The sequence below is a fragment of the Cuculus canorus genome, chromosome 2 (genome assembly GCF_017976375.1).
Source record: "Cuculus canorus isolate bCucCan1 chromosome 2, bCucCan1.pri, whole genome shotgun sequence".
NCBI lineage: Eukaryota > Metazoa > Chordata > Aves > Cuculiformes > Cuculidae > Cuculus > Cuculus canorus.
Genome location: NC_071402.1, coordinates 26,092,432 through 26,164,520, shown reverse-complemented (window position 1 = coordinate 26,164,520; position 72,089 = coordinate 26,092,432). Strand labels below are relative to the sequence as shown.

The 72,089-nt window shown below is 42.2% G+C and overlaps 1 protein-coding gene across 3 annotated transcripts; it reads right to left on the bottom strand.

The window, feature by feature from the left end:
- Positions 1 to 22,871: 22,871 nt before the first annotated feature.
- CDH17 (cadherin 17) lies at positions 22,872 to 52,451 on the bottom strand. Of its 3 annotated transcripts, none has more exons than XM_054060769.1 (18): positions 52,365 to 52,451; positions 49,617 to 49,686; positions 46,853 to 46,951; positions 46,078 to 46,215; positions 44,436 to 44,574; positions 42,826 to 42,984; positions 42,012 to 42,211; positions 40,170 to 40,301; positions 39,221 to 39,371; positions 38,296 to 38,511; positions 36,972 to 37,048; positions 35,608 to 35,799; positions 34,134 to 34,378; positions 32,138 to 32,268; positions 30,751 to 30,987; positions 27,858 to 27,974; positions 27,635 to 27,751; positions 22,872 to 24,273 (listed from the first exon to the last, which is right to left on the bottom strand). In XM_054060769.1, the coding sequence occupies exons 2-18, from the start codon at positions 49,659 to 49,661 to the stop codon at positions 24,164 to 24,166; spliced, it is 2,505 nt and encodes an 834-aa protein (XP_053916744.1). In that variant the 5' UTR covers positions 49,662 to 49,686; positions 52,365 to 52,451; the 3' UTR covers positions 22,872 to 24,163. The 3 variants fall into 3 exon arrangements, with proteins under 3 accessions (XP_053916744.1, XP_053916745.1, XP_009556366.2); XM_054060770.1 differs by lacking the exon at positions 52,365 to 52,451 and adding an exon at positions 49,988 to 50,006; XM_009558071.2 differs by lacking the exon at positions 52,365 to 52,451 and adding an exon at positions 49,881 to 49,994.
- Between the last annotated feature and the right edge of the window lie 19,638 nt (positions 52,452 to 72,089).

The following is a 72,089-nucleotide window of genomic DNA, read 5'->3' as shown; positions in this document are numbered from 1 at the left end:
AACACTTTATTGCCCATTTTTTCTGATCCAATGGGAGGCACTGGGAAGATATGCCTCACTGGATTTGGGAAAATCAGAGATATACTATGTGTCAAAGAGCACTGAGAATTTCCTTATATTTACATACATAAGAAAACTGTGCTCATTTGCCCAGTGTTAATAGTGAGCAGGTAGTGCATCTTCACAGGCTGTCTTCCTCTCCACAAGAGCTATTAAATTATCATTGAAAGTGATGATGAATAAAACCATCACTGGTGTGGTGCTGATGAGATGCTGATTTCAAGAACATTACAAAATACGGATGAGGTTGACAGTAAAAGGATCCAATCATGATTCTTTTGGGGCACATCTGGGTGCTATGATACGTCCAACTTTGCCTGTACTGTAAATTGTTTGAAACAAGCCTAATTTCTAGGAGTTAGAGGATAATTCATTCCCATCCTCATTTATTCTTTGGCATCTCTTTCTATAGGTGGCTTTGGAGGGGGCAGTAATTTTCAGCTGTAAACATCTGTTTAGTAAAAACTAGATTTAGGGTGCCACATTTCAGTTCACCAATTCCTCTGCACAGGGATCAGGGTCATAGAATCATAGAATCATAGAAGAATTAGGATTGGAAGGGACCACCTAGTTCCAACTCCCCTGTCAGGGAGTTGGTCAGGGACATCCCACTAGGTTAGGGTGCCCAAGGCCTCATCCAACCTGGCCTTGAACACCTCCAGGGATGGGGCAGCCACAGCTTCCCTGGACAACCTGTGCCAGTGTCTCACCACTCACATAGTGAAGAAATTCTTCCTAATGTCCAGTTTAAATCTTCCCCTCTCCAGTTTATACCCGTTATCCCTTGTCCTATCACCACAAGCCTTTACGAATAGCCCCTTCCCAGCTTTCTTGTAGCCCCTTCAGGTACTGGAAGGTCGCTATAAGGTCTTCTCTGAGCCTTCTCTTCTCCAGGCTGAACAGGCCCAACTCTCTCAGCCTGTCCTCACGTGGAAGGTTCTCCAGCCCTCCGATCATCTTTGTAGCCCTCCTCTGGACCCGTTCCAACAGTTCCATATCCTTCTTATGTTGAGGATTACAGAACTGGACACAATACTCCCAGTGAGCTCTCACAAGAGAGGAGTAGAGGGGCAGAATCACTTCCCTCGACCTGCTGGCTACGCTTCTTTTGATGCAGCCCAGGATACGGTCAGCCTTCTGGTCCGCAAGTGCACATTGCCGGCTCATGCTGAGCTTCTCATCGACCAGCACTCCCAAGTCCTTCTCTGCAGGGCTACTCTCAAACACATCATCCCCCATTGTGTACTGAAAATGGGGATCACCCCAACCCAGGTGCAGGACCTTACACTTGGCTTTGTCGAACCTCATGAGGTTCTCAGAGGCCCACTTCCAGCCTGTCCAGGTCCCTTTGGATGACATCCCATCCTTCCGGTGTGGCAACTATACCACTCATCTTGGTGTCATCCACAAACTTGCTGAGGGTCAATATCTTCTGTACAACACCAGTCTGAGTTGTAAGAGGTCAGATGTGCTATATCTTGTCACCAGCCTTGAACTAAGCACCACTTTCCAAACAGAGTTTAAAACTTAGCCATAAATTGCTTGTGATACGTACAACAGAGGAATACAGTGAAGAGGGCGAGAAAAAAACATGCCGTTCTTCATTCTACTTATAACGCTGCACAGCTTTCTCCACTTCCATGTTACCTAATATAGTAGGGAGAACTCAGTATTTCATGGCTGCTCCTGCCTCCTTCCCACAGCACTACAGATTCTACTTCTTAGCTATTACAGCCTGAAAGCACAGTGTTTAAGAAGATATACCCCTTGCTGTCTTTCAGGTCTCACTAGTGTGGCTGAACATTTTAAAGAGTGGAGTGGGGTGGGGGAGTGTTTGATTGATGGTGTAGAGCACTCTGAATTTATGTTAAATGCAACAACAGCTGCATGAGAACATTCAACCAGTACTGTAGTGTACATTGGAAAATATTTCCTTTATATGAGCAAGGAGATCTGAATGACAGAAAACCACTCCTTTGGAAACAGAGCATGCTAGATACTTTATTAGATGAAATCTTCTGATTAGACCAAGAAGCCATTGTCTTCCTATTGACCTATGTGAAGAGATGAGAAATGACTGAAGAACACACTAGTTTGATTGGCAAAAGCAGAAAATCAGGCAGAATATGCTTACCAGTGCCTGTTTTTTCAATAAACTTCTTGCTGTTGTACTTTCCATACATTCAGGTAGGTGTGGAGATGGGTACTGTTCTGTGAGTTTCTTCTCTCCATGGACACAGTGATCTGTTTTTCTGCTGTTGACAGAGGTCACAGGCACACGTCTGTATTTTTTCAGTGCCACAGCTCAATTCATATTTAATGGTGTTTAGTGACTTAAGAAAAGGGGTCTCTTCCCAAAACACATTGCCAAACCTGTGTGTTTGAGCAATGTCAAAATCCAGAGCTTTGGTTTCTGAACTTCCTCAGCTTTCGGTTATCACTTAAAACAGTGTTCCCGAGCTGAAGGCTGGGAAAGAGAGTCAGAGTCTGTAGCCTGTGTTTACCTCTTGACAAGGAAAAAGAAAGCAACATTACAAACTGATCCAGAATAAGTACATGTAACAAAAACAAATCGGAAGACTCACTGGCAAATGGTGATGTCTTCTGTGAAATGAAGCGATAGCCCCAGAAGTTGTTGTATTCATCAGGACACAGTTAGTTCGTAGAATCTCCAAGAGTTTATGTACAAATATATACAGTAACATAGTCCCAAAATATGAACAAAGAGTTCACTCCTACTTTTTAGCTCAGCCACAGCATGTCTGCTCGGTGAGAGGGAAGGGAGCAGCAGTGTGCCAGGGAGAGCGGGGGGACACCAAGAGCAACAGGCAGGAGGGCAGCTGCCCAGAGAAGGGTATTGGCCTTTCCTTCCCTACTAGCCTCTGAGAAAGGAGTTGCTAAATCAAAAGAGATTGAGATGCGGAGAAGCAAGAAAAGAGTTACTGCAAGGGCTAAGGCAGTGGGCAGCAGCTTTGTTAGCACAGCCCTTTTGCACCAGCTCCTCTGCAGAGTGCAGAGCCCAGAGTGACTCATGCTGTGCAGGCTTAAGCGGAGTAGTGGGACACGTCCCAGACACGAGACATGAGGGAATTCTGTGCAGTTTGCTGTGGGACAAGGCATGACCTGGGCCAAGGGGGCCCAGTGACACACTGGAATGGAGCAAGCCCAGCAAAATGTCCTGCAGAGCGAAAAGATGGACAGATGACTCAATATATTTAGAGATTTATTTTTTTATTTTTTACTTTTCCTAAAGTTTTTGGCTTTAGGAGACTGAATAAACTGGTTCACATTTCAGCGACTTGCACATGTTTGTCTTTAAGATAGAAGATGAGGTCTTCTACTTTCCTGACTGCCTTTGGAAGTACACTTTGGTATGAAGATCTGGAAAGGGGCAAAGGTGACTCGTACTGTCTGACATTTCTAGCTTGCCTTGAGATTTCTTGTAACATGCATTCAAGACTTCCCCTCAAACTGCATGGAAGGTTTTCCAGCTGGTGGGCACTGGCACCAGTTAAAGGGTTCAAAGCTGCGCAACACTTCCCAGGCTGGATGTCTTCTGCTGGCTGAGACACAGGAAGGGAGAAGCTCTCTGCTTCCTATAGCCACTCCATGGTCCTGGAGAACCAGGGTAGAAAATTCTATTGTTCCTGTTCCACCACAATCTGGTGCAGGGGTAGGCGTGATTTTGGCTAATAATGATAAAGCAGTGGCTGAATCATAAAGATGATCTCAAGAACCTTGATTGCTCCTTTTGAAATGAATAGAATTATCAACCACGTTATTTTAAAACACTGAAGTACAGCAGCATCCTCAGCAGCTGGGGCAGCATCACAACAGGCAGTGTACGAACATGCAGTTAGGCACTGTCTGACCCAGGAGCTCCTGCTTTAATAGACCTGCAGAGGTAGGAAGAAAAATAGAGACACACAGGTGACAGGTTTTCTTTTCCTCTGGCCTGCAGTGACCAAATTCCCTAGTAGCAGATTTTCCCTTTTCAGATGATAACTAACATGCACTATGATGCTTCTCCTGTGCTTTTTCAAGCAACAAAGCACAATTAATTAAGCTTGACATTAGCATGTGAGTGCAAAGCCTCAATTAAACTCCAAAACCTGTAGTGTTTACAGAAGCCTTTACATACAATATTACCTTTTGTTTCCTTTGTTCAAAATCAGCCATATACAAAATATTTTTTTCTCTTTAATGGAAAAATGTAAATTCTCAAACTCGCTGAGGATCAGCAAGCAAACCTCTCTCAGCTGCCCTACTCAATGAATAGAGACCATGGAGCTGGCCAGTGAAGTGAAGTGGTTTGCAGAATCTTGTGCCTGCAGAAGGGTCTCTGTATCAGTTCCAAAGAAGCTCAGACCTGGTTGATGACACAGTACGTTGCAGCCAAGGGGCGAGCAGCTGGGAGATACTTCTTTTCATGTGTATGTCACACACAGAATGGCAGGGGTTGGAAGGGACCTCTGGAGATCATCTAGTACTGCTAAAGCAGTCTCACCTAGAGCAGATTGCACAGGAATGCATCCAGGTGGGTTTTGAATATCTCCAGAGAGGGACATTCCATGATCTCTCTGGACAGCCTGCTCCAGCGCTCTGTCACCTTCACAGTAAAGATGTTTTTCCTCAAATTCATACCACACTCACGGAAATCAGTACTCAAAGTGTACAGCTTCAATGCTGCCCTGATGGTTGGTAATTTTCCCTAAAACCTAAGCTAGCTGGTACAGCATAGCTCACCATGATCCTTGCTGCTTCTTTCTGCTGTTGCAAGAGCCTGGGCCATGGGTCAGAGGGAGGCTTGAGAGGAAGGGAGATATTCTGCAACAAACTGCATGCCTCACCATAGCAGATGCGCACATACCCATCTCAGGGAGCTCAAAGCAGGGGCACAAAATACAGTCTTAGTCCCAATATCAGTATGTATATTTCGGTACCAGTGATGTTTTCTACCCCACTGGTTATTTTCTTTTTTAGCTTTACAACACTATAGTTCTGGCCAGGCCATCATCACAACTGTCATTTTTCCACCAGCTGCATATTGAAGAATTGTCCTTACTACTATACTGAGCCAAAGAAATTCACAGCTGATAGAAGAAGTTATGTGAGTAAAAAAGTCAAACTAGAAAGACAGTAGACATTTCAGTCCAATATCTTAGAAGACTTACACCAGAGGATGAGCTATTTTATGTTTGTTGAGTTTAGCCTGGCCACAATTTCCCTTTGTTTGGAGCTCCTACGGAGAGTACTTTCCACTGTACACAATACACACATGGTGGATGGGTACAATTTCAGCCTCATTGCAAAGTCTGGGGAGGATCCCTGTTGAGCTTGGTGGGCCTGAGGTTCTTTGCTCTTCTGGAGCTTGGTATGGTGAGGCAATACAATGGATAACTACACATGCTTCTCATTTTGGTGCATCCTCTGGAGATTTTTGTGTGGCAAACACTTAAAGCACAGCGCCACTGAGACACAGTCATCTCCTGATTTGAAGGCAGCTGCTGAGCTGCCTGATTTGATGTATATTGCTGTAGAGTTTGGGTAGGGTGCACCCAGGTGAACTCACAAAAATGCCAGGGAAGTTTTACACTTGACATTAGACAGACAGGATTTGGCTTAATAAACTTTTCAGTTCTATTTTACTTTTGCAGAAGGATGAAATAACAAGTCAGTGATGATAGCATGTGAACTGGATAACTGAGGGATCTGTTTCAAAGGAGCCTATCTAAGAAACAGTGGCTGGTGCCCAGAAAGTGCTGTTCTAGACATAGCCTATGGCCTCATGTTAGCTGGCTCCAGGCAGTTCAGTATTTCTGTTTTTCCATGGAAATCACATTCTAAATATCAAAAGGAATGTGAGGACAAGAAAAAGACAAATTCATTTACTCCACTCAAGGCTGTATTTTCGTAATGAAATGAGCAGGGTGTTATAAAACAGAAATGATCTGATGATGCACAACAATGATTCATCTGCTCAGCAGAGATTACAAACAAAAGAGAAAGAGACCTCTGGCTCTGCTGCTGTTTCTGGCCAGTGCCAGGATAAACGGTAATGAACAATTCCATTGACACAAGGAAAGAAACAGAGCAGAATTCTCGCCTCTTTTCTGTCGGAAGTTCCTGTCGGCAGGTCTGAGTGTAAAGAAACTCTGTAGGCTTTACCTTCACGCTGCTTGTGTCATGGCAGGTGATGGGGACAGACACACAAGGTTCGGATCTGAAATGAAGCTGAGGTGCTAAAGCCCAGTATTGTCTGCTGAGGGCTCCCTTGAAGTCAGTAACACTTTGAGCTCTGCCTCTCTGATGTTGACGTCGTTCCTTTCATGGGTGATATTTATTGCTTATCAGGAGCTAGGAGAATACCACCTCTGAAGGAGCCACATCTAATCCTTACTACAACTTCTCCTTTCCCATCTTGAGGATGGTTAAGGAAAACTACTGAGCCACTTCTCACAGTGAAGGTGCCCAGCACTTCTCGCAAGAGGCCTTCAGTGACAAAGACAGTTCCCATTCACCCTAGTTGCGTTTTAGCATCCCCAGAGTAGGGACCAGAGACCCTTTCAGGGCATGTGGCCCAGGAAGCTCTGCAGAAATCAAAAGCTCTGATGGGAATGGTACCTCTGGTGCTTGGAGGAGTGACAGTGCTACCTGTGGTGTGATGCTAGTCCTTGAGTGGTGACACTGCTTGGCATGATATGGTGTTTTATGAAGCTTTGCTGTATTCAGATATGTTTCTTAAATTTCCCTTCAAGATACGGACTAAAGGACAGATGCCACATCAAAGACTCAAATTAGGAGGAATAAATATTATAAAGCTTTAAAGATTTATTTTGGCAAAACTAGCACCTGATAATTTTAAAATGTTTGCGGGATAAGAGACTCTTTTGATCACACTTTTAGACTCACAAGTCAATCTCTAAACAGCTTTCTTGTTTTTAAGCAGTTGCAGGCTCATAAATATTTCTGCCAGGGCTTATCATCTCCACAGCAGTCTCAGCCCTGATCTTGTACCAGCAATATTTCCATGAAGGTTTGCAAGGGCAATGTTTATACCTTCCAGCCAAGATTCAGCAAGGAGTTACGTCACAGTGTTTGCTCTTTCCATTCAGTGAAATTTACAGCTTGCTGCTCCTTCCTGCTGCTGCAGAACAACCCTATTTTGGGGGCAGTCACCCACCGTCCATCCTGTGCTGGAGTTGGGGCAGTTTCTGGGACAGCTCACTAGGCAGAGCTGGGCATTGCGTCAAGACATCTCACTCCAATCCTGACCCCTCACTTAATGTCATCATAGCCTGAAGCCAAGTGGTAGCAGGGCTCTTAGTGATGTTTAGCTGTGTTTAAATTTCCTGTAACAGACAATTTAAAACAAGCACCTGTTTTTAATGTGGTGCTGAAGATAGTTTGGGGTCACACAGGGGCACTTGGTTGCCACACTCCCCCCTCCTTTGCTCAGCTCCTCAGGATGCACGTGGCTCTGTGTTATGGATGATTTTTCCACTGCATTTACTGGAATGGCCTTGTCGTCCACCAGTGCTCTGTCAACAAACTCCAAAAACAGCAATAAATCTTTCTCAGGCCCTACACCAGCACTGCTGGAGCTGTGAACTCACCTGTCTTGAGACGGCGTGGAATTAATGATGCGCTCAGAGCACTGGAAACCAACACCTAGTATGTGCAGTACCTCTTTTCCTTGATGTACCTGTGTGCAGAGCATATGCTCAACCACTTTGGTTGTTCCTAGAAATCCTCCTCACACTGTACAGAAGCAGTTAAATCATAAATGCCAGGGCTTACCTCAAACGTGTGCTATCATTGCCACTTGCACACAAACTTTTATCAGTAATCAGCACTAATTCAATGTTACTGAACCCAGGCAGTTGAGGACTGCGGTTGAGACTGACAGTTGAGACAGTTGAGACTGTTGAGACTGACAGTTGAGAACTGAGGCAGTTGAGGGAACAAGAAAGCAAACATGCAGCACAAGATGATGCACTGTTTATCGAGGACCGGAGCTTGCCCGCTCCAGCTGGGGATACTCCCATTGCCTGCAGTGAGGTGTTTCCTCTGACAGGGTCTGTGGTTTGATCCTGCCCCATCGTGCTCATCCTGCAGAACAGGAGGCAATGGCTGCCCAGAAAACCTGCTGCCTGCAAGGTCTCGCTGGGGAAAGAGATAGAAAAAGCAGAGGGTAAGCACAGCAATGACCAGAACACCAGCAAAAGTATTTCTCTCTGCTCCTTTTTCTAGCAGGCGGAGAGTTTTTCATCAGGGGACTCACTGATCAAGACTGGAAAAAGATATTGAGGAGAAAGAAAAGGGTGTGCATGGCCACATAAGAATTAGTCAAATTTTTTCCAGTTGAAGACTGTTTTTTTGGTTGAACAATGCCATTCATGTCAAAACTGAAACTTTCCATGGAAACATGGGTATGTCAAGAGCATTTTATTTTGGAAAAAGAAAACCTCCAGAAGCCTTTAAGGAGGATGGAATATTTCAGTCTGATTTTTCTATCCTTATTATTTTAAAATTTCAGCAGGCAGTTTTTAAAATGCAATGTTTTCCTTTTAGTTCAGGATAATATTTTTCAAAATATTTTTTCTTATTAGAAACGCAGAAATCAATGTGAAATATTCTTATGGACAGGAAGTAGTGGGCTTTGACCCCTATAATTTGCTTTGTGAAAATTTCATGTTGCTCTGTTCCAATTAGAAAAAGAAAGAAATTCCACAAAACATATGTTCTGTTTCCCACACTGCTTTAGGACCAGTATCAAAACCCAGAGAGCGTAAGGAAGTGGGAAATAATGAAATGCCCTGAAGAAATCAGCATGAATCACATCCTCAGGCTGCCTGAAATATCTGCTCAACCCCTGGACACCAGGCAGCCCTAGGTACCTTCTCCTGACACTGCTTTTTCCTTCTGAGCTTGTGGGAAAAGAAGCGGCGGAGTACTGAGTAAATGAGCTCCTACTCTGAAGTTTGCTGTTACCAACTCCATTGTGAACCAAGTGGTCAGCTGGATGTTCAAGTTGTAATACACTTTCCCCGTTCTTAATCTGCCTTCCGTTCCAGGATGGAAATTATAAAAAAATTACATTTGTGCTTAATTTTAACCTATTATCCTAAATGTACTTGAGTGTTCTATAAGTTTAGCATTTACTTTGCACAGTCAGCAAACCACTTCTGAAAATGTCTTTAATTTTGTGCCTTTTGTTCCCCTTCCCATCCAGCTCCTGCAAGTGAGTGCTTTTTTCCTTGAATAACTGCACCTGCTCCTCCTGTATTCACGTGCCTTTCCCACTCTTCTTCCTCTCTTTTCCCTTCTTACCTGTTTCTTCTATTACATTTCCTTTAGTTGTTTTCCAAGCTTTCCCTACTAGCTGCAATTCACCCACATCCTTTCATGTCCTATGTTCTCTGCCACAAGTATTGATTTTCTCCCTTTTATTTTTTCTTAAACCCTGGGCCCAGTGAATCCCAGGTTTACACACTTGCTGTGAACATGAAACATGAACATCTGACTCTTGAGATCTTGTGATTTGGACTAGGCACTAGAGCAAACCCAAGGCTTTTGGACACGTCTGGCACTGTGCAAGATAAGGGATATACAGCTGCCCAGTTCCCCACAGCTCAGCAGCATATTTGCTTAAAAAGGTACAAACTGAGGCGGCTGAAATGGGAGAACAGTGGCATACAAAAAAAGAAAATTGATTGCTTCCTGTGCAGATTAACTTCATCAAAGCTTAGACTTCAAAAAGACTCTGCAACTTCTAAACAAAGCAGTTCTCCTAATCACATTTACAGTAAAATGACGGTAGCACTTAATCCGCTTTATGCTTTGTTTCATTTAGACACTAACTGTAGGCTTTTCTTGTTATACTTCACTCACCGTACTACTGAAGACAAGGAAAATACATTGCAGAACTATGCACAGCTTGTAGCTTTACTATGCAATGTATGGCCTGTGGAAACATGATTTTTCTGTAGCTTGAATAGAGATAACCTTCCACTACTGGAACTGGGTACTATATCGTCCGTAAGGGAATTTATGTTCCCAGCAGTCTAGAGAACTGGCAATGCCAAAGCGGGAGCACAGTATGTGCTCTTCCACCCTGGTAATGGTGTCAATGGTGCATGTCTGGCAGTGATATAGTATGATTATATGATATATATAATAACACATAAAGCTTAACAGCCAGATTAATGGAAGAGCTTCTTGTTCAAATGGGAAGAATGACTTATACTGCTAAAGCAGAATAAGTGTGAGAGGCACTGCTGGCTATAGAAAATTAGCACTTTTAGATTTCCACACACATCACATTTAATTCAAGGACTAAGGAGAGCTTCAGAGCCCTAATCAAACCAGGCTGACAGCTCTGACGCAGTAACCACAGGTGGTCATGCCACCAGAAACAAGGGACGGCTCCTCCAGGTGCATATGGGAACATCAAGTTCAGTCTCCTGCCTCTCAGGCAACCCTGTTGTGTGCAATCCTTCTCTGCAGGGATCCTGCTGCATGTTGATACCAGGCAAATTTCTTGTTCCACTCCTGCTGCTGGGTGGATGTGACAGTCTTGCTGTTCTGAGTCATAAACCCCAACTTCTATCATCTACGCTAATGCTGTTTGTAAATAGTTTAGATTTTCATCTTATGCCACTTTCCTTTATATAGCTATTTTCTTCCCCAGGTGTTTACTCTTTCCTGATGTATTTCTAGAAACCATTTGTATCCTTTTTCTCTTCTGTGCTAAGCAGGCTCTGGTCTCTCCTGTAGCACACCATCCCTTGCTCTGATCATTGCCTGTATCTGCTCTCATTTCAATTAATCCTTCTTGACAGGGGATTTCCACAGCGTTTCAAACTAGAACTCAGTGTCTTGGAGAAGACCAGTATTCATAATTTGCTCTCTGCAGTGGAAGTTATTCTCTCTGATACACACAAGGCACATATTCACTTTTCTTATGACTGTAGCAACAGTGGTTCATGTTCAAGCAACACCGTAGCAGTATAATAGGCTTCTCCACCAGCTGTTCCCAACTGTTGTTTTAGATACAGTAGAGATAATTTTGGATCCCCAAGTGATGGTGCCTTCATATTATTAACATTCAATCCATTCCTATTACTTAGCTCTCAAGGTCACCTTTTTTTTCTTTGTGATACTCTGGTTCTGCACTGTGTTGACCATTACGGACTACTTGCGTGTCTAGCAAATGTCATTGGAAAAATTACATTTCTTGCAGAAGTCCCAAAGGAAAATATTTAATTAGATAAAACCAAGACTGATCTTTGACAAACTCTGACAACGTGCGTCAGCCTGGTAGTTTCCTTTCAAACATGATCTTGTTTTGCCTGCTCTTTGTGAAACTCTGATATGACTTTTAATCCCATTTCTATCCTCTGCCTTCTTCAGTTATATTAACCATTTCCCATTAGACAATGTATCAAAATATCAGCTGTCACCCAGTGGGATTACATCTGCTCTATTTCCTTTTCAGGGGAAATTCATTCTTTTGTCAGTCTGCGATAATTAAACTTCATAAACCCATGTGTCTTTTTTCTCATTCAGCAATTATTTTCATGCCCTTAATCATTCTTTCTTTTCAGTTATGCTTGTTCTTTAAAGCCGTGCCTACTCCTGAAGTCCAAATACTGGTCCAGGCCCAGAATGTTATTTTTTTGGTGCCTGAAACAGGGGTGTATTTGCTATTTTCTAATCATAATTGCACTGGTTTTAACTTGCTACCAAAACTGTGGCTAGCAAAACTGTGGCTGCATGTAACTAATTCTTCTAGGATTTAGGAGATTGAAGCGCGTTATTAGAGTATCTGAAGTTTTGTTTACACTTTCAAATGCAATAATTTCCTTTAGTTGCTTTGTTTGTTTCCATGATTTATTTCATTTTTCTTATTAGAAACTAAGACAAAGTATGAGTTGAATCTTCCGGCTATTTAGTCCTTGCTCTGTTGTGGCTCCAGTTCTTTCCCTGTTGTGTTTTTAATGTATTACACTGCTGAAAAAAAATTCTTTTTTTCTAATTTCCATTACATCTAAATCTATTCTAACTTTTGGCTTATTCTTAATTTATCCCTGCAGATACTAGTGTACAAAACTTATTATAGTTATATGAGCTGATAAGAATTTGTTTGTATTCTTAAAGGACTATTCCTAAGGTCTTCTTTGAGAGGATACTCAGCAATTAAGCCTGGAGTGCTTCTCTCTGTGTTTATTTCTCCCTACAAGTAGTTTTTGTATCTTTGACTTAAAGAAGTACCAAGGTCATTCAGTTCCCTGAGTTTTTCAGTTCAGACGGCTTCACCTGTTTTCTTTATTTTACGAAAACTCATGTATTAAGACTTGCAATTTTTGTTTATAGACCTATCTTTGGCAGTCTTTCTAGGAAATTTAAAATGTTAATACCACTGCTGAAGTTATAATCAGGTGTTCTATAATTTCATCCTGCTTACTGAAGTCTAAAATAGTATTGGTTTTGTTTGTTTGGTAACCTTTTGAAAGCAACATCTGGCAAGTGCATCTAGGAACATCAAAGTTCCAGCACAGTTTTTTCTTCAAGCTGAACTTGGAAAGTTAGAGTATGTTCACATGATTGCATCTGTTTGAGTCACTACATCCTAAGTGTTTAGATTCTGCTTCAGTCTGATGACTGAGACATATACTGATGGTCTGCTATCAGTTCTCAGTTCAATTTCTTGAGATCATATCTTTTCTAATCGACTCTTTAGTGGAGATAGTTGCTTTTCTATTCTTCAGTGCAATCATGTCATCTTTACTGCTTTATTGCCTCTTCGCAATCCTATATAAGTTTTTTGGTTTATTCTTTCTTTCTCACTATTTTTTTCCTTCTCTCTATAGCACACTTCTCCTGCTCCCCTTCTCACACCAGCGTGTGCTTTTTTTGCAGATTCTGTCCATTTGTGTCCAAGTGCAAGGTCCTATCCCCAAGTGCAACATCCTATATCCGAGTGCAAGGTCTTGCACCTAGGTAGGGGCAATCCTTGTTTTCAGTACACTGTGGGGGATGTTGTGATTGAGAGCTGCCCTGCAGAGAAGCACTTGGGAGTGCTGGACAATGAGAAGCTCAACATGAGCTGGCAATGTGCACTCGCGGACCAGAAGGCCGACCGTATCCTGGGCTGCATCAAAAGAAGCGTAGCCAGCAGGTCAGGGGAAGTGAGTCTACCCCTCTACTCCACTCTTGTGAAACCTCATCTGGAGTATTGTGTCCAGTTCTGTAATCCTCAACATAAGAAGAATATGGGGCTGTTGGAACAGTTCCAGAGGAGGGCTACAAAGATGATTGGAGGGCTGGAGTACCCTCCCTATGAGGACAGGCTGAGAGAGTTGGGCTTGTTCAGCCTGGAGAAGAGAAGGCTCTGAGGAGACCTTATAGTGACCGTCCAGTACCTGAGGGGCTACAGGAAAGCTGGAGAGGGGCTATTTGTAAAGGCTTGTGGTGATAGGACAAGGGGAAATGGGTATCAACTGGAGAGGGGCAGATTTAGACTGGACATTAGGAAGAATTTCTTCACTATGAGAGTGGTGAGACACCGGCACAGGTTGTCCAGGGAAGCTGTGGCTGCCCCATCCCTGGAGGTGTTCAAGGCCAGGTTGGATGGTTGGATCAGGGCCTGCAGTCAGGTAATCTCTCTTGCAAATTCTGTCATCTTCATCATCACAACCACTCCTGGAGATATCTCTACTCCTGCTTAAAGAATGAATTTGAATTGCCATCATTTAATTTCCTCAGCCTTGACATTTTTTTCACAGTTATTGCAGGGAACTCTAAGCTCCTTTTTCATTGCCTTTTATTCTTTTTTTCCCCCTCTTTTTTCTGCTCTGCCTGATCCAGTCAGCCATGAAAAACCCTTCCACTCCCCATGGGCTGCAGTTAAGTGGTATGATTCTAGAGCTGCCCTCAGTGTCCTGCAGGTAGTGACAAATCCTGAAATGTGAAGATTTTCATCCTTGCAGCATCTCCTGACACAGCTGCTGCTGTTATTGTTTACTGTCATACCATGGTCATAGTCAAGACACCTAATACAGTACCTGGGATAGAAACACAAACCAAAGCATTATTAGGGAGGGGTCAGGGAGCATTGCAGGTATTCTACCAAATCTTGGACTAGCTGATGCCTTGCTATACATAGCATGACATGGTTCTACTGATTTAACAACACTAAAGGCATTTTTTTCCCCTTTATGAACAAGCCCATAACACTCTTCGCTAACGTACCCTGGCAAGCTCTGAAACTTGTCAGTGAAAGATGAAGTCCATACTAAGAGTAAACCCAGGCTGCTGTCAGTGATATAGACAGCAGGATTCTGAATCAAGTTAAATGTGGAGATTTATATCCTCTGTTCTTTAGAAATTGAGTATTTCAAAGACAGCAGGAAACACTGATCTTTAATTTGATTTTCAGGGAACACACCTGCATCTATCAGAGCAGTGAATGGAAGACCATATTCTACATCTGATAAAGATGGTTTGGTACCTTGAAACACTCGATTGACTTTAAATGCTCCCACGATTTTCCAGAATCTTTTGCACATTGTTTTAGCATCAGATTGATGCATAATGACATAATAATTACCTCTTTTCTTGGAAAACTAAAATAATCTTTACATTTCCTTTCCCCTGGAACATCTTTGGCAAGGTAATCTGTCTATCTACTCCAAACAGAGCGACAGTCATGGTATTTTTCCATAACATCTCCCACGAGACCATAGACGTTCCTCTTCTGAATCATTGTTTTCATACTGGGATCTTGGCTGCTGCTCCAACTACATGTGTATCATTGGCGCATGTTACAGTTCACCAAAGGCTTTTCAAGTGAGTGGCCTCTCTATCTGTACTCTCCAAAACAGAGATTAAATGTTCCAGGGAAGTCCATTTTGCTTTGGAGCAGCCAAAGCAGATGATCACCTCATCCCTACATGTACACACAAAAACCCAGCAGAGCTCTTTGTGGGGGCAGATGCCTCTAACTGCAGTTAAGTCTGTGCTATCAAAGTAACAGGCGGCATAGTCCTTGTTCTCCTCAGTGTTTAGATTTCTGGAACTTATCAGCCAAGTAATCAAAACAGCAAGGGAGAAGCCCAGTAAAGGGCAAATGCAAGTTACACTGTTCTGAGACCTCCCAGTTACAAAACTGAAAAAAATGTGCAATTTATAGAGGTCAGTCTGTTGGAATTATCCTAGTAAGATAGTTCCAGTAAAAAAACTAGTACAGATCTGCCCTATCATAACAGACAAAACCAGATGGCTTGGATTTCAATTAAGACTTGAAGGCTGCTTTTTCACAAGAAGGTGTTGTTTCATCCTAGAACTACAAATTGGGTTGGAAATATTGGAACATGGACAATTTCTAGTGGACAGACATATGAACCAGAGATCTGTATATCAGCTCTTGTAGTACGTAAGATCACAGCAATCCGCAGAGCCCCCAAAGCACTTCTAACTCCTTCCAGACATTAGTGAACGTCAGTGAAATCATCCCTGAGCTGCCTTGCTCACAAGACTAAATCTGGTAACCACAACCATCGAGCTGGATGGCTCCATGCAAGGATTTCCCACTCAACTGCTCATTGGAACATCTGTTTCTCTGCAGTATTGGTCAGAGCAATTTCAGGCTGAGGGCCACACTCATTTTTTGTACCTATTGGTAAATCCCTAGTCTTCTAAATGCCATTTTGAAATCTCTCTACATCCCTCTGTAAATTAGTCCCTGGCAAAGGAATTCAGTGTTAGGTAACTCCATTGCCTTCTCAAAATTCCTCAAAGTGATATGGTGTGCACCTAACACTTGACCACACTTGCTCAGGATGATGCCCTCCATGCCTTCACTTTCCAAGGTGCTTCTTTTTCAGCTGTGCATTTCCTCCCTGCTTCCACTCTGCACTTAATGGCTTCACTTAAATCTCCAGTGCAGCAAAGCTGATTAGCCACCATACCAAGGAAGTCTAGCAAGAACATCTGCATTGCTTCTTCTTGAAAGCCCCTCATTTTTCAGCTGAGAGTTAAGTTTCGGAAGTCCTTAGACCACAGACATACTTTTTGCGCTTGTCTGAACCTATTTTCAGCTAAAACACTGATGTACACTGTGGGTTTTTGTCTAACACTACAAAGGACAGGAAAGACTCTCACGTTTCACTGCTTAACCCTTTTCTTGTGGAAGTGTTTTATGGAAATAGTTCTTTGTTAAGACTACCTCTGTCTAACATTGTCACATGCATGTCTGCACAGCTTAAAAGCACCTTCAGAATATATTTGAGCTGTACCTCATTCCTAGATCTGTGTGCTCTAGTGGCACCCTTCAGTGCCTCTTTTGGAGGGGGAAGCCTTATTTTATACTATAGTGTTAGAAAGTGGGACTCCACAGTGGGTATTGGCAAGAACTCAATTTTTAGGCAAATACTTTGGGCAGTTGCAGTGGTGATGATGGGTAATTTCTGAAGAGAAGCCATAGGTCTCACTGTGGGAATTTAAAACTCTTGAGAGCATGGTAAAATTCTGGAATGCAGTGCAGCAGAAAATTAGCAGAGTTTGTTTAAGACTCTTAGTGACATGAAAACTACTGATGCTGATTGAATAGCTACAGGCCTGTCTATGGGGCGGAGATGCTTCCTAGCAGCAAATGAAAACACCGCAAAAGGAAATGAATGTGCTTTGTTAATATGCAAGAATGTACATCAAAGGCAGACTGAGGCTGGGTGATAGACCCTTGCAAATCAAACAGGATCTGGAGACTGCTAGTATCAATACTATTTAAATGTTGAGCGTATCTTTCACTCCAAATATTCTGGAAAAGTGCCTGTCATCACAGCTTTGCTGTCATAACAGCTCCCCGAGCCCCTGGGAAAGCAGCTCTTTCCACATCCCTGCAAATTCAACATCCTTTACGTGGCACTGACCAAGTCACTTGGTGTCTCGGTGGCTCTGGCTAAGTTTCCTGTCCCCAGCATCAATGTTGTCACAGGCATGGGCTCCTCACTGCCCTGGGGTGCTCTGCTGGAGCAGCCACCACACCTTGGGCCACCACACTACCGGTTTTGCTTATTGCTGCTTATGTCAGTGTTCACTTAGTCCATACAGACTTGTCTTTGTTGTCAGAGTTGGTATATCATGCTCAAAAAGAGCACAAAAGGAGCTGTTTGGTGGCTTCAGCCCTGCAGGTAAGCAGGAGGCAGGATCTGCTAGATCTGACAGCATTGTGGCAGGTTCAACGTGAGCAAGTCAGCAGACCAGCAAGGGCTCTCCAAGGGGTGCCCACAGCCCTGCACAGATACTGAAATTCTACAAGTTGACTTAAAAGGCATTTCTCAGCAGGTCTGACTTCTGCAGATAAGGCATGCGTGTGGTAGAGAAGAAATCTGCTTTTGTAACTACAGCTTACCGCTTTCGGGAACTAAGCCTTAAAAAATCAGACAAGAACGTGGGCTGATGTCTGCAAAGCAAACAAGTGACCAGTGCAGAGGAGACACAGGGAAGGGACGTTGTAACATGCTGTAACTCGGGGACATTCAAGAGTCCTGCTGTCCCTAGGGTCACCCTCTCTTGCACCATCACAGAGCTGTGGAAAGGTAAGAGACACTAGCAAGTGACAAACCTGCAAGCCCGGCATCTAGGATGCTCCTAAAATACAAGATAATCATAACTACATGACTTACCAGTACAAAATGGTTTACTAATGCTTGAACCTGCATAGCCAGAAGCACGAGTAAACACAGGCACTGCCTGGGGCTTCCCATGTGTCCCCTTCTCATTCCCTTTTTATCTTAACTCATTAGGCATTATTCAGCTTTCTTTTGGCCTCAGCTCCCTTGATGTAAGTGTGTAGGAAGATGCCTTATCTCTTATTCATTCAGCCTGTCTGCTAGCACACACTGACCGCTTGATTTACTCAGAAATAACAAACCTCTCTTAGCTGTGCCTCACTTGAAAGCGCACTTTGCATCATGGAAAAAAAAAAAGGAGCCCAGCAAAACACTTAACGACTGGGACCCAAGACAATAAACGTAAGGCTCTAAAAATTAGACTTGGCAAAAGGCATTGCAGATAAAATCAATCAGGAAAGGATAAGAATATATTAACACAAATTATTTCCTGGGGAAATGGAAAGTTTCATAACAGCAGATTTTAACATCAACAGAGTTATCCAAAGGACAAGAAAAAAATCTGTAGCCTTTCAGGTGTTGGCCAAAAATGAAAGAAAACCAGGCACCTTCTCAGTCAGGTCTAGCAGAAGCAGCCACCAGTAAAAGGAGCTCAAGAGGAGTGGCAGCTGGAAATCCCCCAGCCTCTGAAGCCACTGCTTCAGTCACCAGAGCTGTAAGGATGTATGCGCATCCTGAAGTTCAGTGACCTCCTTTCAGGTAGGAAAGACAGTTGGTGGTTCAGAGGAACTGCAGTGCCTTCAGACCTGACTACTTGGGCAGTTCTTCAAGTGGGGCTCAGAGTACACTTCTGCCCTCATTTTTTTGGCATGTCTTGCTTCATACTGCCTTCCTGTTCCTTCTGCCCTCTGATGTTCTCCCACCATCATATCTCTGGTAACATACACTGTATAGACTGCATGTGTGAAAACAGTGCAGCACCAGCCATGCCAGCACCTACCTCGGTTTGCTCAGCCATCTGGGACAAGTCTGGTTTGAACGTTTTCTCGAACTGTAACACAGTAAACCTTTCCTGGCTCCACTCTAGTACTACTAGTCCTTCACTGCCTTCCCACAATGGCCTTTCAGTGCTGAGTGAGGACAGACAAGTCACTTTGCTGGGAACGGACAAGCAGCGAGGGTGAGCTCGCTGCACCGTGCAGAGGGATGCAATAAACTCTTCCTGATTCTCACATGAGGAAATGTCCTGTGGGCTCAGCTGTTGTCTCACTTTGGCTTTGCCAAGCAAAAGAAATAGTTCAAATGAAAGAAATAGAGTTCTGCAATGAATTTCTAAGGGTGCGCAGTCTTCAAAGATGCTGTTTCTGGCAGGTAGAGAAATGACAGAAGGTGTGCCTATGCTGACTGCTAGCAATGGGACACCAGCCCTAGCTCTTCACCTGGCAATGGAATTATTGCACTAGAAAACATCCTTAGTTTCTAACTTCCAGCATCTATTCTTCCTGCCTGGTTCTGAGAACAAGGAATAATGCAATAGACCTACACTTTCCTAGAGGACTTGCAAGTTAAATGTTAGCCCTGATGAGCAATGACTGGAAGAAGAGGTTGTGGAAACACATTTCTTGACCATATTCAGCATTAATGTATGTCTTACAGAATGCTTCAGGAATGGTGAGATGAATCCATTTCTGATACTGATACCACAAGTGGCTGAACTGGATGTAAGCGTGCACGCAGCTCATGCTTCGTTGTCATCTTCCCAGCTGCAAATGCATGACACTTCTTCCCCTTGAGCTCGCTGTGGCATAATATCCTTTTGTGACTGTACTCATTGCCTGTCTCTGGCCCCGAGCTGTAAACAGAACAGGCTCAAGTAGTTCACCTCCTTGCACTGTACAATCTTTCGCTGCCAGTGAAGGAACATGCTGTTCAGCAATGAGTTCAAAGAACTCCTGTTGGTTTGCTTTTAGTGTTCTGGTTTGCTTTTGGAATACGCAATTTAAAAAGTGGAAGTGTTTTTCCTGGCTTAGTATCCTTGACACGGTGGTGCTGTCCTTCTTTCTGAGTGTTTCCATGGCATTTTACTGCACTGATGGATGCTCATGTGCATCATTGTAACTCTGGTCACAGCCTGTGGTGTCTCCCTTCCCTAAGCTCCACCCATAGAGGACACCCCTGCTGTTGCAGCAACCTGTAGCCCTAGGACTTCTGTCTCACAGCTTAAGCTGCAAATTTCTGGGTCTTCTGTTCAGGGCCCAGATTCAACCAACAGGGAAAGAGGACTTCTCTGAGCCAGTGAATGCCATTGAAATAATGTTTAGAGTCTGGTCTCGGGCACCCAAGAATGGTAACTCTGTGTATTATTTTGTTTCTTGCTCTAGTTTGCACAAGCAATTAGATGATTTTAGTTCCCAGTTCTGGCAAAAGTAGGAAATAACGCTAGAAATAACTTTAATTTTTTTAAAGTAAATTCTTCTCATACTCCTAGTGAGGTGCGTCTAGGATTAGCTGCTATGGAAATAGGAGAGCACCCATCCTCTTTCAACCAAATTCAGTTCCCGTTTATAGGCCAACTTCCTAACCCTGCTTAAGTGCCCTCTGCGCCCCTCCACATGATGCTTGCCTCCCCCAAGAGCACAGCTCACTGTTTTACAGGTGAAGACACGCTTCTCCCTGCATTTCCAGGCACAGATATCCCATGCTGTCTGGAGAGAGACTGTGCCTCTGCTAGTGCCAGTGGCTCCAGGCAGCGGGGCTGTACGGCGGTCCCGGCTGTGCCGCTGGCGTGCAGCTCTCCTCACCCATCACCAGCCCACTGACGACTGCCTTATCCTTATCACCATTAACAGCAAAGCAGTAGCTACGCGTGGTTGGTACAGGCTTGTGCATTTGATTGGGTGAGCTGAGCCGATGAACTATACTTGAAAAACATGGATTAAGGACATTTCTTTTTTCCCAAGAGCTGCTGTTCTGTGGCGTTTGTTCTATGAACTCAGATAAAAATCTTGTTTGTACTTTTCAAGTTTGTATTTACAAAACAGTTGAAAAATAGGCATAATGACAGTTTAATTAGTGCCTGTAATGAATCCTGGAGATAATCAAATCTCTGACAAGTCTCTAATCTTGTAAAGAAGTATTAGAAAGCACTGAAACATCTTTTGCTATCTTTGAACCTTGTAATGAGATGTTGTGTGCTTGGAGGAGGGGCCATGGAAAGGAACAGTGCCAGAGGACATATTCTCAGCAGATTTCATCACTGGACTTCTTGTGTGATATTGTTCTTGGCAGAAAGGTTGTAACTGGAGTCCAAAGCCATCAACACTGTTTTCAAAATTTGTTCCTCTGCTATCAATGTATAAAGTTGTCCTAATAGTTTGTTGCTCTAAAGTAAGAGAGCTTCTCTACCATTTTAAGTATCGTGCACTTAGAGTACTAATTCACTTTTAACGCTCACAGACCTTAATAGTTTCTTTGTAGCGAATCATGTATGTGTGCTACTCATGCTGGTAAGCCGTGTCTATTATTCAAGCATAAAAGACAAATATAAGCCAATATTCCAAATTTGTTTAAAAAAATTAATGTAAACTGAAGAGAACTATTTTTTTGAAGTTTGTGCTAAATTCTGGTTTTGGTGCTGTCTGCATCTTTACACTTTTAAGAGTAAATTGCAGTGTATGTGTCATTAATTGTTACCAAGACGTGTCAGTGAAATGACTTTGAAGGACGCATTGACCAACAGACATTGACAGGAATTTGAGGAGCTCAAATAAGAAGTGCATATCCTTCAAAACTCGAATTCAGAGCAAAATGTATTGTACAAGGGCAAAACATCCTAGTATCTGCTGCTCTTGTGGGGACCTGGGAACAAGCTGAGGCTGGTGGGAAGCGTGGTGGGAAGGAACAATAATAAGTATTGCTTCTTTTCCTCTCCAGAGACCCAAGAAAACTAAATTTGTCCTTTGGAAAGGAGGCTGGGGGGCAGCAGTCTGCTGCTGGGGGGGGTGGGGGGGGGGGGGGGTTAAGGCTGGGTGAGAGCTTTTGTCTGGCTCCCAAAAAAGACTGAATCACCGGCAGAGCCAGAGCAGGACTGGGTTGAATTTAAATAAGCCCCCAGAGGGCTGAGGGAAAATTCCTGTCAGGCAGACAGGCAGAAGGAGGGTGAAGAATACGAGGATATTTGTGGCAGAGTTGGAAGCAGTTTTTAATTCTTTTCTTTTTTTTTTGGCTGGACTAATGCACAGTGACAGAAGCACTAAGAAGTGCCTGGTGCCCCAGCTGCAGGTTAGGTAGTGGCTGCATTGCTCAGGTGATGTCCCTGCAAGCATGAACATGACACATCCGTCGAGTGCAGGAGACTTTGAACAAGTGGGGTGAGGAAGGCGGTGCAGGTCAGCAGTGGGTGAGGTGGTCAGGGTGCTGTGGGCACTGGCTGTGCTCTGCTGCAGGCAGGAGCCTGGGCTGACGGGCAGTTATTGAAGCAGCAAGGGGAAACACAATCAGCCCCTGGAGATGTTTGCCCAGGCAGCCACTGCACAGGGAACCATCCAAGGTGGTTTCATTCAGACACAAGCCACTTTTTGTAGATTAGTGCCTGCAGGAGGCATGACCCTCGATCCACCGAGAACAAAAGTCCGCAAGCCTGAAGACATAGTCAAGATCCCAAGGAGGGGATAGTTTTTTGTTTCTCCTGGAAGCTCTGCTGTCTGCCTGTCTCAGCGCAGCTGGGCAGCGAATTACCCTGTGAGATACAAGAAATTGCAGCAACACTTCTGTAAGCTAAGGGAAGGAATAAAGTCCTGCTATCAAATCATCCATGAATGTAGGTAAATAAAACAAGAAATTTTTGACCCTTCTCCAGAAAAGAAATCATTGAACATAGGAGATGTGTTTGGGTAAAATTTGCAAACAGAAAGACACATGACGGAGACAAAGCACAGTGGAACTTCTACCCATTTTCCCCATCTTCAGATAAAGCTGTATTGGTATACACAAGTACAGTGACTCCTGAACTTTGGCTCCTTTATTTATAAAACAATACACTAATCCCAATCCCTGGATACACTGACGTAACTGGATGTCATACTTTCCAAACATAATGGATTGCATTCCCATCATAAAATAAATACATTCCAGCAGTGAGCCCCACAGCAAATAACAAATCCAATCGCCGGGGAAGATGGGTGAAAAGGTATAACAATTGGGTTGTGTTGCTGAACCAAAGTTTTTGTTGGCAGCACTCTAGGAAAACCCATTATAATGCAATGCTACCAAAAACGTGCTCTTTTCTTTCTAGTTCTGAGCTGCATGCAAAAGCTGTTAAAAAAATCCTGCGTAAACATATTCTTTTCCATATGACCTTTTCTTCAGTGTTTTCAAAAGCATATTGTTTTTTTCAGTTTAATACAATATTTGTCAGCTTTTATTTATAGCATAAAAGAAAAGGCTCCCTCAGACTCTCATACAAATGCCCTTCTATAGGCATGCTGTCAGGAGAAAGGCTTTACTTTTCTGAATGTCATCCTGGGCTCAAACACCTTTCACTGAAACCAAGATACAACTGCCTCCAGCAACCATTGCATCTTGAATCAGTGCGATGTGTATCACTCTCGCCTGAGAGCCATTTTTTTTAATTTGCAGTATGCAAAACTGAGGGTTAATACAATAGATAACCAAGTAGCGACAGTTTACTCTCATACACTCTTTTTTTTTTAATAAGATAAGCAGACACTAAAGCCTTTAAAGAATATTTTTATTCTTATCTCATGTGTAGGGGCCAAAAAATATTTGCAACAGTATCATAAAACAGCACATTACCCTACTGCACACAACTCAGCATGCATCTTCTAGCTTAGAAACCGTAATGAGAGGCTTTGTTGCTTCACAAACTGGTTATGGTGTGTATCAAAAATGAAAAACTGAAATGTCACATTGCTGGTGAATGTTGCTAGCACAAATTCACCAGCACAATGCAAGCAGGCGTGACCCAGGGCAAGAGCTCCTTTGCTGAGAGTCAGAGACTTCATAAGGCATCTTCAAATGTAGCACAGGACTTTGATTCCCATTCTGCTAATCAGTAACTCATCAAGATGGAAAGAGCCAGAGATGTGCAATTAGATAAAACTTAGTCCTCTTGATATTCCATATTTATTTCAGCTGCCAAGCAGAGAAGGCTGGTCACGTATATTGATCCTTGCAGGACCACAGCATTTCGTGTTGTCACGAGTTAACACTTCAGTAAAAGCTGAAAAAATTTTTTTCAGTAAAAAATTCTTATTAATGGATGATGCTGAAGTGTATGTAGGTTTTTTTGTTTCATGACTAAACAGTATCACCTACAAAAGTGAGACCAGAACCCTAGGAGCCTGCTTTTGCATGTTTGTATCCTCAGTTCGTGATTGTACACTGCTGAGCTTTGGGAGCCTTCCTTCCCAGCTCAAAGTGCGTTTTTGTCTCTTGATGAACAGTCATTAAGCCAGTCTATTGAGTTCAGACTTATCCTTTGCATCTTGCTGATGACTCTTTGTTTCATTTTGCTGTTTGTATTTCATGTGAAGAAACACACCCACTACAATGAGAACTGAAAAACAGAGAATACTCATCAGTAAAAGGAAGAGAAAGTTTTCTGAGAAGGTATTTCAGCAAAGAATTTGACACTCACACTGCAATATCCATGCTACTTTACCTCCTAAACAGACACAAACAGTTTTGGGGAATGGCCATGCAGCATTGGACCAACAGCGTGTTCAGGGACCTGAGGCACTGGTGAGCAGGATCAGATGCATGAGGGCTCAGGAGACTTCCCCCAAAGGAGAACTTCTCTAGGATCTGACCAGATGGCAAAGTGTCTTTTCTAACCCCCCCTTCCTCTGAGCAGTGATCTGTCATTTTTGTCTTGAATTGTAGTCCCTGGTTGTTCGGGTTTTTTTCCCAATGGAATGACAATTCTGTCACAGCAAAGCTGGATTCCTGACAGCAAGATTGTTTTTCAGGAATTCCTTGGTATGAGATAGGAACAGGTGATGAAGCCCAGAGATTTGTGCACTTATAACTGAGAATGAGATTTTCTTCTGGCCTGGATTAGAAGTGGTTATACATTTATCATCACTTGTTATATGCAATCTAAGGTGTCTAGATGTCTTCATGTGCATACATACATATATGTATATATACACATCAAATATGCATATTATATATTTATATATATTGGATCTTTTTAAATTATTATGAGCTCGTTAACACTGTATGCATGTTTATTTCCTCTTTATCAGTGTTAGGTTATCTATCACTTTCAACATCTCTTTCTTCCTGTTCCTGTTCCTGTTCCTGTTCCTGTTCCTGTTCCTGTTCCTGTGTATATAGCAGTGCTCAGCTACTCTTCTTGCCCCTTTCACTGGTCTGAATTTCTGCATTTATGCAGTTGTTCTTATTTTAGATTAATATTTGTAGTATCTGAGTAGTTAATCAAGGAACATTGTGAGTATCTGCTACATGCTAATTATTCTCCCACCCCCTTCTCAATGGAAGAAATACCTTCCAGGAGAGAGATTGTCTTTATGAAAGAGTTTCTCCCATCAGAATGCATTGGCTGAGGGTTTGGGGTATGTTTCCTGTTCTGTTGTATTTTGTTTTCCAGCGTCTATGCTCTGCATTTCTTTTAAAGTAAGATTACAGAGGATCCTTGCTCTTGGAGTGCAAGTTGCTGAGGTCTGAGCAGTTCTTGTGCAGGAATTCATTCTGGTATCAGATAGGCCCCAAGACATGGCTGGTTTTACGGTCATATCTTTTGAGCTTCAAGGCCAAACTCAATGTTTGTAATCTCCTCAGGTTTCATAAAATCCGAAAATACTACTCACCACTTTTTCCTTGCCCATATCTGATCCCTGTTAAACTCACCTCAGTGACTTCCACTTGATTTTGCCTTTACAGTGAAAATGACTTGCTATTGAAAAAACCTGCATACTCATTTCAGGAATTACTTTAAAAATCTTTTATAAGCTACTTGCATTGTACTTTTTGAAAGTCATAAAGCAGCAGCAAATTTTACTGCGGTCTCTGAAATTGAACAGCTCTCTTGTAATGAAAACATATTTAGTCAGTTATCAAAAAAAAAATTCACTTAATGTGGCACTATGCTAAGTGACACATCGGACCAAGGCATTGTGCAGAAATAAGTGATGTGAGGAGATTGAACAAAGATTGTAAAGATGCAATTTGAGGGATTTGTCTGTAAATCTCATGGTCTGAGTATGGCTTCTTGCATTTTAAGTTCTTTGAATTTTTTTCTTTTTATTTTCAAAAGACAAATACATGCATCACATATGTGTTGGCACTTTCTCTTGCTTTAGGGTTTTATGTATTACAAAAAAATAAACACAGAGCTTTGGCTTTGTCTTTTTAGGTACTGAACTTGTTCTTGAGGGCTCATCCTCTTTTCTTTTAGAATATAAGTAATGGTAACTTACATAAGTTCTTGGTTTTTTTCTCTTTTATCCTCTAATTCCATCCAGCTCTCTTAATATGAGGTCTGTAATGTATTTCATGACTTTTATTTTATTTTCACTGTGGGACTTTCATACTCCCTCCCCTCTCTACAGCTGAGTCACAGTTTCCCATTCTGCCTCTTGTGACAATCACATTTAAAAATCACATGGGACTGAGCGCTGAATTCTTGCACTGCACTTCCTAGGGGACTGGATCCCATCAACAGTCATCTTCACTACTTTTACACTTGCATTGCTAAGGATAATACTGAAGGAGCTAGAGAATGTTACGGTAGGGCCCCTCTCGATCATGTGCCAAAGGTCTTGGGAGTCTGGGGAGGTCCCTGCTGACTAAAAGCTAGCCAATGTTGCTCCAATCTACACAGAGAGCATGAGGGAAGACCCGGGGAACTACGGACCTGTTAGTCTAACAGGTTAGTTCCTGGAAATATTATGGAGATCATACTGAAAGGCATTTAAAGACTACTGTGATCATCAGGCACAGTCAACATGGAGAAAAGGAGGCTGAGGAATGGTCTTATTGCTCTCTACAGCTTCCTGAAGAAGGAAGCAGAGGGAGATGGGGTCTCTTGTCCCTAGTATTCAGTGATAGGACTTGTGAAATGGTCAAAGCTGCACCAGGAGAGGTTTAGACTGGACATTAGGAAGTGTTTCTTTACCAAGAGGGTAGTCAAACACTAGAGAGGGCTTCCTAGAGAGGTGGTCGATGTCCTAAATCTGTCAATGTTTAAGAGACATTTAGAGAATGCCCTTAACAACATGCTCTAACTTTTGGTCAGCTCTGAAGTGACCACCAGGCAGTTGAACTGTGTGATGTTTGTAGGTCCCTTACAACTGAAATAACCTGTTCTCCTCTCCATTCCTCCATATCAAGAAACATTTTGTCTTGTTTTGGAAAATGTTTTGTGCTACTTGTTGAAGTTGCATCAGCTCATGCCTGTAAGAACATAATACTGTTCATCTACCACTTTACAATATAACTGTACTTTGGTCATGTAAATGCCTGTTACCCATAGCTCAAAGCTATTCTCCGTATGAAAAATGGAAACCTATAATACTGAAACAGGTGAATCAAATCATAATTGTAAGCTACAGGTACAAATATTGTAAGCATAACATCCCTGGATGCTTCATTATTCTCACTATAATCTGGAAGCCCAAGACTAGGCTTCAAAAATGACAATATGCTGCAAGTGCAGCATTTTCTTCTGTCACAGCTGCTTGCTGTGACATTGTACGTGCATACAGAATAACACACCAAAGAAAGCTATTCCTCTGACCAACAACTTACAAGTTTGCAGGAAACATGAGATCTTTCCTCTTTTTGCTCATTCTGCACCATTTGTTCACCCAACAAGGGATTTGGTGCTAGAAATACAGCAGCACCATCATATCTCAGGGAGCTGGCTTCATATCAGCCAAGAAAACGTTACCTACCAATAATAAGCAGGACGCCAACAAGAATCCCAACTGCCTGCCCAGTGCTTGGCAAGGAGTGCTCTCGCTCTACTTCAACAAAACACGACTTTTCACTTGAACACTTGCAGACGTTTACTGCAAAAAAAAATGCAATGAGGTTGATGAGAAGTTTAATAGTCCAGTTTGATTATTCATAAATGTAACTCTAGTCTTGAAATAAATACTTCTGTGCATAGTATACCTTCAAGATTCACTTTTCCTTCCAAAGGTGGTTTTCCATTGTCATTAATTATTACTGGAACATGATACACCTTCTCTTCAAAGTTAGTGTGTTTCGGAGAGAGGTAAGCATGAGTCGCTGTAGGTAGGAAATGAGGTATTCATGTGAGCACAAAAAAAAGAAATTTAGCTTAACATTCATACAGCTGCAAATGCTCATTTTTAAGGCTGTTTTGCATATGACAGTAGTTCCTGTTTTCCCTGACATATTCCCAAATCTCATTGGTTTGCAGACATTACATCAAAAGGGACCATCTGAATGCTAGTCTGACCTTCAACACAATATGGTCAGAGAATTTCTCTCCTAATTTCTACAGCAGACCAAATCTGATCTTGTGTAGTGCTACCCTGATAACATGACATCGAAACAAAGAATAATGTCCCATATTCGTGGAAGTCATAACAAACTTAAATTGTTCCCAAGATGACTTAGAGGGACAGATCACCCTTCCAGAACACTTACAAAATCACATCTAAGACTCTTTAAAACTTGGAAAAGTAACACTAGAACAGTCATTGGGATCACACCACAGGTCTATCGATGTCAGTTTCTTGTCTCTAGAATAAGGGGAGATAACAGTAAAAAAGCAAGCATGCATTTTATTTTCTCCTAATGCTCTCCCAGCCTTCAACCATTTATGACTTAGGGACTTCCTGAGCAAGACGTAATTTGCACACCCATATTTACTGAACTACACAGGTCTTAGCAAAAAACTCTTTGGAAAACCACATATGAACTCCCTTCACTGCAAGAGCTGACCATTTACTTCAACTCCTAAATGTTAATTTATAATTTATCCTTTCAAAACTTATCCCTTTCATATTGTGGCAACCCAGCTTTCTCTAGTGGGACATTTAGTCAAATGTCTTTGTCCTGGTTTTGATTGGGATAGAGTAAATTTTCCTCTGAGCAGCTGCTGTGTGATTTAGCATGAGAATAACATTGATAAGACATTCTGTTTTAGTTGTTGCCAGGTAATGCTGATGCTTGGCTGGGATAGGGTTAATTTTCTTTCCAGCAGCTGTTGTGATTTAAAGTTAGTGTGAAAAGAATGTTGATAATACACTGATTATTTTAGTTGTTGCTAAGAAATCAAGGACTTTTTCAGTTTCCTGTGCCCTGCTAGTGAGCCGGTATACAAGAAGCTGGGAGGGACAATAGCCAGCCAGCTGACCCAAACTGTTCAAAGGGATATTTGATACCATATTAACATCGTGCTCACTGTATAAATTGGAAATTGGCCAGAGGCCAACGTTCAGTGTTTGGGGCTTATTGCTTGAGGACAGGCTGGGTCTCAGTCATTGGATATTGAACAGTTCATCGCACATCACTTGTTTTGTATATTCTATTGTTATCTTCTATGTTCATATATTCATAGAATCACTAGGTTGGAAAAGACCTCTTAGATCATCAAGTCTAACCATTCTTATCTGCCACTAAAGCATGTCCCTGAGCACCTTGTCTACCCACCATTTAAATACCTCCAGAGATGGTGACCCAAGCACCTCCCTGGGCAGCCTCTACCAGTGCCCCATGAGCCTTTCTGTGAAAAATTTTTTTTATGATATCTAGTCTGAACCTCCCCTGGTGCAGCTTGAGGCCATTTCCCCACGTCCTGTCCCCTGACACTTGGGAGAAGAGGCCAGCACCCGCCTCTCTACAACCTCCTTTCAGCCTCCTCTTCTCAAGGCTAAGCAACCCCAGTTCCCTCAGCCGCTCCTCCTAAGACTTCTTCTCCAGCCCCTTCACCAGCTTCGTTGCTCTTCTCTGGACACGCTCCAGAGTCTCAACATCCTTCTTGTGGGGAGGGGCCCAGAACTGAACACAGTATTTGAGGTACGGTTTCACCAGTGCCGAGTACAGGGGCAGAATAACCTCCCTGGACCTGCTGACCACACCGTGTCTGATACAAGCCAAGATGCCATTGGCCTTCTTGGCCACCTGGGCACACTGTTGGTTCATGTTCAGTCAGCTGTCAATCAACACCCCCAGGTCCTTCTCCTCCAGGCAGCTTTCCAGCCACTCTTCCTCTAGTCTGTAGCACTGCCTGGGGTTATTGTGCCCCAAGTGCAGGACTCTGCACTTGGCCTTGTTAAACTTCATCCCACTGGTCTCAGCCCATTGTTCCAGCCTGTTCAGATCCCTTTGGAGAGCCTCCCTGCCCTCTAGCACATCAACACTTCCTCCCAGCTTAGTGTCATCTGCGAACTTGCTAAAGGTACATTCAATGCCTTCATCCAGGCATTATTTTTGTTGTCATTATTATTATTGTTGTTGATGTTGTTATCTTTTCTCGCTCTTCCTTTGTTGTCCTGTTAGGCTGTCTTTATCTCAGCCCCCGAGGGTTGGGCATGGGGAGTGAAACAGAGCAGCTGCTTGGTCCCAGTTACAGGCTGAGGTTAAAACCACAACAGTCTCTTAGTGCTTCAGACAAGTTCTCTTGGCCAAGCCATTATCCATGTGCTTACCGGCCCCTTTCAAAGAATTCCAGTAGGTTTGTGCCCACAAATTCCCTTTGCACATGAAATGTCGGACAAAGAGAGTTTGAAAACTGTTCTAGTTCTTTAGGAGTGATTTTCATTCATATAAGCACACAGTATATTTTATTATTACGTCTTTCTTCTACCATAAGTACTAGTGAAATTTTAGCTTGCAATGTACTAGATGTCATCTCTTTAAAATTAATGACTTGATGTGTTCAAATTTCATGTCAAATTTCTCAACAACCTATTTTTTTCCACATGGAATACTGGATATACAATAGTAGGAGTGAAAAGGAATTCAATATGTCTTCATATTTCCCAGAGTACTCAGAGAGTCCCATGTCATTGTAAGAACAGCTTTACTAACTTACCATTGGCTTTTGAGAGTTTCCAATTATTTCTTGTATTCGTATCATCCACGAGAGAAAAAGTAAATGTTGAAAAATACCACTGTTTATCATCATCAATAGCTTGAATTAAAGCTCTCTTTCCTCCAGCGAGTGGGTGGCAGAAGAAAGGAGGATGATCCGTAGCTAACCGTGGAGGATTGTCATTCACATCATGTAACTGTAGTACCAAAGTTGCTTTGGATTTCTGAGCTGCATTATCTGTAGAGTTTAACAGAATGCAGTGTCAGATGCATGTCTTGGAGTTACACATTGCATTGTTGCGCTTGCAGCTATTCTATAGGTACGCCATCAGGCAGGGAAGGAAGGTGCTATTCCATGTGCAGGTTGTGCGACGTCTCAGCAGGTCCTGAGGGACTCATGATAGAAGCCACTACTTTTTAAAAAATATTAGGTTTTTTACCCCAAGTCTTGCTAACTATGGAACACCAGCAAGTGAAAGGGAGGTGGATAGACCATCGTATCAAGTAAGCGGCCACATATGAGCTGACCAGTGCTCTTTGGAGCATTCCTAAGCATGAAACGTCTTAAGTTTGCCATCTGTCTTTTATGCATAAGTAATAGAAGTCAACATTCTGCCTTGGGCCAAGACAAGGGGCCCAAGAAGAGCTTTCAGAGCTCTGCCATTTCTCCAGCCTGTTTCTCCAGGAACAGCCCCACTCCCACTTGAGTGCTCAAGGAAGCACTCCTTTTTCCTGACATACAGAAACTGCATCTTTACCCATGTCCCCCAAAGCAGTCGCCAGCATTATTTTTTATCTGTGTTTAATAAAAGAAATCTAGATTGTGACTTATTCAATCAGATATAGTCCAGAGGTTTTAACCCCTATTAAATGTAAATCACTTAATGAAATCTCCCTGGATGAAGGAATCTGAAAGATTCTAACAGCTGGAACTATGAACCCTAACATGTTTCAGGCTAACTACTGTATTAGTTTTATTCACAATAAAATGAAATTCTGTAGAAGATTACAAGTTACTCTCGAGGTATGTTTTCGGGAAGCCTAAACATACATACAAGACTAAAATCTTTGTAGCAAGAGGAAAAAAGCAGCAGAAAATGTTGATGCTGAAAACACTGAAGAAATTCTAACCTTTTCTATATGCCATATAAAGCAGGTATAATGGTATATGATAGCTAACTTCATGAAAACTGTTCTAATCCTCATCTGCACATGGATTTCTTTTAAGAAAGTGAAATTCTTAAGAAATATATACTTCACATATTCAGGATATGTCACATGTTCCCATATTTTTTGTGTGTTCAGTCATAGGAAGTATGATAATTCTTCATAGAGCAGTAAGAACAGGGGATTCCTCTGTGTGTGTGTGTAATTGTAGCATTGCTTACTTTGCTCTGATGCAACAACATCAACCGTGTATATTTCTTGCTGTTCTCGATCCAAAGCAGAAGCAGTGTATATCTGCCCAGTCACTGAATCAACCCTCAGCCATTTCCTCACGTCACCTTCTAAGGAGTATCTTTGGAAAGAAATTTTTAAAAAGCCACATAATATTATTCCAAATCAGAAAAAACAGCTGACAAAACAAATACTTCTTCATTGATTTTAGGCAAGTGGGTTGATTATAATTGTGCTTAAAGAGAGGGTTCTTGGAAGAACACCTGTACAACAGCCAATGAAGAGACAGACAGAGGAAGGGGAGGCCAAAACCATTGAGAATAAGGAGCGAGAGCAGAACTGTGGGAACATCACTCCTCCTCCAGCCTGTGTACTGCAACTCTACCTCTCTCCTAACTGGGAAACCTGGGGTATTTCTGACCTTTTGGTCCAGAATCCCACTTTGTCCCAATCCCACATGCTTCTCACCCCATTACATCTCCCACACCTTGGTTTTGATGGGAACACAAGTCTAAGGCTGGGAAGGAGAGGAAGCAGTGCAATCAGGCTCTGTTTTTTTTGATTTGCAAGGGGACAGGATACCAAGGTAGACTACAGTGGTCATTTGCTACCAGTAAAGCAGCCTGTAATTATTAGGGCAGCCTTGGAACAGGGAGTGCATTAAACACCATGACATAACTGCCTTTATATTATCGTTCAAAAATCCCTCAAAGTCTCTGAGTATTTACTTCCACAAATTTGTCCATGAACATATGACCCAGTTAAAGCATAGGCATTTGCTTGACTAGATGTGACCTGACCTTCTCATTCAATGCTTTGTTCTTTCAGTATCCCTTGCATAAAAAACAGCATGCTGACATATTTCTGCAATTTTTACTTTTTATACTTTTTATTTTATGTCCTTTAACCTATTTTTTTACTAGAAATATTGTTTATGTAAATATGAATTCCTGTCATCTGTCTCTGTCATCATCCTCTAGACCTTCTGGACTATGTGGCTCACTGTCAAACCAGTTTGACAGAAAGCCAAACATGCTATGTTCCCAAAAGTAAGGGGAAAATAGAAAGCCAGATGAGGAAACCTGTGGGAATAAAAATCCACGGGAAGCCTAACAGTCATATTATGCATTAACTACTTAGTCTTTCATTTAACTTTAGTTAATTTCAAGGATTGTTGAATGGGAATTGAAAGGGGAAACAACCCTTGGTTTGGGTTGATTTGTTCAGCATGGCAGCTGGGAATCATGCAGCCACAAATAACTTGTCTATCTGAGTCTACTGCATGAGGTACATTTACACCATGCAACACAGCACTTTGCATAGATGCATGAGCTCACAGAGACTCAAGATGACTTGACCATACAACATAGCATTGGGCTACTAAATGAGCCAGACTGAGGTTTTGCATTCCACTCACAGACATAGAAGCTGCCTTGCATCTGCAGTGGAAGCAAGCATATCGTCTTTAGTAGCTGGAAAAGAAAATGAATTAGTTGTCAATTACAGGTTTGAGCTCCACTGTAGGTTGTGTGTTTTGGTGGAGAAAAGCCCTGCATGGTTTCCCATGTGACATGAAAAGCAGCTACTGTCCTGCAGGTTCCTAGGAGTACGCAGTGTCTGCTTCATTCTTTTGTCAAAGACATTAGAGGTATAGGAACCCTACTAGTCTCAGACCAGCTCTGCCTTTTTTCTGAAGACATATGTTGGCCTTCTTCCCTTTTAGTTTCCTGGTTCAAGGGCCCCACTGGCAGATGCTTGTCACAGCACAGAGAGAAAACTGGTTAGAAAAGCACTGCCCAGCAGTCTGCTGAAGGAGGGTCACCAGCCACCAACCCAACACACCTCCACCTTCTACCAGGAAATGAGACTTCTGTAAAAAAGTCTTTTTCTGCATGCTAAATATTGAGCGTGTTTTCCTTGTACCTCTTTTAGAACAAATTTATAAATCCCAAAATCAGTAAATAAATCATGGTCACTCTTTTTTACCGTACAGTATCCCCCTCAGGATCATAGGCTTCCACGGTCATGACCAGGGTGTTGACAGGAATGTCTTCAGACACTTCTCCTTTGTAAACCGTCTTGTGGAAAACAGGTGGCTCATCCACATTTTTTACAAAAACTTTAACGAAGGTAAGAGAACTTGAGTTGTACTGCACGCCTGGCACCAGCGGTTCAGGGTTTGTGGCATTGATCACCAGGTTGTATTCTGGAGTTGTTTCAAAATCAAGAGCCTGGAAAAATTAAAAAAAAAAAATGAAGGTGTTTTAAGTAACAGCCCTGCTGCTTCAGGGAGCTCACATGGGAAACAGAAGTCCTCCTCTTCTCAAGGAAGAGATTGCATCACAGACACAGATGAAAGAAGAGAGAGCTGTGAGAAGCGAAGTGATACGGGGAACAGCCAATTTAAATGAAACCATATGCCTGTTTGGAGACCGCATCAGCAACTGCATTTCCTAATAATGTTGCCACCTGCCTCACTGAGTTTAATAACTATATCCTGTTTACAGCAATGGTATTTATAGCTCTGTATAAGAAGGTCTTGAGTGACATCCAGATGACAGAAGTCATGTGAGTGTTCTTATACCATGGATTTTCTCACAACTGTCTCCATGGGAAAAAAAATGGCACTGAGGTTAAGCCTGAAGATGATCCACCAAATGCTGCATCTGCCTGCCTTTGCCCAGCCAGCATCAGGCTAACTGGATGTAAACAACATGTCAACTCTTGGAAAATGAGTGATAGATTGTCCGGACCTACATTTCAAGCACCTTCAAGAAGGTGAATTTCAAAGGAAGCACACTTTTGCTATTGAAATTCATTGATGCAGCAGCAAGTGTTCTTTATATTGCTGTTTCCACCATTCAATGTGTGGGATGTATCACCCACCACAGCACACACTGACCTTGGCTTTGTTGCTGTCAATATTTGTCTCATCAGGAACAAACTGCCTCTCCATCATGACATTGAAAATGCTGGTCTCCCTTGGACCTCCCATTGCAAAAGCCACAAACAGCCCAAAGCACCAACAGGTAGGAGAAGGATCTGCCTTGTGACAGTCCATCACCATGACCGCAGACCATGGAAGCATTTAATTGGCTTTCCCTTTTCCAGAAATGCTGCTGTAAAATCACTCAAGAAATGCCACATTTTTCTTGATAGTGCATAAAGACCTATTTCATTGCCCAGCAGAAGACTCAGCAGAGAGAGATACCAATGGCGCTGGGTGGGTAGGGGACAACAAAGGTAGGAGGATAGATGTGCCTCTGTACTGAACAGGAGTAGTGCCTGAGCCCAAGAGTGGGGCATTCTGCAGTCTGCGCCATGATCAGAGTCCTCACCTCACCACCAGCCTCCCACCACAAATCATCACCAGGGCAGTTAGTGTTTATATATATGTGTGTGTGTGTGTGTGTGTGTGTGTGTGTGTGTATAAAGGAGAAGAATAAACTTATCTATTCACCTTGTTAATCTTGACAAACCCTCGGTTTGTTTTAGCATCTGTCTCTATGAAGAATGTGTTGTTTGGATCTCCTTCCTTCACTTGGTAAATGATGTAGGAGCTCCCTGTGGCAGGCTCATCTCCATCAGTAGCTTGAATTTCTAATATCACTGTTCCTTCTGGGAGATTTTCTGCAACATCTACACTGTTATACTGAGGAGAGACAGGTCATTGAAACATGAGAAGCCGAGCACCATCTGCAGACAAAAACCTGAGTGCTACAACAATCTCGTGACCCAGAAGCATGGATGTATATTAGCCCACAGCAGCTGTGTGAGAGAGGGAAGCGGTGAGTGCGCTTCACAACAGAGGCATAACCAGGTTAGAGAGATGCACAAAAACGTTAGGCAAGTGTCTTGCAGCAGTACATGTGAGCTATCTCGCTGCCCAGGGGATCCCAGACCTGCAAGATAGGCACTAGAGCCTCTGCAAAGTTACTATAATGACCTTTTTAGCCATTTATGTATCAAAGATGATGGGACAGTGGGTAAACTACTAGTATAGTAGTCCCAAACCTTTACCTCCTCTGCTGGAACCGATCCAAATTCAGGAGATGCTCAACAGCAGTAGGCAATGCAGTCAGCAAAGCCCAAAACCCAACACAGCTTCCCCATGAGGACACCTACACCTTATGGGCCAGACACCTCTGCTGAGCCCACTGCCTACATTGCCTACAAGTATGATTGGAGCTTAGACACATAAGTGTAGATACTCCAGCCCTGCAGCGTCTGTAGGGAAGCTTGGGCCAGCAGGCAGAAGTCAAAGAAGGTCCATAGGTCTCTCTGACAGATATCAGCACCTCCACCAGAGGAAGAGGCAAGAGCCTCACAGTCATTCCTGAATAAAGGGCCAGCAGGCATTCATTTGGGCATGGTTCACTGGACCACTCTTTCTGCTTAAAGAAAATACAGCCTCTGATTTCCATTCACCTCCTGGTTTTTTTGGATATGTTAATATTGGAAACCTGGGAGTTGTTAGATTTTTTTCCATTCAGCAATTTTAATTAATTTTTGCTTTCTCCTTTCCCTCTAGAACTTACATTTCTGAAATAAATTGCTTCAGTAGAATAATTTCTTTCTGTACATAGCTTTCCACTGAATAAATTACTTAATATTTCAGAATTAACTTGGAGTCATTCCCACTGCTGCTGTATAGATAGATCTAATACGCAGGCTTGCAGCAACACCTTTGTTTTTCACTAGTGGATTGCTGTTACTTGTTCTGTAAAGTACAAGTTTCCCATTGACATTTAATAGACACTGAATACATCTTCAAACATTTGTCAAAAGCTATTAGGACATAAAAACGATGTTAAAAATACTTACCTGTGATTTTTCAAAGATGGGAATTTGATCATTGATGTCTATTACATATATTTGCACATCACAGATTGTTTGAAATACTGCATGCAAAGAGAAAAAAAACAACATCATGGCAACCTTTCTGCTGAAAATAACTTTCTGCCAAAAGGGTTCTCTGTGAGCAAAACTCAAGCAAAACCCCATTGTTGTAAGAAGCACTTGACCTCCAACATCTCATGGTGAGTAACATCACTCTCTACCTTCTATTCACCTTCCGAATTTCTTCAGCACTGACCCATCCTGTTTCATTTCATTTCTCTCACTTTTTTGACCGTTTACCAGGACTATGATAGCTATGAATTGTATCAGCTTTCTCAATATTATTTTTGCATGTCAAAAAGCAAGCCCCAGGTTGTTATGCTACCTTGTCCTCTTGGTGAGCTGTCAGACAACAACCTCATTTTCATTACAGCCAGACTTAAACTTCAGATCTGTGTAAATCTAAGTGTTACCTGAGCAAGGGCACCCATAGCAATGGGCATTTGTGGTTTTAAAAGCATATTCTGTCTGGTCATGTGCTATTCAAATGCAGCTGAATTTTAGTGTTTTACAGGCATGCTTCATGAATCAAAAGTTAAAGAATATTCTAACAAAAACCCTGTTCAGATGGGATCCAAATAAGCATCCCAAACAAATCGACAACTTTTCCTCTTGCAAGATTTTCATATTATCTGCCTACATCACACTATTTGACTAACAGATATCTCACACTGCTTTCTTTACATGCCAATTTCTCCATCTATAAGTTTTGCCTGACTAGAAGGTCTGCAGAACAAAGATTTAAGCCTTAGTATGGAGTTTGGTTTCCTTTCCACTCAGTGAACCACAAAGGACTCCTGGGAACTTATATAATGAACGAGATTCTTTCTGAAGATTAATTTCAGCTCTTAATATTTTAAAATGCATTATGTGGACTCTCTGAGCAGCTGTGTTTAATTTCTTGATTTTTTTTTTCAGTGAGTCCTTTTGAAAGATTTTGGGGGGGGAACAACAATCATGATCTTAGTATTTTTTCCCCTGTGGAAGGAAATCTTTTGCTGGACTACTTGTTAACAAGCTTCGCAGTTTATGCACAATACGCCCTGGGGCTGGTTTTCATCCATACTTGCAGTATGAATCATGTTTAACCTCTCTACATCTCAAGAACAAGGCAGTACAATGCCAGATCCCAGTGCTGCTGCTGCTTCCTGTGAATTCTCTAGGTCTCCTCTCATCTTTTGGGCTCCAAGCACTGGGGTTGCCAGCATGAACAAAATAATTCTGATATATAACAGCGGGCATTACATACCTGTATCTGTCACCAGCACCTTCAAGGAATAGTTGGATGCAATGCGCTTGTTTAACCTACGAGTAATTAACTGCAAAACCCCAGTGTCTTGCTGAATATAGAACATATCACTTTCAGGAACAGCAGGAACCTGACTTTCAATTTTGAACTGCAGGCGAGAGTTAAGGGTGCCTTCCTCATCCATGTCCGCAGCATAGAGGGTGCCAATATTACTTCCTGTAGCAGAGGAGAAACCAGAGTCACTCAGATAATGCAGTCATCCTGTTCCTCCACAAAGGTACACACTGCTGACAGTGATACCAATACAAATAGCAGAGGAGCAAGAAAAGTACATCTTCATGGAAAACACTGCAATGGGCACAATTATTTGACTTCCAGGAGTTTTTCCAGTAGCATCCCAATCAGCTGTTTTGAGTGGAGGCAGTCCGAAAGGACTGGGCTATGTGTTTTGGTCAGAATAAGTGACTGTAACTCTAAGACAGTTCAGCCTTGAAACCAAATAACTGACATGGAAACTCAGGGACAGATTTTGATAATGGTCCATTGAAGTCAAAGCATTATGCTGGAGAAGCGTCTGTATGAGGGAAAATGGACTCGTGCCACTTTTAGAGCTGAAAAGGGGTGTTTTTCTTTTTACACTCTAAGCTGTTGTCCAAAACCATGGTTGTGGAAAAATGCAATTTTATATTTTAATAGAACAGCATTTTTTATGTAGGGGTCTTGGAGCTGTCCTTAGGCTACTGAAATCCCTTCCACATCGATTAATGAAGTGAAAACAACTGGGCTGTTTACACAGGAAAACATTCCTCTAAGAAAGCTACATTTTATGCTTTGGAATTTGAATGTCTATCTTTGTTTCCACCCTGTTGGAAACAATAACAGGACCAGACCGATGTGTATAAATGAGTAGAAGCTGTTTTCTTACCTACACCTTCATTTTCTTGAACTTCAAGTACAGTGAGGGCCTGCTGGCATACAGGGGGATTGTCATTAATGTCTTCCACAATAATATGAATCTGCAAAGGCTTGTCCACCAGATCTCCCACATTATCTTTTGTGATCACAAAGAAAACATACTGCAATAAGAATATTGAGATTAGATGTGCTGAATGTCCACTGTGATGATATTTTGCATTTACATGTCTGACTTGGGGAGTGTTCCATGCAAATTAAATATCATTTTGCATATTTGCTCTGCATTTTCACTCTGTTTAATTCAGATCTTTTGATCACACCTTTGTGCCTGAGGTCTGAGTTCTCCAAAGAATTTGAAAGTCCTGAATACTTCAACTTCGCAAATCTCTCTGTCACATACATAGATAGGATTCCTCCAGCATAGCTCATCCCTGGCCTATTCTACGTCTGAATTTCCTCCAAGAATGAAAGAGGAGGCAGGGTTTTCTGTCTAAAAGACCCCCAGACAGTGAAATTCACACAGTTACAACTGCAAGTTAAATTCTGCTTCTGCTGTGGGGAGACTCGTAATGCCCCCGAGATCTGGAGTAGATCTGAAACATCCAGATCTCCTGCCCTCCAGAAATGCCACTGCCTACCTTTTAAACATGCACCTACAATCCTGCTATGGTAGAACATGTTGTACATGATACATAAGCTGTCAACAGTGATTACTACTACTAGACCTGTGGAGAAATGTTGTAGGGTACCAAACTGAAGGCTTTTTGATGTGTAGTAGATGAGTGTGCTTTCATATCTATAAAGTAGTTCCCAAACAGAAATATCAAGAAATAAAGCTTTTCTTTCTTCTCCCCCATCCCCCAATCCTTTCTAGTGAGCTTCCTAGCATTTAGTTCCACACCAATAATCAGCTTTGTGCTATGGTTCTCCCATTGGTGAGGTTTTATGTGTTTACTTACAGAATCCTTTTCCTCCCTGTCCAATGGTTCAGTCACATAAATAACCCCGTTCTGATCAATGGAAAATGGGAGCCTGGGCAGCTTTTCTTTTTCAAAAATGTCATAAATTACATCTGCCTCATTTGAGTGCACCTAAAAATACAAAAATAAGTCAGAATAGGAAGTTGTAAGTGCAGACTGAGATTTAACAGGGATCATTTCTGGACCACAAATGAAAAAGACCTCATTCCTGTTAGCTTCAAAACCAAAAGAATTAACAGTTTGGCAGGCTTTTGGGACAAGCTGCAGAAAACCAGACTGATAATCCACCTCTGCTCTCTGAATTGTTGTGTTGAAGTCATTTTACCTTGGTTTCTCCAGATGTCCACGATACATGGGGTTCGGGATGTGGCGCTAAACAGTGATGCATGAGAAGAAAGCATTATGTGTATTTGAGTGTCTTGACACTAATTTGTTCCATCTCCTTATACTGTCTATTCCTGCCTGTTGTTTGTTTTCTCTAATTCAGAGATGTGTAGCAATGAAACAAATACCCAGTACCTATCTGCACATATGGGTCTGCATGCTCTTTATATGCATCAAAGTCTGTGATGAAGGATCTTTAGGGAGACGCTTCAGATTTAAAGTGAAATGCAGTAAACAGACTGCCACATTAGTGGATTCAGTATTAATTTTTATGGTTTAAACTATATAGAAGCAACTGTATTTAATTTTCCCCTAGGCAGAATCAACACGTCATTGGCTGTGGAATTGATGTACAAGTGACCTCAGAATGGGAGCGCCATTGCATATTAGTTTTTCCTCCACCTGGTTTCACTCTGGACTTCCTTGAGCTTTCACTGAGGCCAGTGGGAACAGCACCAAGTCAGTTACTCTTGCAAACAGAGTCCAAGGAATTCTGACACACCCATGGAATGATGGCATTGGGGATGTCAGTGCCAAGGCATTTTTCAAAATCAAACATTTCAGAAAGGCTGAGGGGTTGTTGGTTAATATTTACTGATGCATGCATTGCTATGGGTCTGAAGTTATTGGCAAAATATTTTGCATGTGAACCTTGAAAAGAGGAGTACTGCGGGGATGCAGGATGCTGAAGGAGAGCATTTCAGTCCTTCCTAGGTAGTTTTGAGATAGGAGGTCTTGTATGACACAAAACTGCTCACAGAAGATGTCCCTGAGTTCCAGGGACTGCCCACAACAGGGTTGCAGTGTAGCTGCTCCCCTGCCAGCCTCTTCTGTGGATGGAAGAAGCTAACCTCAAAGTAACCTTCAACAGGTTAGCCCTTCGTTTGCCCAAAGCCTGAAGGGCCAGTGGTATTGCAGTGAGACTGGAGGTGCTCAAAGAAATCCACTGGGTGAGAAGAATGGCACCTCTGCAGAGGCACTCAACTGTTGTATGTCTGTCTGAGAGCTCCCCTGGGGCGTCTCAAGAGTTTTGTCTTTGCTATTGTGCCAAACAACCTTGCACAGCATCCTTTTTCTTCCAGGTATTACATTGTAACAAAATTTTTGGGATGTTTCCTCTATCCATGTGATATTCTCACACACAGGCAGTGGTAACGGTCTCTCCAACTGAAGAGCAAAGTCCAGTCACTCTAATGTTTGTATTGACTGTATCTCTTGTTTCCTTCAAACCATTAACTTTCATACTAACAATAAGTTAATGAGACATGCACTGAAGATAATTTCCAAAGGACACCATATGAAAATAACCGGGAGGTGCCAAAGTCCTTCTGAAGGGCTTGGTGTTGAATGCAGTGGGGCCACCTTCACGGTTAGCTGTGAGAGAATTACTCTGTGGCACTAAGGAGGAGGTGCAAGGAGTGTGGCCAAGGACCGTACCTGACTGATGTTGACAGGGTGGACCTGGGTTGAGTTTTCTTGGATGTGAATGGTGCTGGGAGCTCTCCAAAGGCTCTCCTTCACAGTGATGACCACATCAGCACTACCGGTGAAAGCATTCATTGTCATTCCTGCCATGTCCCTCACGGTGACAACGAGTGTGAAGGTGTCCTGCTTTTGAGGATCTAAGTAGTAAGAACCTAGCGACAGAGGAGAAGGACAAGTGAAATGAAGCTGAGGCTGTGAAGACGGTTCATCTTCCCATTGCCTCCTACATGTACTATGCTGCTTCATCTGCTCCAGGCACACTTCTTAGATGGGCCTCTGTGCCAAATCTCAGCAAGCCATTTCCTCTGTGCTGTGGTCTCATGTTGTGTAGATGCATGACTGAACAGCCCTCGCTCCTGTTAAGTGCTTGTTCATCCCAGCAGAAGAGACAGGGTTTCAAAATCATTGCCGTTTAGCTGGTGCCTCGTGGCAGGCCGAGTTTTCTCTGCATTCTTTAATGTTACCACTTCTGGTTTTCAAGATTTCAAAGGAGAGAATTAATCCCAAGATATGAGTCAGGATAGTCCTGACTGCCAGAGATCTACCTCTCTTCTCAATGTATTTTTAGATCCCAATATGCTTTTCTGCTAACTTCCCTTGAATTTGGTGGGACACAATCAAAGTCTCCCAAAACCAGGGCCTCAGTGGAATATGTCACACTGACTATGTTTAGTCAGAATTTAACATCAGAACTGTGTCGTTGTTCTGTTCCTATGTACACCCAGGAACTCACACTTACTTTTTGACAAAGAATCTGTTTACGTACCCATCTTACTGGGTGAGATTTCTCCAGTTACGTTATTGATCTGGAAAAGCATTTCTGCGTAAGGGTTGGGAAAATGGTGGAGAATGCTGTACGTCAGCTGCGCATGGGGAGTTGTAGGATCATCACGATCAGTGGCATGGACGCGCATGAAGGGCTTGCCTGTTCAAAAAGAAAAAGGAGTAAGAGGAGACTAAAACCTCAACACATCGTCCATCTGAGCAGAAAACTCAAGCCAGGAAGGCAGCTTATGGGAAGTTGCCATTGTTTCATAATGCATCTCTCATGGTAAGCTATGCTTCTGAGCAGAGGCTACCTAACCTTGTATACCATCCCACAGGTCTTCCCTCTACCACTTCTACTTAGTAGGATCACGATAGGTGCGAAGAACATTGATGAAGAAGGTGACAGAGCTAAATCAGAGACCTATCACCCAAGAGTGCCTGCACCTGGAATGTAGCTCACTGGTATCTCTCTTTAAGGCCACTTTGCAGCCCTTCTACAAATCAGTTCAACCCAAAGCACCTTTAGAAAAATGCCCTACAGCTGTGACAGAGTTATAATTGAAGAAGCAATCGTATAGTGAAAAAAATCACAGAATCACAGAATCACAAGGTTGGAAAGGACCCATTGGATCATCGAGTCCAACCGTTCCTAACACTCCCTAAACCATGTCCCTAAGTACTTCATCCACCCGTTCCTTAAACACCTCCAGGGAAGGCGACTCGACCACCTCCCTGGGCAGCCTGTTCCAGTACCCAATGACTCTTACTGTGAAGAATTTTTTTCTGATATCCAACCTGAACCTCCCCTGACGGAGCTTCAGGCCATTCCCTCTAGTCCTGTCCCCTGTCACTTGGAAATGCATATAACATTAGTGAATTTTGCTTTTTAATCACTAACACAACATTCAGATCTTTTTGACCTGCATGCAGCTGAAGAATACAGTAAAATATTACAGAATGATTTTCTAAACCCTTGGAGCTTTATATACGTATTCTTTAGTGAAAGTTTCTCCTTGAATTCATTGTCACAGTGTTAAGAGCTGGCTGAGTCCTTTGTTCCATTTCCAAGGTGTGCAGCCTGCTCTTCAACACTTTTCTGATTTCTGGACTGGATCACGGAAATCTGTAATCTAAGACTCTCTCTTAAGTACCGAGGTTCAGCTCACATTCTGAGGTGCATCAGTCACAGTAAATACTTACTCCATATCTGCACTGGTCTTTTATTTCACTGGTGTGCAAAGACTTATTTTTAGAATTCTCTGTCTATATAGCCTTTGGCAACCTTTAAACTTTAAACTCATTATAGAATAAAGGGTTTTCGCAGTGCAAAGGTGAGGCCAGCAATATTTGCCTGTTAAGGGGTACTTGCAAAGCACCAAGTACTATGAAATATTTTGGATTAGACTCATTCCTTTACACCATATAGTAGTCACCTTTTTGCTCTTTCATTATATTATACAGGCTTGTATCCTTGTTTTGTACAACCTTGTGGGAATGAAAATTTATCTTTTTTCAACTTGTTGCAGTATAGCACCCACTTTATCTCCCTGTTTAACTAATTTATCTAGCTTTCTATTAGCTAGGATGTGTAATTATTATGACAATTACCTGGACGGGTGTTCTGCCTCACTACTCCAGTATACTTCGGCTGGTCAAATTCTGGTGGATTGTCATTGATATCCTCCACATATATTGTAACATTGTATGGACCATTCACTACATTTCCTTGTTCATCCAGACTTTCCACCTTGATTTTCAGTAAGAAGGAAAAGCAAAGAAATATTTTCATGTAGATATAGTAAAAGACGTAAATGAACATCAGGATCTCAAATTCCAAGTCATTCTTTCTGTGACACAAATCTGGTGAAAGCCATCACTGGGTGGCTCCATCAACAAGGACAAATTTACCGCAGTACCTCATTGACAGTAATTTACCACAGCATATAATGCTGACCAAACGGAATAACCTAATCCTGCTTCTCATGACACTTTTCAGAGTGCAATTTCCCACTTCAAATCACAGCAGACTACTTGTATTTTTGCACAGCCTAGACTTCGTGTTTTTCTGTAAATAGAAGTAGATACTTTCCGAAGAACAGGGAGAAAACCCAACATGATATAGCAGGCTCTAATGTGTTATCATAAATATCGACCAGAAAAACAGGCTGATCTAGGGATTACAAAGAAAACTTAATTCTTAGTTCTGATTACATTTTTCATCCAAGCTTTGAAGCATCAAGTATATGTTATGCCTATCAGACAATATATATTGTGTTTACACATAATAGATCCAAACATTATTATTTATGCCTAACCAAGCATAATTTTTCAGTTCTGTCAACACTTCTTCTCTCTAAAGGATTCCCATATTTAGAGTTAATAACTTCTGGGGCTAGAAAATTGTTCTCTCTAATACCAGTCCAAGGGTGCTTTAGAGCTGAGAACATGAAACTGTGAAGCTTGAAGTGACAGATTTTTGACAGATAGATAAGGGTAGGTAAAACATCATCATGTACTTGGTCTGATCAAATATCAATCCCTTCACAATCATCTCCTTCTCAGTTGCTAGTACCTCAGAAAAAGACATCACTTTTGGCACAGAATAAGAACACAAGGCTATACTGAGACCAGAAAATGGCCTATTTGCTGTCCCACTCTCAACAGTGTTTATGATGAATTTTTTATGAAGAGTTTAATAGCCAGACAAGCACATCATGCTCTTTCTTCTCTTAGCCTCTGACATCTGCTGAACAGCTTTTTGCTGTTATCTAAGAGAGGCTAGATCTGTACCTCCATGTCTAAATGTCATTTACTCACACTTGTCACTAAGTAGATTATAATCTTTCTAAATAGACTACAACAGTTTATTTTCCCAATCCAGACATGGAATTCACCTTATCAGTCTTTAGGGACAGCAAGAGAATCTCATTCATGGGGCCAGATTTCACTCACAGTCAAGTGTCCTCCTCATACTAGTAGAATTAAAGGATTGGTGTTTGCATAAAGGTAATTTCTGTTATATCAATGTAACCTTCCTGTGCTAAGGAGCATTTTCCGGTGCAAAGTCTTTCAGAGCTATAAAACCATGCATCTTTCAACAAAGCTCAATACTGAAAATGAAAAAGCTGTCTGTAAACATAGACAAAAGAAATAATTTGAGATTTCAACAGTTTTCTATTAATTTCAGATTTACCAAAAAAAAGAGCAAATATGAATAACCTTCCGTTCCTATTTTTCGTTGGGTTTTTACCTGCAGCCTGTGCTCTGTTTTGGTCTCCCAGTCCAGAGACCCATTTAGATACAGAATGCCTGTCTTCGACACAATGTCAATTATTCCATCTTTTTCACCGGTTGCTCTGAAACGCACAGCAGGTGGCTCAGATGTGAACTAGAATGGGAAAAAAATCAGAGGGTAAATCATCCTTTTCCAGCATTTTCATCACAATCTAAATAATTTCATACTTTTGTGTCTCTTAAAGTCTACTGCCAACAGTGTGCTTCCAAGAATCTACTCAAACAAATGTGCTCTTTTCTGATCCTCAGCAGAGGAGTTTTCATATTATTTCCTGAGTGCTGCAGGAAATCCCAACTGTGGTTTCTTTCCAAATCAAATGTCTGCTTAGAACAAGGCTTTGTTTGAGCACAGAAATGGAAAAAAATGACACATATTCTCCACTCGCCTGACAGCTGGATCTGTCCTTCTGTGTTTATGCCTTTGGGAAGAAAATCTGGGAGCTGAAGGAAAATGATGACACAAGTTACACGGAAACCTGTTCTGTAGGAATGCAGATTTCATTAATCCCTGTCTTAGGATATCTTCTTAAAATGTGTTTGAGAGAAGGGGTTGTCTCCTGGTTTTTGCATGTAGACTGTTGAGTTCCCTGATAGAGGAGTCAAAGTTAATTTCAGATCCTCTTGGAGAACTGTTCTTCCCACCAGCACAGATGACAATACTGCCTGCGAGGTCAGAGTGTGCAAACTATGGGCTTTTTGACAAGAGTGGATACCAAGAGACAGTAGATTACCTGGTAAATAAAACGCACTCCTCCTCCTTCTGGAATAGAGAAATTCATATCCTTCAGAGGCCCAGTTACGTGCAGGTCCCCCAAGTTCTGGCACATAGCCTGTGAGAGAGAGAGAAGGGGATAGAGGAAAGCAGCTGAGGGATGTCTGCTGCCACCACACGCTAACAGCAGTTCTCCATCATTGAGTCTCTTGAAAGTTATTTTGCTGTAGCATAACAGACGAGTCACTTGCTGGCTTGCACTGAACATCTCCAGGTTCTTTAGCACACATCCATTTAAAAAGCAGTCCTGAATTTTTCTAAGTACTAAATAGTTAAATGAGATTTGATCTATTTTTAATAGCAAACAGAAGCTTTAAAGAGCTGAAAGATTGAGAGCAAGAGGAAATCCATAAAAGCATTGCTGGATCACCTCTGTGTCCCCAACAGGACTAGCCATGTCCCATCCAGGAGCCGCACAGTCCTGTGGCCACAAACGCGTCAGGAGACCCAATGTTCCACCTGGGGATGGGGAGGAATTGCTGCTGAACCTCTTGTAATTTCCCCAGTAAATACAAATATTTTCTGTAAGGGAAAAAGGTGGCCCTCCCCAAGTCTCCTGTCTCACCATCCTCAGTGCTCCAGTGACATGGGCAAGCCACTCAGGCCCTGTGCTTTCATCAGCTACATGTGAGTGTAAACCACAGCTTAGCAAACACACCCTGCCGATCTCTGGCTTACACCTCATGGCAAAAATGCTATGTAAGTCTGTCTCAGCTTCTATTTTCTTCTTAGTGGCTGTTTTATTCTGGCAAATTATTTGTGAGCTTTATAACCACTCCATCTCTAGTGCCCAAAGACCTCCAGACACACTTCTGCTCCAATGTTTCAGGGCTGTTCTTGCATCCAACCAGAAAAAAAGCAAAGCAAAAATCAGCCTCCCAGAACAGCCCTTGCACACAAGACAATTTGGCCAAAGCAGCTCAGATAATCTGTCTGTTTCTTCAAAGGCCTTAAACACCTACTTGTGTTGTCACTCTCCTCTTGCCAATGTTGAGGAGCCACCTCTGCCAGAATTAGGGGTCCATCACTTGGCTGCACAGGTAAAACTCACTATCTTCTCATGTAAAAATGACTTTATTTTGCTTTACAGATTTGGAATGCCATAGCCACTCTGTCCATCACCCAACAGAATCGTGCTCTGGGAGCTCATTTTCACTGGTGCATGACTTTTCCCCTGGATTTGGTCCTATTGCCACTGGGACAGTTATTTAGCCTCTCACAGAAAAGCATAGCTTACACATTACCAGCGAAAACTTAATCCTGGCTAAATTCAGTGCAATTTACCCTAAAGCACTGCTCTTTGTGTATGTGTGTCACAAGTGGTGTTCAAATAACAACAGAATCTGCTTAATAAGAGCCAGCAATGCTGCCTGTCTCACCTACGAGTGTTTGTGAGTCTTTTCACAAACAGAAAAACTGGAATATTGTGAGAACTGGTGAAGCAGGGGAAGGGAGACTGGTGAAAACTGGTGACAGCAGGAAAAGTACCCAAAAAAGCCATGTAATAGGTACCCCTATTATACAGGTGATATATGGTATACCAGGAAAGAGTACTTTACAGCTATATTTCACTATTTTTGGTAAATGCTGACTGCTGACGTCTTCCAGGGATAAGATAGCAAGATCCTGGATCTGGATCTGACCTGCTACAGCTGTTCCTGTGTTTTTTCAAGGCCATTTTGTGGAGGTGGTTTGCTTGGTCATGTTCTTTGCCATGGAAGAACAAAGGCTGACACTATAAAACCCATTAAGTTCAAAGTGCAGGCTGTGAAGCAAGTGAGAGATATCTCTTCCTGTTGATTAAAATTACTTTATGTGGACCATAAATATTTCCAAACGTATGTCTACAGCATGAATCACTACTCACGGGCCTGAAGGGAAAAAACTATTTTCTCCTTGGCCCGAATCTGGCTGCCATCCCTCTTGAAGAGGGCTGCAATGGCTGTGGAATGTCTTCACAGGAGTTGGAACCGCCATGGGCAGAACCTTTTGAAATGGAAAGGGAAAAGGTGCTCACTACTGCACATCAACTCTACCCCTCAAAGTTTCCTTGTTTTGAGTTGTTTTTTTTTTTTAGACTTTGACTTATTTTTTATCTTTTCTGTTAATTTCAACTGTAAAGTAGAAGCCACCACTGTATCTTTTACAAACATCAGTCAATCTATTGGATTTAATAGATGAGGTCCGTAAGTAGTATAATTAATACATTTCAGTTCCAGAAAAGCCTCTGAAGAATTATTCACACAGATGGTATCATGATGATAAATAAGTAATATGCATGGTTTAAACTATTTGCCATTATATGTCTTAGAACACAATGTGTCAGCACATGTATTGATTACAATAGACACAGACACATGATACCAATATCTTCACTGTTTGGCGATTTGTTGCAGTATTTTAAAATCTTTTCTAGCCTGAAATGCACTTACTGGAAAAAGTCATATCTAAGGAGGAATCACCAGAAGCAATACAGGTAAATTAGTTTCTTCTATATTTTTTTTACGTTTATTTTTTTAATGATTGCCTTATCTCTTTAACTTTTCGCTATGGAGTCACACGTGTTGGGGCTGTAGTCCCACAGCCAGGGTTACAGCTGCTCTGCCAGCAGATGCTGCCAGCCTGAAGGGCAGACCGGAGTGCCCCATGGGTTAGAGTTTAGAGGCTCACAGGCAACCTTTGCTGTTTGCTCGCAGATAAATGAAAGAAAAGCTGTAACTCACCAAGTGAATGACAAGCAGAAAGTGAAGTCCACAGAGCTTAAACATGCTGGAATATACTTTACTTCAGCACCTGCAAAGAAGAGGTGATAGTCACTTTAACCCCGTAGAGCCGGTCCAATCTATTTGCGAATAAAAGGTGCAGCTAAGCTTCCCCAAAGCTGTGTAGAGAGAGCAGTGGAGAAGTGAGCTCTGAAGGTCCAGGGGCAGCTCTGCACGTAGGAGGCAAGACTGCTGATATCCCTAGGCTGGCTGGGGAGGTTGTACCCATCAGGTCTGTCCTCAGTGACACAGGAGATATCACATGCTGTGAAAGCCTCAGAAAACTGTCAGAAGTTGAAACTAGGATAAAACTTCAAACCGTGAAACCTCACTGTTGCAAGGATTGTGTGTCACGTAAGGTCCACTTTCATTTCTGCTTTACTGAAGACAACAACACATTAACAGGAAATATTATAACCAAAAGAAGAAGACTGTCTTGCAGGAACCATCCTGAGACCTCTGTCTTCCAGTTACTCCTCTTTTCGGTGCACCTTGCAGAGGCAGAGGAAGCCAAAGCTCCTGCAACGCTTAAAAAACTACATTGCTACTAGAAATGAGATTTCCAAGTTCAAGGAGCACTACCTGCCTCGAATTAAAAAAAAATACTGAGCACACACTGCCATGACTAGTGTTACATCCTTTTGGAAAGTAGATGAGTTCCTCAAAAGTGAAATTCTGCGTTCTCAATACTTCTAGATTTTAACAAAAAGGATGAGGCCAATTCTGGAGAGAGGTGAAGGTGGCATATAGTGCTGCCATGTTCAGTGGTGCTCCATATTACGTGACTCACACCTACAGGAATCCTTCAGCCATCACAGCTCCGTCCCATAGAGTCTTCCAAGGAAAAAAATACAGTATGGAGGCATAGTTACCTCCAGACGTCTTCCTGCTTGGAATCCACATCATACCTTTTTTCTCTCCCTCCTTTTCTTTCCTAATGGCTGACCATAAAAGGGGACCTGTAAATACAGAAACTACTACCCACACTGCTGTTCTCTCCAGCAGTCATTTTAGGATGTGCCACAGGACTTTATCTAGCAAATCCCGTTCTGAGCAGGGTCTTATTGTGTGTGCAATTACATTCTTTGAAATTATTAGGTGCTTTCCTTGGGCTGAAGCTAGCTGCACGGGTACCGGAAGAAAATAAATTGTCACTCCTTTGAAACTAGAAGTGATAAGGAAAATCATTAAAATTGACAGGAAATGAGGGCTGAAGGTGAACCTCCTGTAGCTGCCCAGCAGCAATGCCTGCTGAGCCAGTCCCTCACTGCCCTGCCTGAAGCCAGAGCTGCTGATAGAGAAGACACTTTGAACCTCCTGGGAAGAGACTTTGAATCAAGACTGTTGTTCATATTTCAGTTAGATAGTCAATGGAAATTCACTCGATTCCTCTGTCTGTACAACAGCCTCTCCATTCTCCTTTTCCTGGTCTCTTCTGAAGATGTTGGCCGGTTTCAGCCTCACTTAAAAGCAAGGTGGGAACTTCAAAAAAATTAATTCCTTATTAACTTGGAGTGGCAGGTGGGACAGAGGACACAAAGGCATGCCCTTCCCAAGGGTAAGGCTGTAATTTGTGCCCAGCACCTGCCTGCCTGGTTTCGCCTGCCCCTCCAGGGAGGCACAGCTGTATGTGCCCCTCAGACAGCTGCTGGTGGAGCAACACCAGGGAGCTACAAGTGCTGAGGGAAGGCAGAAATAGGTGAGGGAAAAGGGTATGGGGTGGTCTGGGGATACTGTGGTCTGGATCCAGGAAAAAGAGAGGGAACAAAACCTACTGTGATGAGCAGGCAGTTTAAGGAAGGAACACGTTCAGCCCTGTTGTAGAGGACGGAAAATGGTGGAAAACGCGGTCCTTCATGTGGCTGCACAACTGCACTGTGTCTCGGCCAGATTTCTCTGTCCAGATCCTACTTCAAAATGCAGCAGTGGAAATAGAGCCATTTTGTATGTCATGGATTTTCATGATAAGAGCCTGTGCTGTTCCCTTCTCTTTTGATTTAAATATCATTCCCTAATATCATGCCATTTGCCATCCGGATTGCCGGGCTAGGATGAATGTCTTGATTAGCCCTTGACCATTCATTTTTGTCTGGAAGCTACTACCGCGTCTCATGAACTATCACACTGCCAAGGATCAAAGCCCCCATACACATACGCCTCTGTCACTCAGAATAGAGTTTCGGTGTACATAAACAGAAGTTTTCCGTGATAGACAGTTTCACTATTAGAGTAAAATCAGCTTAACTCAAAGCAGCCTGAGATCTGCTGAGGACAAGGAGCCATATTTTCCCCTTCATTTCTTAGTTTCATCTCAGTGCTGTATCCCTAAAAATCTCTCATGGTTCCCCTGCCTGAAGAGAAATCTCTAGGATAACCTTTGTACAAATATTTCAGCGACTTTCAATAATAAACATTCAGAGAACAAAGAATATTCCCAGAGGTTAAATATCAGTAACAATCACAACTATTTGGTCCCATGGAAAAAAAGTGTTGATTTTCTTTAAATTATTGGTTTCAGATGTTCAAATTCCATAAAGAGAAAACAGAGGAAACTGATTCAAATCAAATACAAACCAGACTAATCCTTAGCACAGCGGTCATCCATTTCACAAGGACAGCTGAGTTCCTAAAGCTGCCAGAAAAGTCTTCAGCAAAACCCTTGCTTCAGCTTTTAAAATCTTCCCATGAAATGATAGTTAGATCCCTTACCTGTAACATGGAAAGCTTATTTACTCAAAAAATGCTTCCTTCTTGTAGCTGTCGGAATCACCTTTGCACAGGTTGGTATCGTCTGTCTGTGCTTCTCCACACAGTTTATAGATCCTCAGACTCACCTTTCAGGTTCAGCGGTTCAAACATTAACAGCATGAAGAATAATTGATTCTTGATGACTAGGTGTGGTACGAAACAGCCACCATGTAAAGCAATGTAGTTCTGAGATAATTTATGGCCTTCTATACTTTTATATACTTTGGGATTTTCTTTCTGAATTCATTTTTTCAGTGAACCTGAGATAAATGAACATGTGGGGCATGAGTCGGAGCCACGGAGTGAACATTATTCTTTCTGTAGGAGAGGAGGTGGAAGGTAGAAGTCATGAGCCTTGAGTGGAGATAATGTTTGCTACTTGCCTGGTCACAGCAATAATTCCCATTCAGAAGACAAGAATGTGGACATCGGGGTGGCTTGTGTTCACAGCAGATCTGTGCATGGGAAGGACCCAGCCTGCTTATGAGAATAATTCATCAGTCATCAACACAGAAAGTTCAAATTCTGTCTGAACTCAGCAACAAGTTCACTTTGGGTAACTCTGAGCAAATCACGCTATTTGCTTATTTCCAGATACTCCTCTCATAACAGATGTAATCATTCCTTTCTTTTGCATGCCATCTTTCGTGTCTATTTAGGTTTTCAGCCCTTCAAGGGAACCAATCTCTGCTACTTTGTGCATTATAGCACCTGTAGTAAGCGGAACTGAAATCAACTGGATTGGAAAGGAGTGTGGTAAAATAAAACATAAATAAAATACATTAGGAAAAAAACAGAAGTTTTTAAAAAATCATAATCCTTAGAATGCTATGCTTTCTGCTAAATCACTTTTTAATATCATGTTTATCTCTGAAACTTCGAACAGGTTTATTTTATTTGCTCATGAAAAGTTATTTTTCATCCAGATTCTAACTTTTCCTTTCAATTTCCTCAGTATGTTAGGCTGCTTTTGAACATTGTTTCATAATTTGTGCAGTGCATTAAGTATTTCTTTAATTATTCATCCAAAGAAAGAAGCATTTATAATTAATTACAGCTGGAAGGCATAAAGTTCTGGGAAAGGTGAGATTTTTGTTTGTGCTTCAGATAGCACTTTTCTCTGGAAATCAACATTTGTTTCTACAGAAAAAAAAAACTCTAGGCTGTCTTTCAGAATGCTTTCAAACACAACTGTTCTGCATTTGCTCAGAATGATTCAGACTTTTTCAGAGCTGCCTGCTAGCAGTGAGTTATCTTTAGAGCACAGGTCAAAACCGACAGTTTCCATTAAAGCGTTAGAACTCATTGATAATGATTTCAAAATACATATAATAAGGGGAGGGAACTGTTCTTCCTTGACAATATATTGACTTTAAGTGACTCAGATGCAGAATAATTGTGTATCCGTTAGAGATGAATGAGCATTACTTTCAGCATGAAGTATAAATTTCAAAGCAGCAAGAATTCAAGCTGGAGTAATGAATTCACGTAAACAAATTCCCAGTGTAATTTTTAGGCCTCCTTTACATGACAAGTGCAGGATAACTCAAGTCATGATGTCAAAAGTCAGGGCCACATAAGCAAGTTAGGAGCTTGCCTTTCAAATGCTAGAGTCTCTGCTTAGAAGTACAATTATTCAGAAGTACAGGGGGGTACTTGAAATACATATATGCTTAATTGAACGCTTAGATTTTTTGAAGTCTCTGAAAGACATGAGCCTGCTCACTGCTAACATCTTCCTCTGGGTGAAATAATTTCCCAGCCACAGAACAAAGCTTACAGCTTTTAACTGGAGAGGATAAAAAATCCCATGTCAAACACATTACAAAGTCCAGAAGCACTTAAAGCTTTACAACAGTCATAACATGGTGCCACAGATAAAATCACAAGAAGAAACTCAGCAGTGAGATTGGTTCCTTGAGCCAGCTGTTTCTCTGGGTAGATCTGATGAAAGAAGGCAAACGTCCAGGTGTTTATTGTGTGAATCATTGTCCAACGACTCAGTTTTTCCAGAAACAACTCTTCTCATCTCATTAGTCACATCCTTTTCACTCTTCCCATTTATCAGCTTTGTCATTCGTCCCTTGCTCCTTTTTAATTTTTTCTTTTTGTTTTTTTTTTTTTTATTTTGCTCCTTGTTTTGATTCACCTAGTATCTACCCACATACTCTTTCATTTCCAGAACTAGTGGGACCTCCCTGACCTCAGCTTCTGTCCCTTTCTGTTTGTTTAGAAAATATTTCTTTTATGAATCTCTTAAGGCATAATAATTTCACAACATGATCAATACATGTCAAAATGAGCAACGGTAGAGGAAAAAGAACTGCAGAAAAATAATGCTGAAAAGAAACTCAAGTTTCTAGTCATCTGGTTCCTTTACTACTCCTGAGGCAGAATCGGCTACACCTGCAACCTACTTGGTTTTAAACCATGCAAATAATGGACAATCCTAGTCTTCATAGGCAATCCATTGTGCTTCTACTCATTCGCATTGTTTTCCTCTGAACGCTGCTCAGGCACTCTCCTGCTCTGCTGATGATTTGTGCCCCAGATTGTCCCAGGTGAAACTTCACAGTGCTGCTGAGGACAGGCTCCTACAAGCAGTATTTCTCAAGTAACACAACTCTTATCAGTGCATTTATAAAGTATTTTCATGTTAAACTCATTGCAGTGGTGGTTGTACTTCTGTATTTCTGATTTTGTTTGTATTTGCCAATGCTATACACTCATCTTTAAGAGTATAACCTGTTTATGACTGTCTTTGTTCTCCCCTTGTGAGTCTGAGGACACTGAAGAGCTCTAATTTAACAAAGTAGTTTATTCTTACTACCCTTCCTAATACTAATGCTGTATTGGGACATATTATGCACTTCATTTCATTTATACAGAGATCCAGTCATTCCTGTCTATGCTTTTCTTTGCCTTATTTTCTATTAAATCCTTCTTATCAATAATATTATTTTATAGAAATCAGCTTCTTTTGGGTAAATTGCAATCTTTTTCCTTTTCCCTCTTTGCCTTTACAAGGTCTGTGGACTCCCATCATAGTATAATTACCACTTACTTAGATCACCTTTATCTCCTGTACTCTGGAATTCAAAATAAATATATTCATCCGTATCAAAAATTCATCTCTTTTCCTGACAGTTTTTTTTTAAGCACTTTACCCTTCTATACAAACAGTCCAGTCTCAAATTATCCAGCCAAATCTCTGTGGTTCTCATAATCTTGAGAGCATGTTAAGCGTCACAGGGCCCTATATTACTTGCATTTAGGGTGTTCCTCAGACTTTCCTTTTACATCTCTCACTCCACTTTGATAGCCTTGCCTTTTCGACTATCTAGACCCCTGCCCATATGGAGACATCATGGTAAAGGGGATAAGGAGGTGTGAACTACCAATACCATGGCAAGTTCCCTGCAAAAAAAAAAAAGGATAAGAAGACGTATCCAGCAGTTTATAGTACTAATGCTTGATGCCTGGGATGAATGAATCTACACCACTTGTGCAATCCCTTTCTGCTGCACAGGAGATGCAGCTTTCTGACTGGCCTATGTATGCTTGAGACTTGGATGATGAAATCTTACTTGAATCATTCCTGTTCTCAGAACTTGATATTCTGTTTTGACCTGCTAACCTTAATTCTCCATTGGATCAGTTGTCTGCTCTGGTGGAGCAGATAACAGACCACCAGGAACTCAGATGGGATACATAATAAGGTCTCCCACACTATCTGAGAAGAAAAGACAGTCCTTGCTTGCTTGCTTTCTTGGAATTGTCATTGTGAATTGCCAAATCTGCTGGAAGACATGACTCTGTCGTCTCTCAGGGAAGCTCACAGGCCATTTCCATCCCACTGCTGGTCACTCTCCTTCCCTGCTGTTGCTGCTCTGTGTCTCCAGCATCTTCATTTGGCTGTACTTAGAGGACTCTATGTCAGTTTTATTGATGAGACTCTCCCAGCCACCAAAGTATCTCAGCCTTGCCACCTCCTCTGTCAATTCCACGTCATACCTCGTTCTCTGCTCATATTGACACCAATGCCAACCAGGACTTGGGCAGAGACATCCAAAGTTGGTTTAATTTGAAGGTTCCTCAAAACAAGAGAAAGCTGAATTGGCAGCCCACCTGGCTCTGGTGAGGCAGCACATCCCCACCTTTGTTCCCAGAAGACCTCCTTGAAGGCCTCTATCAGTTCCAGTCCCAGAGAAGTTACCCCTCAGTGCTCTCAGCCACAGCGTCTACCTTCCACAGGCACAGACATCCTTCCCACCAGACAGACAGACCATACTGGCTTGCCTTCTTCATCACTAACGTAAAGACCCATTAAAAAGTTCTCTCCTTTGCTGCAGTCATGTCCTGGACCCTGTTAGGTGCTGAGCTAATGCTGCTAAACTCCTGGGCTATTAAACTTGTCCAGGTCAAGATGATAGATCTTAGTTTCCCTTTTTCTTCTTGCAAGCAATGACATAATGGAACCAAATGGCTCTTCTGGAATAAACAATGCATATTCTAGAGATTACTTGTGTTTACACTATTTATTGCAAGACATCCAAAGGAGATTAAAACCTAAGCTCCATACTGAAGAACAGGGACATTCACTTTCTTTTAGCATGTTGGTGTCCTCTAGCTCGTTCTCATGAGGTCTTAGGTTGGCATATGCATTAGAAGTTATAAACTGCATTTTTCAAAATTACATTTTTTCCTATAAATACTGAAGAAGCATTTTTTTTTTACCTTTCTTTTCATTACTCAGAACTTATAAAGAAATACCCACAATTTGCAGAGCTCAAACTATATGACATTGTGCCAAAATAACATAGGGAACCCAAGCCTTTTCTCAGCTATAACCTGTTTAGAAAGCATGACAGTATCATGACGTGAAACAACCGTTAAGCTGGCAGGCTGTCACTGTTTTCTGTTTATTCACGTATGTGTGTAAATGCAGATGGCCTTAGGACTCATGAAGCAGATGGTCATAGAGTACTCCGTGATCTAGATGTATGTGCCCTTCTGTAGGACACCGAAACAGGCACGATAAAACAAACTAGTCTCTAGGGCTGTGTTCATCACTGATCACAGATTCTACTACCTGGACTGTTACAGATAGTAGTCACTGGATAAAAATCAGAAATAAGCACAGGAGAAAAGCCCAAATGTCGGGACTCCCACTTGAAAACTGATGCAAGACTCAGTTGCTCTTTGTTTCCCTTCTCCAGCCCTCAGAAATAATTTCTAGGCATTCCCCATGGACACTGGGAGGGATATGGGGCTCCAGGTCCCAGATATAGGACCATACACTTAACTGCAGACATCCAACCGCAGAGCCTGGGCTCGCACTTGCAGCTGGTCCTGTACTTAGCCTCCCCTGGTCCATAGCACTGCGCAGCTCACTGCTTCAGCTCCTTATTCCCTGGATTTTTCCTTTCAAGGGGTTTCACTGTCTCTATTAGCTAAGGCAGGAATAAAGTCCTGGAGCTTTGAGGCTGAAATTTACTCTGAGGCTCAAGTGCTTAAGAAAAAAAGCCCAGCAGTGTTTAAGTTTTTTCTTATATCTGGTTATCAACCTCTTTATTAAAAACAAATTGAAATTCACTGGACTGTACACAAGTTTACAGTGCCTGGGAAGTCCTGTGTCCCATGTCTCGGCTGGGAACCTGGAAAACTGACCTTTGAATGAAAACATCTTTCAAAACCTAGCGCAAGTGACTGGAAGCTGATGCCAAGAGTTTCTGTCCCTCCTGCCTGCTCAGCTTTGAATACAACATGGATTTCTGCCATTCAGGCTTTCCACACTCTCCCTTCGCCCTGTCTGCATAAAATCAGTAAGTCCAACACTCTTGTCTCAATTTTGATGAGTCCTCTAAATGGCAAGATTTGTTGTTGCCATGTTAACTTAAACCTAAGCAGTTTAGAGCTTGACCAGTAAAGATAGAACTGCATCAGCTTTATAGTTTATTATCCACTTGTTCTGCTGGGACGGGTTAGAAGAGATCATGCTCTTTCCCTAAGCAGGGGTCATACAATCCTGATTCACTTTCCTTTAGTTTTAGTCCTTCTCTTCCCCACGTAGACAGTATTCAGACTGACACTGCTTTACATCACAGGGTGGAACTTTTAAAGCCTGATAAGATACCGAGTGGCTCCCTTGAGCATAGTACCTCTTATAAATATTTGTTCCAGCAACTGGAATAGCAAGAAGAGCAGCAAACTTCAACTCATCAGGAATTCTTATTGATTTGAGTTGAGTTCCCAGGGTATGTTTCCCTAAATAATATATGCATCTCCAACACTGAATTGGCTTTCTTAAAGCCTCTGACAGAAGTAGGAATAGATTGTAAGGGACTGAATATTTGCATTGATTTTGACTGGCAGTGTAGGAACATTACATCTAAATATCAAGTTCGGGATTCATTTTAGCACACATTCTTTTCAGAGGAACATCCAGATGACCGTAAATGTAAATCCTGCTGGAAAAAAACTCACAGATCAGTTCTATTATCTCTCATCTCATCACGATCATGAAGTCTGTTTGCAACCATGCCTTCATCTCAAAGTATTATGAACTCCCAGAGAAGTGCTAGAAGTGGACTTGAGCCTTCTAGGGACCTGGCTATTCCATTTCAGAGTCAAGTTTTACAGTTCATATCGTAAACCTGAATTAATGCTGGGCTGACCTTTATCTGTTGGAAGGATTTTTACATGCATTAGAGGCCAAGGCAAACATATATAATCCCATTTATTTCAATTACCTATTTTGGTGATCAAGACCTCATCACACCGATAAGCCATTAGAGGACAAGGCCTACAGTCTGCCAGAGAGGGCTGTGCACATCTTGTCTTGCAGCCGTCTACAATGAGCATTATTTAAAGGACTAATTCCTGCACTTAGAATAGAAAATGCCAGAAATACCACATAATTTTAACTTCTGCCAGCAGTGGATATCTAGCTTTCATTGGCACAGCGTGCGCAAGCTAGGACCTCAAAGTACTATTTCTGTGACTAAATAGCTGTGAGCTATGTACTTCACATTCACTTCTTCCATACTTCCAAAGGTTGCAGTGTAACCATCTTAGCTCTTTCCCTGCCTCATTTGTGACTTATATGGAAATGCCTTTCTGAACATACACCTCTATTTGCTTGACATTAATGGAAAATGCATGACTTAATGCCCTTGCTCGTCTCCCAGATTAAAGTCTCAAATTTGCATCTGTTTCATTAGTTTTAGGTTGGAAGGGCAGTCAGTAGAATAGATTGATAATTCAGAGCTACCTCTGCATTTTTGCATTCCAAGATTACTGCAGCTAGAGGATGAAACAATGCTTTTAGCGACACAGTGCTTGTGAGCAGAGGTGCAGTGATGCTGGTTTGGGCTGCTGGCATCAGCGTTCATCCTAGACCACAGGGATCCGGGACCAGCAAAGTTGAAACCAGATGCTGTGCATTCAGGGGCTTATTTAATGTTCAAAATCAATAAAAGCACAGGACAGACTTCTTCCTGAGGAGGCCAAAAACAATGTTAAAGGTTTCACTAAGAAACAGAAGTGCAAAATTATTTTCTTTCACCTCAAGACTCCAGCGAACTGTTGCTATCGCCTGAGCTCAGGTCAGAGCAACGCCTCTACTCTGCTTTCACATTTGCATTTCCTTTCCATTGCTACTTCCCAGACCGTATCTCCAGCACAGGTACAACAGGGCAGGGCTGAGCAAACAAGTGCCTGGCACCAGCAAGCTCGCTGCCATAGAGTAGATTCTCCTCCCAGTCCAAAGGAAGACCAGAACACTTCAGCAGCACACCTATAAAACAAAAAAAAAACAGATTGCAGAAGAATAGTTTGCCTGAAGTTCTTGGTTTTAATGGATCTTCTGTAAGTGCTGAGTGGATCCAACGGTTCATGGGATAGTGAATAAATTATATCAGCTACTGGTCAATGATCCATTTACATTTAGAAAATACATTACAGGAGTTCCAAGTATTTTGCAGACTTAGATTAATCCAGTTCTGCAAGACCTCTATGAGAAAAATTATTTCCTTTCCACAATGTAGTGCTACCACCAATTCCAGTAATACAAAACCCATAATTCAGGTGTCAAAATGCTATGATAGTTCTTAATAAGAATTTTTTTTTTGACCTTCCACCATGTGACTCATCATGTTTCTTTGTAGTCTGAAGATTAGACGTTTTTGAACAAAAGGAAACTTCTTAAATATTCACAGAATTGTAGAAGTTATCAAACAAAAAATAAGATTGTTTCAACACAGTGTGCTGAGAAACAAAATATAACTTTGTCCAAACACTGTATTATTCAAATGAATTGGAATGATGTTTGGAAATACAGAGATATTTAGCTCCTATCTTTAACTAATATAAAGGATAAAGAGGTTGTTATCTGTTTAAGGACTTTGAGTTATGTTTGTGAAACGGTACTGCTGGTAGTAAATTTTTATTAATTACTTCTGCGTGGAGGTTAAACAGTACCATGAGCAGCTCGTGTAGAAAGAGAAGCTGTACATGACCACCGCTTTTAATGTTCTGTGACAAGATCACAGAGAGCAGAGATAGGAAGCAGACAGGATGTTACAGTAGCTGGTTGGGAGTTTTTGGTTAAACAAAAGCTACTTTTTGTCCTTTGTTGCCCAAAACGTGTTAAGCTAGGTTGCTATTTATTGTCTGAGTTTCTTTTCAACCTAATCTATTTGCATCTTTTGGTTACTTGTGTGGAGGTGTCTAATACTTCTTTTTCTTTTTCTCCTTTGCTTGTCATATTTAGAAACTGAGAAAAGCTGGTGAGGAGGTGTGTCCATCTCTCTTCCTCTTGTGGCAGTGGTTTAGGGGGGAGCTGCTCACCAACCTGCACAGCACACAGGCACAGTCAGGTGGATGCTGCTGTGCACCCTCCTCGCCCCAGCCAGCTGCACCAGAGGGACAGCGTTCCCACTAAGCCTCAGCTGCCTTAAATGCAAACTCTGGCATCTTATGTCCGAGTCAACTTCATTTACAACAACATGCAGTGCTTGAAACACACTAAATGAGACATTTGGACACCTTCTCTTTACTCTGCTGCAAAACCAGAGATTTTCAGTGGAGTAGGCAGTAAAGGAGGAATTATTTCATCCTTTGGGGGAAAGATCACCTTTGTCAGACATTGACGCTTTCATTAATTCTCTTTTAAATGAAAGTTTTATTTTAAAGGTCTTTTTTTACTAAAAATCTTATTATGTTTACTTAAAAAATGCAAATTGTGTTTATTTTGTTAATCCCTGTTTAAGTAAGGGTCCTTTTGCTTTCAGTAATGGCTTAATTCAAAAGGAAATAAGGAAACACAAGGCTATTATTGCATTTGCTGTTTTGGTTATTTTTAAAAATGGGCATGAGCTGGTTTTGAAAATAGTACAGCTTTTCGGATAAAAATAAAAGCTGGACTTGTGTGCATATAGTTTGTCTATAACAGGATTTTTACAGCTAATTCGTATAAAGTACTAATTACTCTTAAAGTTGGTAACTTCAATATCATTGCACGTATTCACTAAATTAAACTTGGTGAGTACAATGCAAATTTATTTTCTTTATTTTGTTTTTCTTCTTTATATTTTGGCTGCTTATTTTTGGCTGCAATTTTAAATATGCCACATTTGTAAACTTTTTGCTAGTTTTTAAGAGTGAATGTCAGTTTTGATGGTTTTAAGTTTATTTTTCTTTGCTTTTAATATCCAGCTACTATGCGAGTTATGTGTATGCTTTTTTTATGTAGATATTTTCTAGGTTACTTGGAGAAAGGAAAGTAGTTTGTAGAGTAAGCACAAGTATTTGACATAGAAATACTGCAAAGGACACGTGGATGGGAATGTTGTTTAAATGTTAAATGTGCTCTATTTGAAGAGCATACCATTATTGGTTTTTATTAATGATAAATATTTTATTCATATAGCATACAGATACATGCTTTCCTTGTTTATATGTAAACAATAGTTCTTTATCTCTTGTACAGCTAATATAAACACTTTACTTTGTATCTGTAACACAATTCCTTGTATCCGTTGTGCAGTTCATAATTTTTGTTACTGATTTTTACCCAATCTAAAAAAAAACTCCACTTAGCAAAGATTTTGTCAGAGGTCTCACAGTAATATATTTTTATGCCATTGGGGATTTCTGTAGGTCACTTTTGCTTCTGTATTTAGAAAACAGTGAATGTTTTGCAAGGATCTACACAAGATTCAGATTGTGACCTCAATCAAGACTTGCTTTTACAACGGTTTCTACTGATTGTTAAAAGCTGGAGCTCAGGTGATTGCTGGGCCACAAGTTCTCTTGGCCACTGCCACAAAGCACGTGGCCAGCTTTTTGTTGGAAGACAAAGTCCGCTCTCCCTGTCATCTGCTGCTTCTGTCTCACCACTTCTGAGTCAGATGATGGCCCTGTGTGTGGCTACCGATTGAAATAATAGTTTATCTCACTCTTGACGTTGCCTTACTGTCCTCATAGGTGGAAGCTTTCTGGCTGGCTGTGTTATGGTTCCAAGCCATTTATAACTCTCGTTTATGTGGACTTTGAAGGGAAGGCAAGAAAAGGAAAAAAGAAAGAAAAGAAAATGCAGTATTCCTAGGGGGCTTAATTATACTGGCTTGTGAGAGTTCAAAACCAACAGGTAGCTGGGTCACTTCTTTATTTTTCTTTCCAAGTAGAGCAGTACTTCTCCTACACCCCTCAAGGTCCTTGCTTGTTTGCCAGTTTGATAAGGAGTTTGTAATTCTTACTTAGAATCATAGAATGGTTTGAGTTGGAAGGGACCTTAAACATCATCTAATTCCAACTCCCTTGCCATGATCAGGGACACATCCCACTAGATCAGGCTGCTCAAAGCCACAGCCAGCCTGGCCTTGAACACTTCCAGGGATGGGTCATCCACAACTTCTCAGGGAGCCTTGCATTTGGCCTTGATCCTCATGAAGTTCCCACAGGCCCACTTCTCCAGCTTGTCCAGGTCCCCCTGGAGAATATCACGTCCTTCTGGTGTGGCAACTGCACCACTCAGCTTGGTGTCATCTGCAAACTTGCTGAGGGTGCACGTGATCTCACTGTCTATATCATTGATGAAGATATTAAACAGCACTGGTCCTAGTATGGACCCCTGAGGGACACCACTTGTCACAGATCTCCATCTGGACATCAAGCCAGTGACCACCACTCTCTGAATACAACTATTCAACCAATTCCTTATCCACCAGATAGTCCACCAATCAAATCCATATCTCTCCAATTCAGAGAGAAGGATGTTGTGGGGAACTGGTTCAAAGGCTTTATAGAAGTCCAGATAGAACACATCCGTTGGTTTTCCTGTGTCCACTGCTGTGGTCACCTCATCATAGAAATCCACTAGGCTGGTCATACAGGACTTGCCCCTGGTGAAGCCATGCTGGCTGCCATTAATCACCTCCCTGTCCTCCATGTGCTTTAGCACAGCTTCTAGGAGGATCTGTTCCATGATCTCCACAGGCACAGAGGTGAGGCTGACAGGTCAGTAGTTCCCAGGGTTATCTTTTCTACCCTTCTTAAAAATGGGGACAATGTTACCCTTCTTCCAGTCACCAGGGAATTCTCCTGATTGCCATGACTTTTCAAATATCATGGAGAGTGGCTTGGCAACCACATCTGCCAATTCCCTCAGGACTCTGGGATGCATCTCATCAGGTCCCATAGACTTATATACGTTCGGGTTCCTCAGGTGGTCACGAACCTCATCTTCCTCTACAGTGGGAGGGGGTTTATCCCTCTGGTCACCATGTTGCTGTCCCATGACTCAGGAGGGCTGAGGAGAGTAATTGTCAGTGAAGAGTGAGGCAAGATATTTGTTAAGTACCTCAGCCTTTTTCTCGCCTGTTGACACGAAGTCACTATTTTCATCCATTGGGGCGGGTACTCTCTAACCTTCCTTTTCTGACTGATATGCCTGTAGAAGCCCTTGTTGTTAGTCTTCACTTCCCTTGCCAAGTCCAGCTCCAGCTGCGCCTTGGCCTTCCTGACCCCACCCCTACACCACAGGACCGTGTCCCTATAAGTGTTCCCAGGTTCCCTGTTCCTGCTTGCGCTGCCTGTGCAGTTCCCTCTTGTTCTTGAGTTTGACCAGCGGGTATCGACTCAGCCGCACTGGTCTATTCCCTTACCTGTCTGATTTCCTGTATCTGAGGACTGAGCGCTCTTGAGCTTTATAAAAAGCGTCCCTAACTATTTGCCTTCTCTGTTCTGCTCTCTTGTCCCCAAGGACTATATTGCAGGGGATCCTACTGACTAACTCCTTGAAGAGCTGGAAGTCTGCTTTCCTGAAATTTAGGCTCCTGACTATATTCCTCACCTGTCCTGTATCCCTCAGGACCTCGAACCCACCAATGCGTGATTACTGCAGCCCAGGCTGCCTCCAATCTTGCCATCACTGATGAGCTCACTTGCATGGGTGACCATCAGGTCCAGTATTGCATCCCCTCGGGTGGGAGTGTCTATTAGCTGGATTAATAAATTAGCTTCAATGCACACTTATATGTGCCCTGTTTGCTTAGCAGCCATAGGCTCGCAAGGATAAGCTCCAGCGGAGCCGTCAGAGCCAAGGCACTGTTGTCAGACCAGCTGGATGGTAGCCAGGCAGCATCTCTGGCAATGTGGTTTTTGCTCTTCACTTTTGATGCAAATTCCTGTTGCAAAACAGCAAAGATTACAAGGGAGAGAGAAGCCACATGAAATAAAGAGCTTTAACGCTACTTACATGCCCTGGGATGGCAGGACCTCAGCGGACAGAGCAGGGGATAGTAGTACATGGTCTTCCAGGGATCTTCAGAGGTGCTGTCCAGAGAGGTTTCTACTATGCTAAAATCCTTGCAGATCTGTGGAGAGCCACATTAAAAACACTGTTTTTTCTTCTTTAGATTTAAAGTAGTTTCATTTTCTTTAGCAAGACTGCTATTTATAATAGACCTTAGCATATGCACCAATAGCTTTCTATGGTCTTCTGTTTCTGTAAAGGTAGTTGATAGATCTGTGATTGTTTTAGACATATACTGCATGCAGGTAACAATGTGGCTTCTGGAGACACCTGCAATTTTGAATCTGGTAGTTCAAGGTCAAAATCTGAACACTTCGTATCTATATATCTCACATACACCAGCTTGCCATCATGCTAAAGTAATTTTCCAATTAGAGAGGAAGTTATTAGTTGATTCGCTTGTAAACATTGGCAAAGACTTTGCCAAGGATAGCAGGAATCATTGCAGTAAAAGCACAGTGACAGAGCCTGTGCAGTGTCTGCGGTGACAGTTGTGCAGAAGGGTTTCCTGTACCACATAGCATACATCAGTCCAGACTGTTGTAACCAGGAACTTCTGATTCTCACAGCAGGACCGCGAACTAGCATTTTTCCCGTCCAAGCCACCACTTTGGAAACCAAAACCGTCATTGGTAGCATGTACTTTAGCTGCCTTGCAGCAGGTGCCATCCACCAGGGGTGCAGATGTTCTGCACAGTCCCTACGGTACTCATCGCAAATCCTGTCTTCCAGAGCCAAGTATTTAAATTCTTTCATGCATCTAAAGCACTCTGGTCATTTCTTTCTTCTATTTAAATAGAAGTGCTTAATCACCGTGTGACAGAATACTGCAGGCAGGGACTATTTGTGCAGTGGCCTTCAGATGTGGAACTGGACTATGGGCAAGGTTTGCCTGGGCCTCTCCCAGCTGGCAGGTCTACAAGTCCTCAGCCTCTTCAAGGAAGAGTACCTGGGTTTTTTATCATCCTTAGGTCCCTGGGGAGCAGGTGTACTGTGCTGCATGTGGGAGCTGGCAGGGCTGCAGCTCACCTTCTTCCTGAGGAATGTGCCTCTCAAAACACAGCAAGCAGCACTGACCCTGCACAGGCATTCAAAATGGCATCTTTCAACTACATATGGTAGAAAAGGAGACAATACTGCTCTCAGCATGCAGAGGGCAAACTGAGATACTTGTTTGTGAAATAGCCTGGTTATAATCGGATCTGAAGTCAATGAACTGATCAGGAATAAAATTAAGATATCATCCTTAACACTGGGGTTGCTGTAAGCTCAGAGATGCCTCTTTCCAAAGTATGCATGAAATTATTTTTTCAGAGCAAATGTGTGTCAACTAGTAAATCTACGTGCTATTTCATTAATTTTAGGCATTTTCATTGGCTTTTGGTAATCTAGACAGCAAATTATGGAAGAGGTTGCCTGTACAACCTGAACGGAAATTTATGCTTGCAGAGAAATTTTATTTTTCTCTATCCAATACACCTCCAACTCTGAGCAGTTTAGTGTAAAGATTGTATTTGGTCTCGATACAATATCTTGTTTCAGTGAGTGCCAAAGTGCAGAACATTTCCAGGCCCCACCCTTCAGAGGTAAGAGCACATCTTAAAGAAAGTATTAGATGGGTGAGATGAAACCATGACAAATTTCCTTCTCGTGGGAGAGATGACATGACTTCATACTCACAAACAAAACAACAAATCCTTTTTTGGCACTTACTCCTTCCTTGATTCAATAAAAAGGACAATGTCTAGTCCTCAAAAACACCTCTAGGGTAAGTAACATCAGCTTGACTATTGCTTGAGCAAATATCTGCAAGGACTAGCTACAGGCTTCTCTCTTCCTGCTCACTGTATGTTGCAATCCCAAACACTGGCAGAGGTGACAGAGATGCCCTTTACCAACTTACCACCTCTTTTAAAGTTTCTGTGTAAGATTTTTATCTGCAGGAAGGCCTTGATCAGATAATCTTGTGAGGACAAGTTCTGTTGCGGTTGGAATATATGAGTTGTATCCTGTGGCCAAATAAATGTATTTAAATCCCTATTTAGGACAAGAGCTGTGCATTACAAATCGGGATTTTTTTCATAGAGGCATGAAAGAGGTTTCAAAGAAGCATGAAATAGATTTTCAAAACATCTAAATGGAGCATAGTTTGTATAAAAAAAGATTTTTGGTGATGAAGGATCTCATAAAACCAAGTGCATGGGTAAAAATATGGCAGATGACCAGTCACCATTGGCTGTGGTCTGAAAAGTGTGTAATGGCAGTCAAATAAGCCAACAAATATGAGACATAATCAAGAAGGGTAATGAAAACAGGAGAAAGTGACATTTTATCACTCTCGAAAACCTAGCATCTCGAGTGCTATGAGCTGCAGCCTCTGCCTCTCAGGTAGGAGAGCACTGGAGAAAGAACAGAGAAGAGCAGTGAATGCAGTTAAGTGGTTGGAGCATCTGACTTAGGGGAAACACCAAAAGGCTTGGGACTTTTCAGTGTATAGAGGAGAAGGCCAAGAAGAAAGGACTGATAATTTCAGTTTCACAAAGCTAGTGGAAAGAGTGCTTGAAAAAATTGCTGTTCATAATTTCCTGTGGGCAACCTCCCTAAAGAGCATCTCCTGCTGCCTCTTTGTCTCCCTCTCTCAGAGACAGCACAGCACTGGAAGGTCCATTGGTCCAAAGCAGCAAAACATTTCTTCTCTCTAGGTTCTTGTATTACTTTTTTGATCATTTTCCAGAGGCAGCCTGAAGTTTATAAACAAAGTCATATCAATTTGCTTTGCCAAAAAAATATCAGAGTGTGGATTTCTATATGGGTAGAGCACTTATCTGGGACATTTGGGGAGAGGACATATTTATTCCATCATCTCTGATCCGCAGGCTTATTTACTACGAGCTCTTTCCACATTTCCTCTCTCAATAGCCTAAGGGTACCTGGAACATGGACAGGAGCCCAGCATGCTCCTGTCAAGATGCTTTTGAATTTATTGGTGGGTTGTGTCAAGGCAGCTGCACTGGGCAACTCCATTCCCAGGGCTTCATCAGCTGAGTATAACATCCTAGCCGCAGCACAGATGCCATAGGAGCCTCTCCAGTGAAAGTCCACATGCCAAAGGATTTTATGCATATCCTGGTGGGACTGGGTGGCTCCCAAGGACAACTATTGGAAAAAATCCTGCCATAGGTGCTAAGGGAGTATCCCAGCACCAGTGACACACTTCTGAATGGAGAAGATCAAGAAAGAGCAAACGCAGCCATTCATACCACAAGAACACATCAAGGAGAAAAGGAAAATCTTAAAGCACAGAAGACTGAAAATATAGCTAAAAAGCAATTAAAATGATACTGCAGTGTCAAAACTTTAGAATCTCCTACTAGACATCAGTGACCGATTCAACAGTATTTAGAGAGGAATTATATCCTGAGCAACTTCAGAGCAAAGCTGTGAATTGGAGAAATACACACAAACTAGTGAAACCCACAGGTAGACACAGAAATAGCATCTTGGCTGTGTAAAAATTATTCAGGTCTATTCTGAGCTCAGTGGAAGTTAAACGATTAAGCAATTCAATGAAACCCACGTAGAGTCGGAGGAGAACGGTTGCAAAATGCAGCGGAGTTCAGTGTCCTTCCTCCGGAGGGGAGATCGCTGCACTCCCCCTCACCCCTGCATGGGAGTGCTGCCTTCCCAGTGCCTGTCTAGTGCTCCCACTGCCTCCTCGTGGCTCGTCTCACCTCAGGTGGGCAATGGCAGGTCTGGTGGGGCATGTGGCTTCCTGGGGCTCACCATACTCACCAAGAGAGCAGTGCGAGTGGGGAAGAAATGCCCCATATGCAGTATGTAAAGGTGCGGCAGTGGAGGTCAAACATCGTTCATTGTATCCCCATGTACAGTCTGAATTTTGTCATTGAAGAGTCCCACCCCCATTCTCCCTGCTGGGTCAAAGAGCAGTCAGAGTTTCACTCCAGGCAAATTGCATCTGTCGGGAGGCTTTTGAGTACACACACGCTTACAGTATCTGCTTAGAAATGACTGCCACTCTAGAAAATAACTCTATTTAAAAATTACTCATGCATAAGTTTCAAAACCTGGAGTAAGTGTATTCCACTAATCACTTTCTTAGCTAATTATTAACCAAGACAGTGCTGGCTCTTTAAAGTGAGCCACGCAGGACTAGTGTGCTCTCATGTGGGTGCTTTGTCCTCACTGTTTGACAGCAGCAAACCTGTGGCAGCAGAAGTGTTAGAAATCACAATTAGATGTTGTGGTTTGAGCTAAAGTAGAATCAGTTTTCTAAGTTCAGTTACGTCTTGCCTAAGTAATTTCATTTTCTGAAAGTTAACTGCATGTTTTTCAGACAGTTTCTCTCTAGAAGTGATAACACAGGGCATTGGTATGCAGAAAGGCCGATGTTTCTACTTACAGTAACCCAAGGCCATCCTCAAGCTGGTGGATGCCGTAAAACAAAGAGGCAAAAAAGGTCGCACCTGCAGGGGGGGTTGAACAGGACAGGTGACCCCAAACTGACCAACAGAGTATTCCATCCCATATACATCATACTCCGTATAAACATGAGAGATCACAAAGGTCTCTGCTCTCTTCTGTGCTGGCCGATGTCCAGGGACCTGGTCTGTGTGTTTGCCGCTGACCACAGATCCATACGTTCTTGAATCCAGTTCCTGGCTCCAGCCTCCCTACTGCCACCCAACTGCCCTGTGCTTGTTCTGTAGTATTTATGGTGGTGTATAGTCGTCAAGGGGTGCAGGTGTGAGCTCATATATTAGTATAATTTTATTATTTTCCTATAATTGTCTTTATTGTTATTATTATTGCTATTTTACTAAAGCTATTTTAGTATAGTTTCCAATCTGCAAGTATTTTTTCTTTCATTTCCCTTACCCTGGGGGTGGGGGAAGGGAACTGGGAGCCCAACTGCTCTGTTTTAGATGCCAAAATTGGCCAGGCCAGGGCTAAACCATGACATTAGTACACTGAATTTCACTGTCTCTAGGCAAAAGAAAATGACTACTTTAATTATCTTACCTATGTGATTGTAGAGGATAAATGTAAAAATATTGCAGGTCCCTGTGTGATGTGGTCACTGAGAGAGGTCAGGCTCACTGTGATGTCTCTTGGAGATTTCTGGGGTGAGAACAGCACAGGGATGGGGCAGGTGGGAAGGTTGCCAGGCTGCACGCTAACATCGTACATTCTCTGGTCGTGGCAGATGCTAGGATTCACCTTGCTTCCTTCAGACTCCCCTACCCAATGCTGGGTCCCTACACCTGCAAGCCACTGGCCCATGTTCCCTTCTGGAAGCAACGGAAGCAGCAAGGCTTCTCTGCAGTCTTTCTGGAGGACCACTGTGAAGAGCATAACATGGGTTTTACTTTTTTAGCCGGAGGAGTTTACATTTAGAGACTTAGCAATCACTGTATAATTCACCCACAGAGTCTGCCACATTTAGAAATGTTGATGGATTATGACCAGCAATGTGTCAATTAACATAATTTTAATACAGGATGCCACGTGTGCCTTGGATACTACCACACACTTAGCATACAATGGGTCTTACAAGAGAAGCACCAAAGAAACCACATGTCTTACCCTGTCAGAACTGATGGCTACTGCAGGCAAGGTGGACAGTTCGCATTGAATATTACTGTGTGCATCTGGAAGCCACATCTGTTGAACAGCAATAGTGTGCTGAACACCACCACAGCCCACAGCATCAGCCCTCATAACCGAACAACCGTGCTCTGGGTTGGGCTAATGCAGAACCATTTCTCTGCTAGCTAAATTAACCGTCTTGGTTTAACCTCATGCCCTGGCTAGGTCAGTAGCTAAACTGTGCAATTCCTTCCCCACAGGGAAAGGGGGAAGGGAAATGGGAGGCAGAAAGTCTTGCAGGTTGGAAACTAAAATAGCTTTAATGAAAAAATAGTAATGACAAGTAAAATACTAGTAAGAAAATAATAAAATATATACAAGTACTCGATACTAATTTAAACTTCCCAATGACTGTACATCACCACTGATGTGGGGAGGTGTGGGGAAAGTCCCAGACTGGACTCAGCAGCAGGTGGGAGGTAAACTCAGAAACTGGATTCAGGATAACATGGATTGAGTTCAGGGGCAGAGACAGGCGAGGTCCTCTCTGAATGTCATCCACCAAAGAAGAGAAGAGTGTTTGACCTTCATGATCCCCAAACTTTTATACTGAGTATGATGTACATGGCATGGAATACTTTGTTGATCAGGTTTGTGTCACCTGTCCTGTCTGCTTCTCCCTACAGGTGCAATACCCTTCTACAGCAGCTCTGGGATGGCCTTGATTTACAAAGGAATAAGTGTGAGCAATTGCCTCTCTATGTACCCACGATCCCATTACTTTGGTGATAAATATCAGGCTTATCACATATAGAGGCAGACACTGTCTGAAATATACGTTGTTAACTTCTCAGAAGCCAAAGTTTTAGAAGCAGCTTAGCTGAGAAGTCAGACAATTGGTCTTGCGTTAGCCCAAACCAGAACAAATGGTCTCTGTTGAGTCCAGAAAAGAGAGTCACAGGAGGATCGGTCACATAGCTCTCATCAGCTTTTATCTCCTGTGTTTGTGGGTCAGACCCAGGAATGATTTATGCAATACACTCAGCTCTACAGTCTTCAGAGGCATTGCAAGGAATAAGTTGCAGGGTTAATTTTTGGAGATTCAAGAATTTATTAGCCCAGGAGTATCACCAGTAAAACATCATTAGTAATCTTTAGCACCTTATCTTTTCTCTGGGTGCCACAGCTTTCTCTAAAAAGCCTTCCCAGAGAGAAAGAAGAGCTGTAGCTGATTGTAGAGGCAATGCCCCTCAAAAATCAAC

What these genes read in the sequence shown, in the direction of transcription:
- CDH17 (XM_054060769.1), bottom strand. Translation starts at nt 49,661, where the DNA reads ATGTTTAAGCTCTGTGGACTTCACTTTCTGCTTGTCATTCACTTG. An exon ending in GAGGCAGAACACCCGTCCAG is followed by an intron (nt 42,985 to 44,435) that starts GTAATTGTCATA and finishes CTTTTTGAACAG; the next exon opens with GCAAGCCCTTCATGCGCGTC. An exon ending in CCTGAGGGGGATACTGTACG is followed by an intron (nt 32,269 to 34,133) that starts GTAAAAAAGAGT and finishes TTCTTTCCAAAG; the next exon opens with ATACTCCTTAGAAGGTGACG.